Below are 72,089 nucleotides of genomic sequence, written 5' to 3'. Positions count from 1 at the left end.
TTAGATGACGAGACGAGTTAACTTCTACCCGGGCTTCAAAATGTCTCTGTCATTGCACAGAATGCTTCGTGTGTTTTAGGAGAAATTCAATGCTCGACCAACTTGAGGGTTAACCTTAATCCTTAAAACAGGCCTATGGGGTAGGTTCTGTCATTGCCCCATTTTGGGGACAAGAGATGGAGGCTCTGAGAGGTGAGGTAACTTGCTCAGGGCTCATGGTCAAGGGTGGGGGGGAAGCACACCTCAGGGGGAGGCGTCTGAGCTCTTCACTGTGGGGCTACGAGGAGAGAGGACGATGCACGCAGGCTTGTGGTCCGTGGCCACCCTGTCAGAATGACCAGGCAAGTGCCTGGGCCCACTCTCAGATACTCACTTTTGTGGGTCTGAGCAGGCCCAGAAAACTGAACTTCTCACAAACTCCCCGGTGAGCCTTGCTGACTAAAATATGGGGACTACTAATTTAGGCCAACGGATCTGGGATTTTCTCCCAGTTCTTTGAAAAGAGTCACTTTGTAAAATGTCCTTTTGAGATGCACTGCCTTCACACCCAGGTGAGTGCCCGAAGGCCCTGAGAGAAACCTCTCTCCACCTCATCCCTCTGCGGCTCTGTGCCTCCACACCATGGTTGCCAAGGGTGGGTGCAGGGAGAGGCGGGTCCCCACTGACATAGCTCGTGCCCTAGGGGTTGGCTCTCCTCTGGGGGCTGCTTGGTCAATCAGCAACCTCCAGATTAGAATCTTCAGACAATAGACTCCATCTTTCCAGAGGGCCCACCTCCCTCTCCATCACCAGCAAGCAGGCCCCAAAGCTGGGGAAGGGCCAGACGCGGAGAAGGGGTTGCATGTTCACTACCTAACACCTTCATGGTCAGCTAAAACGGAGCTCATTTCTCAGGTGAGCGCTGAGATAGGGGAGGGTTTTCCAACCTGAAGCTAGACACTCACTCTCTCATTCGGTAAACATTTACTGAGCCCCTACCAGGTGCCACGTACTCTTACAAGTGCTGGCTAGTCAGCAAGAAAGAAGGGAGCCCTGCCCACCCTGCTTTTCATGGAGACCGAGGATGGGGAACGAGAAATGTAAACCAAGCCCCAACAGCCAGCAGGGACAGCCACACTGAAGGCACTTGGGAATGACTGGGAGACTATTAACCTGGGAAGGTACTGACTGGAAAAAGCCACTGAAGATGTATAGCATGCTTGAGTCAGGAGGGAAGGGGAAGGAGGGAAGGCAGAACGGTGGGTAAGGCCACCGGCCTGAGCTCGCGGAGCAGCTCTGGAAGCAAAGAGCCCAGCTGAGGCCTGCTCTCGGTCCTTGAGTACATAGGGCAGAAGCAGTGCCCGGGCCAGGGACGTTAGAGCAGCGTTCCCCAAAGGAGACCCACGGAGCACCAGTGCGGAGAGATGCTCTGTGGGGAGAAAAGGGGGGTCTGAGGTCAGATTTAGCAACGCTGCCTCTATTCCTGTGCTGGAGACTCGCAAAGTACATTCGTGTAATGAAGCCTCTGGGAAGTCCTGCAGTAAGAGCCCCACCTGAACTGATTCATCAGCATTTCCTGAACTCATGGGATCAGGGACCCCCTTTTCTAACATCTAACAGCCCATGGAGTTCTAGAGAGTGCTTTAGGGGAGATGCCGCTTTAGAGCAATCAAAGATCAGGGTGACTTTAAGAAGGCACTTCTCAGGCCCATACATGGAAATTGAGTCAGAGGGAAAGGGGTGGCAAGTGGAGTTTTGTGTCTTCAGGCTTCAGATGGTTTGCTAGTTGTGTCTCTATGAAAATAGCTGAATAACACTGATGTTCATTTTTCAGAGTTACGCTCTTGACAGAAGAATCTCAGCTGAAAAGCTGATCCAGTGTGTCTGAGTTATGAGTATCTTTGGAGGGAGAGAGACACAAGTTATGAAGGCCTGTGCGGACGCTCTATCCACCTGGCAGCTTACCTGCTTCCAAGTTACCCACCGGGCAAACCCACAGGTCCAAAGTGAGGACAAACATCACAGTCCTCCGGGGAAAGGGGCAATAGTAAGTTTGGCTAGTGGGGTGGAAAGTAAATTTTTTTAAGTCTTATATTTACATTAGCATGATTTTCAATATCACAATGCTAGATCTCTTTCCAATTAAAGTCTAGCAGCCACAGGGCGCCTGGGTGGCTCAGTCATTGAGCGTCTGCCTTCAGCTCAGGTCATGATCCCAGGGTCCTGGGATCGAGCCCCGCATCAGGCTCCCTGCTCTGCGGGGAGCCTGCTTCTCCCTCTCCCCTTCCCCCTGCTTGTGTTCCCTCTCTCACTGTGTCTCTCTCTGTCAAATAAATAAATAAAATCTTTAAAAAAAAAAGAAGTCTAGCAGCCTGTTCGAAATTTTATCATATCTGCATTCTCATTTTATTGTGTTAAGCAATCCACTGAGGCCTATCTAGCTCCAGACAAAACTGAGGCCCACAGTAGTTAAATGACTTGCCTAAGGTCACACAGTAATAAAGCTTGGACTAGAATCTGGGTCTTAGGACTTTCTGTTCAGTGATCTTGTTCAGTGATTTTCCCACCCAAAAGGAGAAGGTACTGTAGGCCCTTTCAATGTGAGCCAAGGTTTGCATCTTACTCATTCAGGGTTTATTGAGTATCTGCAATGAATAAGCCAGGCTCTGTGCTAGGCATGGAGCTACAGCAGGAAACAAAACAAAGTCTCGGCCCTCATGGAGCTTGCATTCTAGTGAGCAAACAGATGCTTTACAAATAAATCCACATAAATGGAACATGACAGGGGTTGTAAGTGCACTGAAGAGAAATAAATCAGGGTAATAGGGACTAGAGAATGATGAGGAGGGTCTCCGGGGAAGAGTCTTTTGAGCAGAGACCTTATGGAATGGGGGAGTGGCCTGCACAGAAATTGGGGGAATAGAGATCCACAAGAGGAAATCACCGGTGCAAAGGCCCTGAGGCAGCTGTGTGTTGGCATGTGTGAGGAACAGCCCCACAGCCAATGTGGCCACAAGAGAAGGTGAGAAAATGAGGTTAGAGGGCAGCCAGATCACACGGGGTTTTAAGGTGAGGGCTTTGAGTTTTGCTCAATGTGTGAGGGAATCGATGGGTTCTAACTGATATCTTTGAGTCACTACTCAGAGCACTGTTTCATAACTGTGAGTCATGATCCATATTCTGTCTCATTCAGGAGCCGTCCTGGGGTCTGTGATGGGAAGAACTGAAGGCTGGCCATGGATCTGGAAAGTGATGACCTGCAGTTTAGAGGCAGATGGATACCAGGACACCTCCCCCAAATCATCAGGGCCCTTGGGGGCTCCTGGAATGTTTCTGCGTGGGCCCTGGCCTGACAGAAAGATGGAAGACGGTGGGATAAGTCAATCCTCCCTCAGAAGGTGGCTGAGAAGTCTGAGGTGAAGTACATAGGGGCAGACCCGAGCCCTGGTGGCCTCTAGGGAACTCGGGAGTGCGACTGCCCCTGGAGGAGCCCCGCTCCAGCCAGCGAGGCCTGCTCTAGCGTCAGTTCCTGGTTCCTCATTCTTGCCATGCTCCAAATCTGCGCCCTGTGGTTTACTCAAAATCTCAACGGTAGCTTTCCCCAGCATGCTCTGAGAGAAGGGTCAGAGGGGCTACCTTGCCTAACACGTAACAACAGAAGTGGTTTACTCATCCCCTGCTATGGGCAGGGAGTATCTCTGACCTGTCTCCCAACAATCGTACGCCATCCGAGGCATCGCCATTCCGCAGATGAGGGAGCTGAGGTTCAGAGAAAGTCAGTATCTTGCCAAAGGCCACACAGCAAGGACTCAAAAACTGGGTTATTAAAAGAGCCCTTTCTTGTCTCCGTGTCTGCCTTTCACGGCCCTTTGCTCTTCTCTCTCCTTCCCTTCATTCACTTCCTACATCTGCGCAACACTCATCAGTCTGCGGCAGGTTAAAGCTCCTTCTGGATCAAGAACGTGGCCTGCTCACTCTTGACCAATCTCCACTCCCCGCCAACACATCGCATAGAGCAGCTTCTTAACAAATGTCTGAGGAATTAAGGTGTTGGGACCCTGGGGCCAGACTGCCCAAGTGTAAATCCTGATCCTGCTGCTTATGCGCTCTGTGATCTTGGGCAAGTTACTTAGCCTCTCTGTGCATTGGTTTTCTCATCTGTAATTCTTAATAGGATTAAATGAATTCGTTCCTGACACATTGTAAATACTACATAAATATTTGTTAAATAATTTTTAAAGAATTCATTCTAAATTTATCTTCCTTTTTCCCTTACTCCCTTTCTTTTAAGGTAATAACAGCTAATACTGATATAGCATTTACACATGCCAGCCCCTCATTGCAAGCATGTTACAGACCTTAACTCCAGGCCTGATGCTGCCTCATGAAAAAGCCCCAGGCTGGGTGTCACTTATGGGTCACAAGTCAACTGGTGGGGAAGAGTCTAGAGAAGAGCATGGCAGGCCATCTCCCACAGGACCCAGGATTAGCAGAACCAGATGGAGGTTGGCCTGGTTTTGGGTTCCGAGCCTCTAAGAAGTTTACAGATCCTCAGCTACAAAGAAAGGGCCATAAAAGTGGCTGGATAGCAAGCAGGACCTACAGAGCCCCACTTCAATAAGTTCGTTTGCCAGATGACCTGTAATATGCAATAAAAACCAAGATTCAACAACTATAAACCTCCAAGAGGACTTCTTGCATTAAACCTTCTGAGATGAGCATGAACACACGCCATCTGCCTGTGCCCATGTGAATGGGCTGCGTCAAGAGGCAGGAGCCAGGGGCACCTGGGTGGCTCGGTCGGCTGGGCGTCTGCCTTCGGCTCAGGTCATGATCCCGGGGTCCTGGGATCGAGCCCCGCATCGGGCTCCCTGCTCGGCGGGGAGCCTGCTTCTCCCTCTCCCACTTCCCCTACCTTGTGTTCCTGCTCTCGCTGTGTCTCTCTCTGTCAAATAAATAAATAAAATCTTTAAAAAAAAAAAAAGAGGCAGGAGCCAGGCTGGCAAGGTCCTTCCCATTGTCCCTGTACATACTCACTTCGAAGGTACCGATCACTTCCTTGTTCAGCGCACTTTTGAAAAGCACCTTCTCTGGGAGTGTGGGGTAGCAGTGGGACAGTCACAGGAAGGGGCTCTGGTAATGTTCTGTTTCTCGTTTTGTTTCTGGGAGCTGCTTCTAGGAGTGTGGTCACTTTGTGAGCTGGGTATGCTTTTCTGGATGTATATTATACTTCAGTGAAAAGTCTTTAGACGTGTCCATTCTCCCTCACTATATTTGTATAGTGCTGTATAGAGTCTCCCTCACTGTTTGTAATGGGTAACAATGGACTCAACCCAAAAGTCCATAAAATAAATTATGTCACATCCGTAGTATGGAAGACCATGAAGCCATTAAAAAAATGAGGCAGAGATATAAAAACAAATATGGAAAGATACTGCAATCTAGTGTTAAGCCAAAAAAGGAAATTATAAATAGTGTTATATCAAATCTGAAACAAACAAACCAACATTGGGTTGAACCATGATATACGGTTGATATTTGACCATTTTATATGGTTTATCATATATATATGTATATATGTATATATACACACATATGGCATAAAAGTATGTATATAGGTAAATTTGTAAGAAAATTAACCTCAAAAATGTACTTTGAACTGTTAACAGTGGGAGTAGATGTTTGATTTCTGTGTTATACATTTCTACATGTCTTTAATTTTTTATAATGAGCTTTGCATTGCTTTAGTGATCAGCAAAATAATAAAAATAATGATAACAGTCATAAAGATATAACTTTTTTTTTTTAAATACCAAGCTCTTGCCCCTCAATGTTGCAGAAGGGTGGACCTGGGCAGGGAGCCAGGACCGGACTGGCGTGAACCCTAAGGTAACTTCCAACCTGGAGGCTGATTCCATCTGAAACATCCCTAGCCCAAGTGGAGTTCAGCTGTGGCACTTGAAGCACACATACCTGTAAAATTTTGGAGTAGCTGATCACAATGAGCAATCCTGGCACCAAGAAGTTCAAAGTAGCAAATGACACATCCCAGGAGATTTCTCCGGTAATGCTGGGCCAAACCAGTGTGCAAATCAGAATTTCCTAGTTACAAGAAGGAAGAGAACGTCATTTCCATGGTGGCTTCTTATTTGACTTTAGCTCAGTCCCAGTAGGAGGGTGCCCCAAACTGTTACACTGGGGTGTTGCCACGACACAACTAGGATGACAAGGAAGCTCAGCATCTCTTCCCCTGCCCAGGCAAACACACCTACGAATCATTTCTCTCTGACCCGCAGAATAACCACAACTATTATGCCCATTCTCCAGGAGATGCAACTGGGTCTCAGGGTCACATGCTGGTAACAGCTCGAGTTAGTTCCCGGGCATGACTTCAGGCTCAGCGTTCTTCCCACTTCCTTAAATTGAGCTGCCAAGAGCCCTGGAGCCTTCTCTGCCAAGTCCCTCATTTTACAGATGACAACCCTAGATTGGAAGTGACATGCTGCACATAGATTGGTTACATAGATTGGAAGTGACATGCTGCACACAAGCATATACAAACAGGCGCGAGGTTGCAATGCAGTCACCCTGGGACCACTGAAGACACCAGAAACGATGTTAAGGCACTAAGGGTTCATTTAGGGGACGTGCAAATGTCTAAAATGCGTCAAGCTGCGTCAAAGAAAGCCGCAGCTTACCCCAAGACAATCCTGAGGCCCAGACTTGGAAGCTCTCCCCTCACGTGACTCTCCTTGCAGAGGGTCACACGACAGCCCCGCATAAGATGGAAAACCACTGGCATGGGGCAGAAAGGCCTGGTTTGTGACCTTGCTGTTGTCAGTATGTTGTGCTGAATTCGAGCATTTGACGCTAATTACCAACCTCGAAGCGTGTGGGGACACTATTACATAGTTACTAGGAGCTGCCGCAACAATTTCCTCCAAAGAATAAATAGGTCAATGAAAAGAGATCTGTCTGTCTGTCTGTCTCTCCTCCCAAACACAAATTTCCCGTGCCTGCTTGACTATAGGAGCAAACTATTTGGAAATCAAGTTGCCCTAAACACTTCTGAACACATAGAGCAGACTTTCAAGAGCACATTCCGTGTAAAAAGAGCACATTGTTGACGTTTGATGGACAAGGCATCTTAACGAATTGTAGTAGTAGGATTTATAGCATCATTCATTCATTTGGCCAATATGTGTTGAATGCTACACTAAGCAAGGGCAAAGAACTTTTATCACATATGTCATAATTGGGTGCTCAAACTCAAAATGCAAACAAATAGGCACTTCTTTTCCTATTCAGTATTAACAGAAAATACTCACTGAGCATTTATTCTAAGCCAGGAAGCACTTTACATACATTATCTCCTTGAATGTTCACAACAACCATATTGAAATGCATATTATTATTTTTCCGATTACACAGAGGAGAAAAGTAAGGCTTGGAAACATCTTCTTAAAACAAGAGTCTAAGACACTAGAAGTATAGTTCTTTTTAATCATATAATATCTTCTCCGGAGAGCTAAGTGGTTATAAAAGAAATCCAGGGACCTACCAAGAAAACTCTTAAGGCAAGTCGAGCAGGGAAGAATGCTTTAATGGTATTTATACCTTGAAAGGGGGGTGAGAATGTTGCTTCCTTTTCCTGTCTCATTTAGATGGCTCACAAATGTACTAGTCATTCCAAAAACTTGTCCCTCGATCCCCATCCCCACCATCTACACCCAAGGGGACAAAGTGCATTCGATCTTTCTACATTGTGGTGACTGGAAAGAAATGTGTGTCCTTCAAGGATCTTCTGAGTATTGGCAGTGTGGTGATTATTTTGAGATGATCTCTGCCCACCATGCCCTCAGCCTACTACACCGGTGGGCAACACGGACCAGCAAATATGATGGAGCAGCGATCAGAAAAGATGATTCCAGCCCTGAATGTGCCTTGGTCTCTGATTCCTATACTTGAGATAGGAAAAGGTACCGGGAGGGCAGAAAAACAGGCCCCAGAACTGTTTCTTAAAACCCCCAAAGGCCCCCACCTCTTTCTAAAAGGCTTCTCCAGAATGTCTGCCAAAATCTCACCAGGCTTAACATGATTTTGTAGAATGTATAACAATAGAGCCAGGTGTTCTCCCTTCGATAGGAACAAAGAAGTAGATCCCCAAACACTCTGCCTGCATTAGTCCTGTGATGCTGAAGAAAATGCGTAGGTGTGAACGAACAGATATACACCTGTGTACACATGCCCACCCACCCTGACACACATATGCGTAGACAAAAGGCTGCAGGGTACATTCCAGAAAATTAAGTGTCTGTTTCTAGGTGGGACTCAAGTTATTTTTGTTCTTTTGGCTTATCTGAATTTTCTAGAATTCCTATATTATTTTATAAGAGCAAAAAAATGGTGATAAAAGTCCATTTTTAAAAGAAATGAGCATCAAACATGAAACACAAATTACCATGCTAGTTTAGCAAACCTAACCAGCTATTTTTTTTTTCAACAAAAACAAGGAACTCATCCAGGAAGTTCCCCCAGTTTCATGACTCTGATGAAGACGCTCCTTTACCTTCTGATTTCTGGAGCTCGCTCTAAGCACGGAGTGTGATAAGGAAGTAAGATAAGAACTTTGCACAGCACCCCCAGGCATGACCGAAGTGACGGTGCAACTGGCCTGTGTGGACCGAATGACGGATTTATATGCTCTTTAGAAAGCTTTATATGGTATCCTTGGTGAAGTGCAGTGTTTATTCTCATTTAAAAATCTAACAACAGGCACCAGGCGCACAGTCAGAGAGCTGGCCTGGTATTACAGTTGTGTTTTTGTGGGAAAATCTGTCTGACTTATATTATTTTGATTCTAGGTATTCTCTCCCGGGCTGTGACTTAGGAGGGAGCGTGGTAGTAAGTCGGCTCTGGATGGTGGGAGACGTGAATCTTATAATATTCCCTCTACTTTTTCTGCACATTTGAAATGTTTCCTGATTTTAAAAAGGAAACTTGAAAACCCAAAGGACTAGCTTTGCTTTGTTACTGAGCTACAGAAGCAGAGCTGGCCAAGTCAGCGACTGTTCTTTAATTGCTTTGTTCAGCCACCTGCTGACTCGAGCCCTGGTGGCTGCATCACTGTAGGCCACAGTGAGGATGGGCAAGGCGAGGCCCCTGCCCTCAAGGGGGCTCTGATGTGCTCAGGGAGAGAGAGAAGCGCTAAGAAGCTTCAATACAGGGCAGCGAGCCGCAGTGCCCAGAGCTACTGGGGACAGGCGAGCGCAGTCCCAGAGGAGAGCGGCATCCTGGGGGTGGGGGGGAGGGCTGAGTCCACTGTGCCTGGAGGGATGGGGCTTCAGTCAGGAGAATGGGGAGGCTGGAGCTCAGTGTCGGAACCAGAAGGGATGAAGGCAGGAGGCCACGTACAAGGGTGTTAAGTGTGGTTAAGTGTGACTTGTATCCCCATCCCAACCTCTACCTCTCCTGGGCAATCTCATCCATTTCCATGGTTTCTTTTCCAAGACGCCGATGCTTTTTCCAGCCCTGTCTTCTCCTGAACCCCAGACTGGCCCCTGTGCCCTGAGGACATCTCTGAAGGCTGCCTCACAGGCATGTCAGGCTCCGATGTCCCACCCCAGAAGGCTGCACCTCCTGCCATCCCTGACTCAGGGCATGGAGTCGCCGTTCCCTACGCTGCCAGCAACCAGAGTATGGGCTTTCTGCCGTCTCCCTCCTCCCTCCCCACTCAGAGGGAAACATTAAGCTCTGCCTTAATAGCTATCCAACCCCCCCCCCCCCCATCCCCGTATCTCAGTCTCGCTGGCTCACCCATCCCAGGCCACGCCATCTCTCACCTCGTAAGTCCAAACTCCCTCCATGGGCACAGCTGGCCCTTCTCCAGCTGGCCCCTGCCACTCCTTCCAGCACCATGTCTTGCCAACACATGGGCTATTTCCTCTGCCTGTAATGTCCCTCCAGTACCCCACATCCATGTCTGGCTAACTGCCTTTCATCTTCACCCACAGCTGAGATACCACTCATTCTCTTCTGAGAAGACTCCCCTGTGGATGGGGGCATCTATCTATAGGCACTGCTCAATGCGGACCCTTCTCCACCCTGGCTGACTTATTTGCAAATGCCACCTGATTCCAGCTATTTCTTGTCAACTCCTCTAGTGATGCTTCTCCGAGTAGCCCTGAGGGTCCCTTTGTAAACCATTCTCCCTCTTCCACCTCTTCAAACAAAATGGAAGACTTCGAGAGCACTTTAAGGAAGTGCGAATTCTAGTGGATATCCCCTTGTCTACCAGCTTCCCAACAGAAGAGAGAGAACATATCAAGGCAAGAGATGCACTTATATCTTAAAGGTATCCTCTAATAGTAACAGAGGCCGGCCAACTGTGTTTATCGCCTCAGCCAATTCACACTCAGCAGAGACACGACGGCCTTCTGGCCTGCTATGAGATTGGGGCAGGCAGAGCAGTAAGACAGAGGGCTCCTAAGGAAGTGTGAACTCGTGGGAGAAGGCGCGGGGAGAAGCACAGACCAGGGCTAAATTCTGGTTCCATCCCTTGTCTGCTCTGTGACTTTAGCATTTCCCCCTTTGGAAAATGAACATACGAACACCTATTTGTAGGGTTTCTGCGAGAACCAAACTGGGCCAGGGTCTGAGACCATCTGCATGGTCAATACGTGCATCTCCTTGATCAGGACGCCGTCGTGGTCGTGTGACTCGTGGTGAGGGCAGTGGGGCGAGGGGGGCGGGTGCTCGGTAAATGTTTGTGCAATGAATAGGCAGCACATTCTGGCCGGGGTGGACAGTCCCCCCAACCTGCCGAAGGGGGTCAGTGCCTGCCAGAGCCACAGCACACACAGGCAGGAATCCTGTTGGAACAGGCTGAGTGGACCTGGCTGAGATGTCTCTGTTGCTAGAATGTGCCCACCCTCTTAAAATGGCAGTCTATTGGGGCGCCTGGGTGGCTCAGTTGTTAAGCATCTGCCTTCGGCTCAGGTCACGATCTCAGGGTCCTGGGATCGAGCCCCACATGGGGCTCCCTGCTCCGCGGGAATCCTGCTTCTCCCTCTCCCACTCCCCCTGCTTGTGTTCCCTCTCTCGCTGTGTCTCTCTCTGTCAAATTAATAAAATCTTAAAAAAAAAATATGGCAGTCTATTGTTTTACAGCAATCAGAAGAATTACACTATTTAAAGAATGTTTGAAATATTTATAACCAAAGATAAGGAAACTAATAATAGCTGGCAATTCCTGAGTGCTTAACTGTGTATGTACCAGGTGTTGGCTCGCTCACTGAACACTAGTCCCCATGGCAATCCTATAAGGCTCTACTCATATCATGCCAGTTCTACAAATGAGGAAAGGAAGGTATAGAGGTGGGGACCCCTCGCCTCTGTCACACAGCCCCTAAATGACAGAGATGGGATTCAGACTCGGAACACTGGGCTCCAGAGCCTACACTCCGAATAACAAATTATCTATCATTCTTAGCGTGTCTATCATTTCATCCCCCCCTCAGAGAAGTTTGAGGGAGGCTGGTCACCCTGGACTGCGGGGCACCCACTGCCCAAATGGACAAAGGTACTCATGTTGCTGTTCTGGGGAACTGGGGGGCACTCGGATTGGCAGAAAGCTCTGAGAGGCGCTGTCGCCCTGGCTAGCCCTCCTCAAGAGGAGGTGGCCAGTGTGTGCTTGGGGTTAGTGAGTTCCCTCAGCCGGTGGTTTGGGTAGGAAAGTGTCCCCCATCCAAAACCTCCGTATTTAGTGTCCAAGTAGGAAGGGGCGGGCAGAATCTACAGACAGGAAGCTGGGAACAGAGGATTAAGAAAATAAGCTTTTGCTAATTTTAAATGTGAGACTCCGTTCCGTCTAGCCTAGATCCTTTGCTGTCTCTTTTTTTAAATGGCCACACTCTTTTTTTCCCCCCATTTCTCATTCTTGCAACTTATTTCTTCCATCCCTGAGCCTCAGTTTGCTCACCTATAAAATGAGTTGTTTCCTAAATGCTCAGGTCACAGCCCTTGAGGAACAGGGGAGTTTTTCTGTTCCTTGGCTTGTTGGCAGGTGCACGTGGTGGGGAAAAGAAAAAGAGGATGGGGAGTTCAAAAGGACCATCTGTTTTTTTTCTATTACAAGCTCCCTTGCCCTCCCTCTCCTAATTTCAGGGAGGAGGGCTCCTGCGACCAACTCACCTAGCCCTCAACCTTCTGAGGTGCTTCTGAGGTGCTCTCCCAGTGGCTTTGCCCAATCCCTCTCCAAAGGCTCTATGACCAAGGAGGTGTTTCTGCGTTTATAAAGGAGAGGTCTGCATGCCCACCCCAAGGGAAACTGAGGGAAAGCCACCACAACACAAGTCTCCATGGAAGCCCCTCACAGTTCAGCTCTGGTCATCCCGGAAGTGCTTTCGAAGGCTCCGACCACACAGACACCCTACCAGAGGTAAAATACAGAGTGACAAAACAGGGAAGCTCCCCCATCTGAGAGAAGGCCTTCTTGCTCAAACAACCACCTGTGTCCATGTAAGCAAGCAGTTTTAGTCTGGGAAGAGACAAGAGCCTCACTTTTTTTTTAGCGTTATTTGCCAGTTAAGTCTAAATGTACCTAAAACAGTTGTAAAAGGGAAGGGCACAAGGTACATGTCTGGGAACATAAGATACCCTGAAGATATAGTCTATTTGATCTTTAATTTCCTGACTGTCATTGTTTTCTGTAAGAAAAAAAAAACAGGGAAAAGTCCCTCAAGGTCTGTGAAAAATACAGAAACACTGTTATTCCGTGAGAGAATAACTTAAAAAAAATCAAAAGGCCAATGGCAAAACCTAGCCTCCAGCTGATCCAACCGGTCTGGGGTGAGGCCTGGTCTTTCACTTATTTTAGAAGCATCTAAGTGACCCACTTTGATTCTCTAGTACATCTGGGCTGAGGAGGACAGGCCTGCCCACTAGGTTAGGGTCCTTGGTCTGTTATGCTGATGGCACCCCACTAGCTCAGCTGAGCCCAGCCATCCTGGCCCCCACTTGAGGGGGCATGGCCACAGGCTTCCATGCTCTTTGATCAAGTGCCACAGGCCTGACATGGTTCCTGTCTATTAGTCATTCAAGGCCTTAAAACAAAACAAAACAATCAAACAAAAACCCCACAATGTTCCATGCAAAAAATAAACTATTAGGAGGTCTGATTTGTGTTAAAAAGAAAAAAAGAGAAAGAGAGAGAGAGACTGCTTACACAGGATGCAGACTTCTCCCCACAAGCCATTAAAAGGCGTGTGTGAGAGACTGGTCTGGGGAGACCCCCAGAGAAACCCACATCTGTGTCCAGGCTCCAGAGCACATACCCAAGAGGGCATCCTCTGCTCAGACTGTGTCCATCTCTGTAGCAGGAAGCCTTCCCCCAGGTCACATCTCAATCCCACGCCTTCCTACCTTCTAACTCCCTTCTGGTCACTGGGTAGACCTCTCTTTGGGACTGTGGTTTGTGATGGTTTTGCTCAGGCCAGAAAACCAGTGAGTTGTAGAGAAAGGGAGGGGGCGGGGGAAAACCAGCTTAGGGCAGACCCTCGGAGAGGCTGAGCCCAGAGCAGGACACCTGCTTTCCTTTATAAGGGGCGTACAGACTTATGTCCTTTCTCTGTCCCTCCCCATGAGGCGCAGAAAACCTAGTACGCTCGGATGGCAACCAGAACCGCTGGCCACTGTCCTCCACCCGGCCGGCCTGCAGGTGCCGCGCCCCGGACTGAATCTCGGCGCACAAACTGCAACAGCGCTTCGGGGCAGCAACAGGAACAGACGTGGACCGCGATTCTGGACCGTGATTCTGGACTGCCGAACTGGAGTGGACCCGAGCCAATGTCATGAACTGTCCGCAGAACCTTTTTTTTTTTAGGTCATGGACCTCCACAAAGATCCTAATGACAGCTCTGAGCATACTGCTCAGAATAAAGCTCATCTGCCAGCGTCCGGAATCTGCCGAACATTCGGGCGCCCAGGATACTCTGAAGCCACCCATCATGCCAGGCTCCCCGGGGAGAGATCCTGTGGTCTAGTCTAATCCTTCCGTCTTGCACTTGGAAAAACTGAGGCCCCGGGAAAGGATCACAACACCCCTAGTGGCAGCATTGGGTCTGGGGTCCCTGGGTCTCCGATGCCCTTTCTCCCTGACTCTACCCTCTGGTTCTCAAAGCAGGACCCTTACCCAGCCCGCGCTGAATCTGCTGAGCACGATCTCGGCTCCTCCTCGCGCTAAGGATGAGATGCCCTGAGCAAGTCATTCCTCTGTGTGCCTCAGCTTCCTCATATGTAAAGTGGATGTGCTAGTAAGAGTCCCGTAGCACCCTGCGAGAAAGCAGATTTCGGTATACACGAATGCGATTAGCCATTCCGGATCCTCGAAGTTCCATCTGGCTGGCTCCTAAACTCCCCGCTATTTCACTAACCTCAATATAAAGAGTGCACTTTGCAAGCGTTTGGGGGACTCCACTTACAAGGTTTTGGAGGGCGTTTATGGGACCTACGTCGCTGCAGTGAAATTTTAGAGCTAAAACTTCAGAGCACCCGGTACAGTGACACAACGATTAAACGCAACAAATCGCCTATTCCTGTTCTGTTGTTTTTGTTACTCATTATCCCAGGTCATCGTTTCCGTGGGGTCCCCGCCTGCCAGCCCGCCCCAGACACCTGCCTGGCGCGCACAGCCCGGCGCTCACCTGGTCCCGGCTGGAGGGCCGCTGGGGGACGACGCGGAAGAAGACGCAGAGGGGTAGCGCGGCCAGCGCCGAGTAGCCCCAGATGAGCGCCAGCAGCGCGGCCCTCGCCCGCCGCCCCAGGCCCCGCATGCCCCGCTGCAGGCGAACGATGCACACCATGCGCTCCAGGCTGACGGCCGCCAGGGTGAGGATGGTGACGCTGCCGCTCAAGCTCATTACGTAGAAGAGCAGGTGGCAGGCGACCGGGCCCAGCAGCCAGGCCTCGGTCCATCGCACGGCCAGCACGAGCGGGATGGCGCTGGTGAAGAGCAGGTCTGCGCAGAACAGGTTGAGCACCAGGCAGGCGGTGTTGCCCCGGCGCCGACGGCGCGCCACCAGCACCAAGGCGCACACGTTGCCTAACAGCGACACCGCAAAGATGAGCGCCAGCACGACCGTCTCCACAGCGGTCAGCACCAGCCGGTGGTCGCCCTTGACGTCGGAGAAGAATGGGAAGCGGGTGCGGTTGGTCCGCTCCAGGCTGCGCGGGGACCCTGTGCCCGCCGCCTGCGCGCGCTCAGGGGACATGCCGGGCGCCCGGCGGCCCGCAGCCGTCTGCGAGCGCGCTCATCTGGGAGGCGACCGAGCGCCAAGGCGGGGAAAGAGGGAGGGAGGCGGTTGCGACATCTCCCCTCTGGCCCCCTCCCGCCGCAGGAGCGCCGGCGCTGGGCGTTGCGCGCTGAGCCTGGGGCGCGCGGGAACGAGGAAGTGCCAGGCGACACGGCTGCAGACACCCGGGCTAGGCGGCGGCCGGTGCCCGGGCCTCACGCCCTCGGACTCTGGGGGAGCGCCTGAGAGGCCGGGAAAGCCCACCTAGAGAACCCCCTGGAACCCCTGCAGGGCCTCCCCAGCTCCTGTCATCCTCCAGGGGCATCCTGTGTGTGAAACCCCTAATCCATTGATTTAAGTAAAATTGATTTAGGAGTGTCAGAGCTGGGCTTTGGAGATCATTTTGGAGATCTATGTTGTTCAGGCTTATCAGAGAAGCCCTGCGGGTCTGGGGGTAGATTCCAAAGCACTCTGCAATGGGCCCAGACCTTTTTGGGGGAGCGGGGAGAAGGAATCGTTTGTTTTATCATTGCTTAGTAACATGTGACCTTGGCTAGATTATTTTATTTCTCCGTTCCCCAGTGTTTTTTTCGTCTATAAAATGGGACTAAAATATCTCATTGGGTAATTGTGAGGATCATATAAAGAGATGAACACTTGGCACATAGTAATTGCTCCTGAAATGTCATCAGTTATTAGTTTCTATAATAAAAATGTATGTACATTTTGCATTTTGAGCAACAAGCAAGGATACAAAAATGCTTTCATGTAAAAAGAGTGGGGTCCCAAAGATCTTGAATAAGCTTGGCACCCCAGAAAGACAGACACTCCACGATTTTCAGGCAGACACATAGGCTGTGAATGTGTCTCAAACATCCCAATTTGAGAAGCACTGGGCAATCCAGTCCCCTTTATATATAAGGAAACTGAGGCATAGTGAGAAGTGACTTGTTCAAGTTGGCCCCTGGTTAGTAATAAGAGCTGGGTCCCCTGCCCCATGTCTTTCCACCACCCCCACAGTGTCTAGTTTTCTGTTACAGTCAATTAGGCAGTTCGAGAATGAAAAATGTGCTTGTGACCCTAGACCCAGTGACTACTTCCCTGGCCGGCCCCTCCCCCACTGCCCCTCTCCCCTTTGCCATACTCCCAGGCCTCTCCCAGGGCCGCATTCTGTCTGTGTATTTATTCAGGATTTGGCACACCAGCTTGAGGTGCTGTCTGTGGAAGGGATACAGTCTGCTTATCACTGTGTCATGTGTTGACAGCGTGACCTCTGACCTGAGGAGCAGATTGCATGTCCGTGGAAGATGTTCAACTGGAAACTTGAGGAAATCCAAGGTGTAGGTGCTTCAAGAGTGCTTCCTGACACTGTTGAAAAGGGGCAAGAGGTTGAAAGAAAGGGAACTCATATGGGATTTGGCAACTGTCTGGGGTCAGGGTATATTCGTTCTTTGCGTGAGGGTAAAGAGAGCTGTGTGTGGGGGAGGGAGAGAGACAGGGTTGGTGGAGGTAGGGGGGGGGATTCCATTAGCACAGACTCGCGTGCCATGGGGACAGGATAGGTTTCCCCAGAGTGAGCAACCAACGTGGGGTGGCAGGACGAGAAGGTCTTCTCCATCATTACCCTCCAGGTTCTTCCAATGGCAAAACAGTGAGTGCAAAGTTTCCCGAATTTTCTTTTACATTGCCTTCGTGGCACCCCCAGGCCAAAAGAAATACCTGACAGTTTCATTTATTAAGCAGCTGTGTCCAAATGACTTACTAAGACTTTATGTCCTAAGAGCTTACTAGCCATCTGGGAAAACAATAAAGGTGAATGAAAAAATAATGTTTTGTTTCATTCTTAGACATAGTGACTTCCTCATGGGAGGGTGCACCTGTTGAGCTCTGCAAAACTGGGAATCAGACTGGACACTGCTACTCTCATTTCCTGCTCCACAGTGGTTTTCGTGTGTCTGCTTTTTATCACAATAACCCCTGAAAACGGAATTTTTAAAGTGGGCTTCAGGTTGAAACTGTGAATGACCTAGAGCTAGTAGTTCATGGGGAGTCCAGTGGATGTTGAGGAGTCCTGTGTTTCCCTGGGCACCCAAGCACACGTGGGCACATGGCTAAGAACACAGGCTTGGAAACTCGCCTGCCAAGATCAGAATCCTGAGGCACTGGGGTGACTCAGTCGGTTTAGTGTTTGCCTTCGGCTCAAGTCCTGATCCCAGGGGTCCTGGGGTCTGGCTCCCAGCTCAGCAGGGTGTTGGCTTCTCCCTCTCCCTCTGCCCTTCCCCCTCCCCCTGCTCGTTCTCTTGCTCCCAAATAAATAAATAAATAAAATCTTTAAAAAAAAAAAAGAATACTGACTATATAACTCACTAGAGTCTCAGTCTTCCCATATATAAAAAGGGAATACTCATAGTACTGATCTCTTAGGGTCTTAAGGGGATTAAATGAAGTTCCTACACGTAAAACACTTAGCACACTAATCGTCCAGCGCTCAACACTGTTTATGGACTAAAGGACTGACCACACATCCCTGTTTGCTGAGACAGTCTCCAGCTATGAAATTATTATTAGAACCCTCTTTCCCTCTCAAATTGCCCTGGTTTGGAGGATAAATTCTGTGGCGTGCTCACATGAATTATTAAATTCATGGGGTGCTCATCAAGTCGCCACAGGCACTGGGAGTTAAATTTAAGTGGTCTGACCCCAGGGCCCTTGCTCTTAACCACCAACACACACACACACACACACACACACACACACACCACCCCACACCCCACCCCCGCAGCTGCCTAGACATAGGGAGACGTTTTTGGTCGTCACAACTTGGGGGTTGCCACTGGCATTCAGTGGGTCGGGGAGAGGCCAGGACTGCTGCTGGACACTGTACAATGCACAGGACAGTCCCCACGACAAAGAATCGTCCGGCCGCAAAATGCCAATAGTGTTGAGGTTGAAGATCCCTGTAGCAGAGGTGGTTGCCTCACCAGGCTATACCTCTTACTGTTGATATCTGTTGTAAAGTCCCACCTAGTGGCAAAAGCCAGAAATGGTATTATTGTCCCCGGTAGGCATTTCCCGGAAGACTCTGTAATCCCTTTAACCAAACCACAGGTGAGACTCAGCTTGCTGCTCTGGCCCCAGGTGGGCACAGCTATAAAATGTCCGTGGTCCACGGGACAGGATGTGAAGTCATCAGGGTGGATTGACCTCACAAGTTCCTCAGAATCAAGACAGCTGGCAACTGCAGGCTGAGCCCTCATTACAAGAGTGGTATTTATTGCTCAGAGTTGTTAATTACTATTATTACTATAACTTTGCAATATAGTTTGAAATCGTGATGACTCCAGTTTTGTTCTTTTTTCTCAAGATTGCTTTAGCTATTTGGATCTTTTGTGGTTCCATACAAATTTTAGGATTGTTTGTTCTATTTCTCTGAAATGTGCCATGGGAATTTTGATAGAGATTATATTGAATCTGTAGATTGCTTTGAGTAATATGGGCATTTTAACAATATTAATTCTTCCAATCCATGAGCATGGAGTATCTTTCCATTTATTTCTGTCTTCTTCATTTTACTTCATGAAGGTCTTATATTTTTCAGTGTATATAGGCTTTTCACCTCCTTGGTTAAGTTTATTTCTAGATATTTTATTCTTTTTGATGTAATTGTTAATGGGATTGTTTTCTTAATTTCTCTTTCTGATAGTTCATTGTTAGTACATAAAAACACAAGGGATTATTTTGTATTGATTTTGTATCCTGCAACTTTATTGAATTTGTTTATTAGTTCTATCAGTTATTTTTGGTGAAGCCTTTAGGGTTTTCTATGTATAAAATAATATCATCTGCAAGTAGTGACAGTTTTACTTCTTCCTTTTCAATTTGGATGCCTTTTATTTCTTTTTTTCTGGCTAGGGCTTCCAATACTATGTTGAATAAAAGTGGCAAGAAAGAGCATCCTTGTCTTGTTCCTGATGTTACAGGAAAAGCTTTCAGCTCTTCATCACTGAGGATGATGTTAGCTGTGGGCTTGGCATATATGACCTTTATTATGTTGAGGTACATTCCCTCTATACCTGCTTTGTTGACAGTTTGTTATAAATGAATGTTGAATTTTGTCAAGTGCTTTTTCTGCATCTTTTGAGATGATCATGTATTTTTATACTTTGCTTTGTTAATGTGGTATATCATATTGATTGATTTATGGATGTTGACCCATCCTTGCATCCCTAGAATAAATCCCACTTGATCATGGTGAATGATCCTTTTAATTTATTGTTGAGTTTGGTTTGCTAATATTTTATTGAGGATTTTTGCATCTATGTTCATCAGGAATAATGTCCTGCAATTTTCTTTTTTTGTGGTGTCCTTCTTTGGTTTTGGTGTCAGGATAATGCTGACCTTGTAAAATGAGTTTGGAAGCTTTCCCCCCTCTTCAATTTTTTGGAAGAGTTTGAGAAGGATGGGTATTAAATCTTTGAATATTTGGTAGAATTCACTGGTGAAGCTTTCTGCTACTGGACTTTTGTTTGTTAGGCGGTTTTTCATTACTGATTCAATCTCCTTACTAATAATTGGTCCATTCAGATTTTCTACTCCTTCATGATTCAGTCTTAGACAATTGTATATTTCTAGGAATGTATCTATTTCTTCTAGGTTGTCCAATACATTGACATATAATTGTTTATAGCAGTCTCCTATGATCCTTTTTTTTTTTTTTAAAGATTTTATTTATTTTTTAGAGAGCGAGCGAGAGAGAAACAGCATGAGAGGGGAGAGGGTCAGAGGGAGAAGCAGGCTCCCCGCTGAGCAGGGAGCCCGATGCGGGGCTCGATCCCAGGACCCTGGGATCATGACCCGAGCCGAAGGCAGACGCTTAACCATCTGAGCCACCCAGGCGCCCTCCCATGATCCTTTTGATATCAGTTGTAACTTCTCTTTCATTTCTGGTTTTATTTATTTGAGCCCTCTCTCTTTTTTTCTTAGTGAGTCTAGCTACCATGTAATCTGGCAATTCCACTTCTGGGTATTTATCTGAAGAAAATTAAAATGCTAATTTTAAAAGATATATGCACGCTTATGTTCATTGCAGCATCATTTACAATAGCCAAGATATGAAAACAACCTAAGTGTCCATTAATGGATGAATTGATGAGGAAGATGTGACATACACACACACATACACACACACACATACCCACACACATGCACACACACACACAGTGGAGTACTTCTCAGCCATAAAGAATGAAATCTTTTTTTTTTTTTAAGATTTTATTTATTTGACAGAGAGAGATACACAGCGAGAGAGAGAACACAAGCAGGGGGAGTGGGAGGGGGAGAAGCAGGCTTCCCGCAGACCAGGGAGCCCGATGCGGGGCTCGATCCCAGGACTCTGGGATCATGACCTGAGCCTAAGGCAGACGCTTAACGACTGAGCCACCCAGGCGCCACCATAAAGAATGAAATCTTACCATTTGCAACAACATGGATGGACCTTGAGGGTATTATGCTAAGTGAAATTAGTCAGACAGAGAAAGACAAATACCATATAAGTTCACTTATATGTGGAAGCTAAAAAACAAAACAAATGAGCAAAACAAAACAAAACTCACAGAGAACAGATTGGTGGTTGCCAGAGGGGAGGGGGTTTGGGGAGTGGGTAAATGAGTGAAGGCAATCAAGAGGTACAAACTTCCAGTTATAAAACAAGTAAGTCATAGGGATATCATGTACAACATTGATGACTAGAGTCATCAATATTGTATTGCATATTTGAAAGTTGCTAAGAGAGCAGAGCTTGAAAGTTCTCACCAGAAAAAAGAAAAAGATTATAACTGTGTGGTGATGGATGTTAACTAGACTTACAGTGGTGATCATTTGGCCAAGTATGCAAATACCAAATCATTATGTTGGACACCTGAAACAAATATCATGTTATAAGTCAATGTTATTTTAATAAAAAAATAAAATGAGTATTAGGCTAAAAAAAACCCCTATTATTATCATGCTCCTTTGCTTCTTCCACTTTAGATAAAATGATAGAAAGGGAGACAAGGGTCCACCAAGTGTAAATATGGACAGTCTAGTTTTTGAGCTAAAGGGAAGACCGCATTGAGGGATGACTTCTGTGCCTGTTTATTTTATATTTTTAACCAGACAGGAGGAGAGGACTTTTTCTGCATGTGGTTTTTTAAATTTTCCTTTGGAAAAATTTTATAAAGTTTGTCTAAAAATGCTTACTGGCCCATGGCTTCCTCTGCAAACCTCCCTGTGAGTAGTCTACCCACCATCTGTCACCTGCCTGTTTACCTGTCTATATCTATCCAGTGTGAGATGTAAGTCCTTGTAGGGCTCAGGGTATCTCCTGCAAAATTAGGATCTACTCCGGAGCAGAATGCAAAGGGCACTTGTCCCTGTGTAAAGGTTGTAAGTCTTCCTCCTGCCTCTGTTGTCCCCATCCTGCCAAAGAGGGTCCCCACCACCCCCCAGACCCAATTGCTCTGAACATTCACAGCTGAGTAATAGCCTCAGCCAGGCTGCGGCGGGGGCCGGGGTGGGGGTGGGGGCAGGAGGGAAGGCCACCTCATGCTCTGAGAAAGGCTCTTCCTGCTCCTTTGTCCAGGAGGCCCAAGAGTTCCCAGGGAGACAAAGCACTACGCACAGGGGGAGGCGGCCGACAGCAGGCCACATCTGGGAAAGGGAGCGTGCTTTTGTGCGCCTCTCCACAGTCCGTACTGTACCTATCGACAAAAGAAGGAAGTCCAAGTAGAGACTGGAAAGTGAAAACACTGAACCGAAGAAGGACAAGTCCTTGGCCCCAGGTGGTGGAGTCTGCATGAACTAGAGCCCAGGGCAGGGATCTTTCAACAAGATCTGGGGGCCTGACCACAGCTAGCACACACAGTGCTTCACGTAAAGTAGACAAAGTGCCTGCTCTGAGCATACAGTTAGGAAAAGGCACCCCTTCCCCGGGGTCGATGCAGCCGCAGCTCTGGGCCTGGCAGGCAGGGCCTGGGCTTGGCAAGCCGCGCCCTCGCACGCGCCCCTCCAGTGAGCATCCTTTGCAGGGAACGACCTGCACGTGAATTCCCTGCGGCTCTGCCTCATCGTCTGTGGGCTTTGTGGCAGCAAGGATCCTTCTCGCTGGCCCTTCCTGCCCACTTGTTGATGGTTTCTGTCCAAGCCCTCGAAGGCCACCCCCTTCCCTGTCACCAACTGGACAAGGCCCCCTGCGTGTGTCTCACCGAGCCGATCATTTGCCTGGGGAATTTCCTCAAGCCCCTTGCTGCGGTGTCTCCTCTGAGGACCTGAAGAGCTGAAAGCGAGGATTGGTCTTGTAGCAGCTGTGCTGACCAGCTAGGCTGGACCACTGTTGTTGGAGTCCCAGGGTGACTGCTTCCTGAGGCAGATGAAGAGGGTAGGACCAGTCCTAAAGCAGACCCTGCTTCCCTGAGGGGAACTTGGGAGCCAATAAGGCAAGGAGGATTGCCTCCACCTCTGAGGTAACTTTGAAGGAGGACCATGAGGAAGAGGCAGACTGGCAGGGTGGGTAGGGGAGAATACTAACAATACTACTACTACTCGTAGTAGTCGTAGCAATCAAACACCTATGTGGTAGTTACCATATTCCTGGTACTATTTTAAACACTTACTAGTACTAACTCATTTCATCTTTATGACAATCCTATGGGGTTCTGTGGTGGTTATAAAATATGGCTACAAATTTTTTCATACACTTCCCTTCAAAAGGTGGGGCCTACTTTTCTTCCCCTCACACACTGGCTGGACTTACTGTCTTCTAATGAGTGACTAGAGCAGAAGTGATGTGATGTGACTTCGCGGGTGAGGTTGTACAGAGGACATACCTTCCGTCCGGCTCTCTCCAGTATCCCTTGCTCTGGGGGGAGGCACCCACCATGTTGTGAGGATCCTCAAGCAGTCCAGTTCGGGAGAAAGTAAAGCCTCCTGCCAACAGCTAACACCAACTTGCCAGCCGCATGGGTGAGCCCCCTTGGAAACAGATCTTCCGGCCCCAGCTGAGCCTTCGGATACGATAGCCCCAACCTACATGCGACTGAACCTCATGTGAGTTCGTGACAGAGTCACCCAGCTAGGCCGCTCTTGAATACCTGACCCACAGAAACTGAGGCAATAAATGTTTATTGTTGTTATAAGCCACTAGGTTTGGGGGTAATTTGTTTCACAGCAAAAGATAACGAATGCCACGTGGTTCTTTTATTATCTCTATTTTACAGATGTGGAAACAGAAGCATAGAAAAGTCACGGAATTTGCTTTAGGTCCTGGTAAATGTGACCTGAGAGCAGGCAGTCTGGCTCCAGGGCCCATGCTCCGAGCCCCCTCAGTGAACATGTCCGGACTCAGAATCGTAAGAAGACTGAGGCCTGTCTAAGAGACAGGGCTCAGGGGCTTCAGCAGTGGTCCCGATGGCTTGGGTCCTGCCTTTTTTGTGTGTGTGTTTTTTTTTAAGATTTTATTTATTTATTTGGCAGAGAGAAAGGGATAGTGAGAGCAGGAACACAAGCAGGGGGAGTGGGAGAGGGAGAAGCAGGCTTCCCGTGGAGCAGGGAGCCCGATGCGGGGCTCGATCCCAGGACCCTGGGATCATAACCTGAGCCGAAGGCAGACGCTAAACGACTGAGCCACCTAGGCGCCTGGGTCCTGCCTATTTTATCAGTGGGCTCTCATCTTCCTGTCCAAACTGGGAGTTACCAGAAGCCTTTCCAATGCATTTCTTGCTTGCTTAAATTAGCCAGAAGTAACTCCTGTCACTCGTCAGCAAGAAGCCTAATCAAGGGGAAGAGACCCATCCTCCCCAAACCCTGTCTTTATTTTAATGGCAGCCAGATTGCCTGTAAGACAGGAGCTTACACTCCTAAAAGGAATGTTGGTGGTTACCTTGCTCCAGCCTTCTGAGGAGAGATACCACCAAAGGCTTCAAACACCAATGTTTGAACTCAGAAAGGAAAGCAGTTTAGGAAAGACCCATCTCCACTTAGGTGGTGGCTTTTCTCTGTGGCCCCCTTGGCCAAGAGCCACGCCGGCCAGCCAGGTCAGGAAAGCGGTCAGCTCACACAGAAGGGGCGCCTACCACAAGCCAGACTCCAGGCCCAACCCAAGAGAAGCAAAGACAGGAGGTGAGTGGTGCCAGGGCAAGCCCAGAAGAGCCTCCTACAGTCCGGGATGTGGCTTCACTGAAACTCTCCAGGTCCCGAGGAGGCCGCCAGCGTCTCACGCAGCATGTGGCATAATTCGTCTTGCACCACTTTTCCCCCTTTGGCTACTTTATTCGTTCTATGTTTCTGATTACAAAACAGTAAGATTTGGAAAATGTAAGAAATCACTCAAGAGAAAATAAACCCAGCCATCATTCTTCCATGCAGAGACAACCCCATGGGATTTTGCTGTACAGCCTTCTGGTTTTTTTTTTTTTTTTTTTTTCCTGTGCATTTGAGGCTGTGGGCAGGCATTCAGGTACTTTACAGATTGGGGGTCCTGCTGCACATGCTATTTTGTACTATGCATTAAAGACATTCCCTGGAACATTATTTTTCTATTCTGTCCTTCAGTTCCCCAACGCACATGACTGCCCCATGACGTTAGTGCGCCTCTCGCTGCCCAGGGAAGGCTCAGCTGCGAGGCCGAAGGACACCCCTATAAACCACACACACTCTCTGGCCACGGCTCTCAGGGGCCAGTCCTTGCTTCAGTTTCCACTGATCTAAAGCTAAATGAGAAAAGTAGAGACCATGTAGTTTCTTTTGCGAGGCTAAATATATCCACTTTTTATTGGAGGTTATTTCCTGCCTACTTTTTTGTTCAACTTCTTTTTATTTTAGAACAGAGTGTTTGTGGCAGTCATTTTTAAAAAGAAACTCATGGAGATTTATAACAAAACAATATCCTGACCTGTGCAGTCCCCAAGGCCAGGAACGACTGCTCTAGGCTTCCAGGGGACCCAGTCAAAGAGCCGCAGTCCAGCTCAAGGTGACATGAGGACACGCGGACTATACAAGAAAAGACCTCCTTTCACACACATACGCTTATCTCATCTTGAGGACAGCTCTCTGGGGCACATGGTATAGTTTGCATAGGGTAGTACATCTCCCAGTTTACAGAGGAAGCAGGAGAAGGGCTCAGGGTGGCAACAGGAGCTAGGGTCCAGCTCACATGGCTTGTGAGGCCCCGGTCAAGCAGGCCCAGGTTTCTGACTCCCAACCAGTGACCCTGGAGGGGCCTTTCTCTGAACCACAGCTCTGAGGTGATCCTGGGTCCCACACAGAGTATTAATACAGTTGCAGAATTGAACTTGTTGGAACATTCTGGAATTCCACTCTAGGAGCCAGAAAGCTACAATATACTTAAGTGAACAGAGACCCAGCCCTGGGGGCAGGTGGGATGGGTGGGGTCTCTGCAGCTCTTGCTCATCCCTTGGGGCTACGTGCTTAACCACTCCACAGCTGCCTGTGGAGGGGCGGACTCTGGGAGAGTCCTGGGCGTGAGCAACCACAAGCCCAACAGTGAACTTCAACGGAAATGCCTGACCCTTTGGGTGGCAGCCTCCAAGGCTTGACTCACTTGGGCAAGTGACATCATTTCTCTAGAGCTCTGTTTCCTCATCTGTCAAATGGGAATAATAATCATCTCCCTCACAGGCTTGTGTAAAGATAGTGAGTGTCAGGCCTTTAGCCCAGTGCCTGGCACATAAGTGCCCAAGGGCGTAATAAATGTAAGGTTGAATTTCTTTTCAGCACCCGACACATAGTGGATGCTTAAAAATATTTTTAATAATTGAATAATTAAATAGATGGATGAACGAATGAATGGAAAGGAAATGCTGAGGTTTTGTGGGCTCTGGAGATCTCCCTCTGCCATCTGAGGCTCAGACCTCACAGCCTGCTGCGACAATGTGTGGGGGGCCGGGGGGGGGCGGGGGGGGGGCTTTATCACCATACTAGCATTCCTCCCACCACGCCCCCCCCACCCCGAGATAGAGGAAATTAAACCGCAGGGCTAGAGGACATGGTAGACAGAAGTACGCTTGGGGAGAAGCATGGTGTAGGACATGTTCTGAGCACGGGGCCTTCCTTTCTTGGGAAATACAAGCCCAGGTGATGTAGGTCCAAAAGGACGGAAGAGACACGTCAAGGAAAGAGGGAGTTTAGTGGGGGCCGCGCTGAGGGGCCGGAGGACACGGTAGGCCCTCCGTGAATGGCGCACTCAGTGGTCCGCGTCCGCCGAGCGACGCCGGGTCCCCACGAGCGGCCGGCCGACGGGCAGTTCGGGCAAGGGCTGCAGGGACCGTGGAGCTGCCTGCCGGAGGCCTGGCAACATCGGGGCCGTCTGAGCCCAGGACGGAAAGATGCTGGACCCACTAACGAGGCCAGCTCAGGAGCTGTGTGTCCCTGGGCGCCGCCTTCACCCTCTCAGGCCTCAACTCCTTCTCTCGCAAATGAAAATGTTGAACCAAATAAGCTCTAGAAACCTCGCCAGCCAGGGTCTCTTGGAAGTCCGGGGAGAACTTGAAAAGCTGCTCCACACTGCCCCCTCGTGGCGCTTGGCTCCAGCAACCATTGTTCTCAAAGCTCAGGTGTTGGTCGGACCCTCCGTCTGTCGGCCCATCCGTCCATCATTCCATCCATCCATCCATCCACCCATCCATTTTTCCTTCTTTCCACTCAAAAACCTCTACCAGTTTCTGGGGACCCCACAACAAATGATATATTGTCTTTGTCCTAAAAGGAAACTCACAAACACGGATAAATATAAAACCACTGAGTAAGTCACAGGATTCTTAGACGGAATGTTGTGGGAGATAGCTGGGTTTAGTAGCTGCCCCTCCTGGGGGCTCAAGCAGAATTCACAGGGTTACTGGTTGATTCAATACAGAAGCATGGAGTGACAGGCAGAAGTGCGGTGGCGGGGGGGGGGGGGGGGGGTCGGGCAGGGCAAGTGCAAACACAGGCAGCACAGGAACATCACCAGAAGGTCAAGAGCAGACCCAGGAATCATTCTCCACCCATAGTTTTGCCTCCCCTTGTCGGGCCTGTGGGGCTCCTGACAGACACGGGCACCTGGAAGTGGGAGGCGGGGACCACTCTGGTGCATCACCCTTAATCTGCTTTCTAGGCTTTTCTAAAGGAGAAATCTATTAAAGCAATTTTTCAACTCTGTCCCCCAAAATGGGGTTTCATTTGGGACAAACCAAAACCCAGGATTTAAAAAACATTACTTCTGTCCTTGCATTTTAGTTTTGGTGGCTGAATTCATTTCTGAGGCCACTTTCCAAGGCCTTTATTTCTGCAGAGGGAAAACCAGAGGTGAGTCCTCAGGGGGGAGGATGTGAGAAGTCAGAGCCAACTGCTTTGTCGCATTAGGGGAAGTGTCTTCCCCAAGGGCCTGGTATGTCTCTGAGAAATGTTTCAGCTCTCCATATCGGAGGGTAGGGGTAGAAAGAGGCCTGGGTCCGATGACTTGAAGGAGCAGAGCCACAAGAATAAGGGGTGACCAGATGGTACTTGGAGCTGCATTTGGAACTCGGAGGTGCTGAGTGAACCCAAATGAGCAGTCTGGGCCCCTGCTGCCGGTGGGGGCTTGAATGCATTTTTAAGGATGAAAGCACGCTGGAAAGGGGAGGTGGAGATGCATCATAGGCACACCTACACACCTGTAGAAATGCTGCGGGACCATGTACACATCCCTAACGGTTGTCCTTTCAAACCCCATCCTGTGATTGGGAAATTTCCCACATTATGAGTCCCACCTCCCCAAGGTCAAAGGCTAATGCTGGCTTTCCTAACCCCCTTGCAACAAGGCATAAAGCCGAGGCTTAGCCATTCGGACACCCATGACAGACTTGGCCTCCTGAAGAGGACACGAGCAACTTGAGCTGCATGGACTCCATTTTGGGATAAGGGTTTAGGGCACAGTAGTGGGGTTCCTAGCATCCAGTGGCCATTACCAACAGTGTGAGCCATGCATGGTGCCTGTGCCCTGGGGTAGCCCCCACCGTGAGGGCGTTGTTCTGGACTGGAAGTCTCTGAGACCTGTTCTCTGGTCCTCCCCTCAGAGATCCTGCGAGCTACATAATACCTTTGCTGATTAATCCAGCAACCTGGGTTCGTGTGGGAATGTCGCTCCTCTCGTGCTAACACTTTGCTCAGCCCCAGAGCCCTCTGGCTTGGCTTCATCAGACTCCCAACTGCCTGGGGGAAAAAGCAGCCTGAACTGAGCATTTTCTGAGTGCAGGCACAGTGCCCTTTCTTCCTACAACCAATGCAGGAATGAGGCTAGGAGGCCTGGCTAACTTTCTCCCAGTTTACTTTCTCTCTCTCCAAACCGCATTGCAAAATCAGCCACTTCTGTCTTGCCAACCACTTCACCTCCCCTTTCTCCTCCTCCCTGGCAACCTTGCTATTTCTAGCAGTTGCCAACAGAATGGGGCCCAGCATCACCTGGCATTGACGAGGGGAACTGTGGGAAGGAGGGAGTGTGGGAGGGAGTGTGTGAGGAAGGTGGGGTCGCTGGTTCCCACCCAAGGAGATTGGGACAGGCCCTGCTGCTGGCCCAGCCTCCGCCTCACCAGAAGTGAGGAAAGAGCATCTCCCTGGAGGAAGTTGCTGACGTGGCGCTTTCTCTTTTCTCAACTTGTTTTCTCTATAGATTTATGCATGGGGCAGTCTTGTTCTCTTTCTTTTTGGGATGGGGGATGAGGTTTTTCTGGATTCAGTTTTTTTCTAACTCCTTAAAGACAATAGGTAACATTTACTGACGCTCACTATGTGAACGTGAGAGCTTATGGGCACCCACTGATGTAAATCTCACAACAATCCTGTGTAGCAGGTGATTGGTACCATTCGTGTCTTCATTTTACAGGTGAGGAAACGGAGATGGGAGAGCATACTTGTCAGGAGTCTTCTGGTTACAACTAAAACTTGAATTGAGGAATTCAACTCAACTTGAAGTTGAGTTCTTCAAAAAGAAGATGGGTAAGGAGGAGGTGGGGGGAGGGGAGAAGAGGGAAGAGGAGGAGGAAAGAAAGAGAGGAAAAAGAAATGTCCTGGATTGAGAGGAGCAAGATGGCGGAGGAGTAGGAGACCTGGATTTCGTCTGGTCCCAGGAATTCAGCTGGATGGGGATCAAACCATTCTGAACACCTACAAACTCAACAGGAGATCAAAGAAAAGAATAGCAACAACTCTCTGAACAGAAAAGCAACCACTTTCTGGAAGGTAGGACGTGCGGAGAAGTGAATCCAAGGCGATATTCGGGAGGATAGGCGGCGGGGAAGGGGTCTCCGTCGGCCGCTTCTGGCAAGTGATAGAACCACGGAGCACAAAATCGGAACTTTTAAAAGTCTGCTCTGCTGAGGGACGTCACTCTGGTGGCTAAGCGGGGGGTGGAACCCTCCGGGACAGTGTGGTCTCAGGACCCTCGGGGTCACAGAAAGACCGGGGGTGCCTGAGTGTGGCAGAGCTCCCAGGTAACGGAGCAGGGAAGCCGGCTGCAGAGGCGGAGCCCAGGCGCGGGCTCTCAGCTCGGGGTTGCCAGAAACCGTGATCCGTGGCACAGTCGGGCCACTGCTCCTCCAGCAGGGACCCAACAAGCGGCAGATCCGGGGAGACTCCCCTTCCTCCCCCGGGAGGAGCCGCGCGGAAGCGCACCACAGGGATCTGCTGGGTTTGGAGACTCCACCCGGGGTCGGGTGCCAGAGATAGAAACGCGCGGTCACAAGCCGGGTGAGCACGGAGTGCGGCCGGAGACCGGGGAGACGGGAGTGACTGACTGCTTTTCCCTGGGGGTGCACTGAGGAGTGGGGCCCCGAGTTCTCGGCTCCGCCGGGGCGGAGATTGGGAGGCCGCCATTTTCACTCTCCTCCTCCAAAGCTGTAGGGAAAGCTAGCAGGGAACAAAAGCCCCGGAGAGCAAACCCAAGCAGATTACTTAGCCGGGAGGGGGCAAGGGCGGGGCACTTCCGCCTCCGGCAAAGACATTTGGGAACCACGGCAACAGGCCCCTCCCCCAGAAGATCAGCGAGAACCACCAGCCAAGACCAAGTTTACCGATCAATGAGAACGGCAGAACTCCAGCGCTAGGAGAATACTGCACATAGAATCCATGGCTTTTTTACCATGATTCTTTAGTCTTTCAAAGTTAATTTTTTTAACTTTTTTTTTTAATTTTTCTTTTTCCCTTTTTCAACCAACATCAATCACTTTTTTAAAAAATCTTTTTTATTTTTCATTTTTAGAGTCATATTCTATCCCTTCATAGTAGTTAACCTTATTTTTGATATATATATATATATATGTTGCTCTCTCTTTAAAATTTTAGGATACAGTTTTTTCTAACAGACCAAAATATACCCTAAAGCTCTAGTGTATGGCTTTGTTCTAGTCTCCTGACTGAACACATTCTCTCCCTTTTTTTTTTAAATCCTCTTCTTTCTTTTTTCAACCAACATCTTATCAATTCCTTTTATAAAATCTTTTATAACTTTCATCTTTACAGTCATATTCCATCCCTTCATCGTATTAACCCTTATTTTTGTACATATATAAGTTTTTCTTTCCTTAAAATTTTGGGAGGCACTTTCTTCTAACAGACCAAAATACACCCAAAATCTAGTGTGTGGCACTGATCTATGCACCAGCTTGATCATATTTGATCATATTCTGCTTTTGTTTTTGTTTTAAGATTTTATTTATTTATTTGACAGAGAGAGAGACAACGAGAGAGGGATCACAAGCAGGGGGAGTGGGAGAGGGAGAAGCAGAAGCAGGCTTCCTGCTGAGCAGGGAGCCCGATGTGGGGCTTGATCCCAGGACCCTGGGATCATGACCTGAGCCGAAGGCAGATGCTTAATGACTGAGCCACCCAGGCGCCCCTTGTTTTTGTTTTTGCTTGTTTGTTTTTATCTTTTTCTTTTTCTTTTTTTTTCTTTTTTTTTTCTTTTTTTCTTTCTTTCCCTTTCTTTTCCCCAGTTTCAGGTCTCTTCTGATTTGTTTAGTGTATATTTTCTGGGGACGTTGTTATCCTGTTAGCATTTTGTTCTCTAATTCATCTATTCTCCTCTGGACAAAATGACAAGACAGAAAAAATCACCTCAAAAAAAAGAACAAGAGGCAGTACCGACTGCCAGGGACCTAATCAATATGGACATTAGTCAGATGTTGGAACTAGAGTTCAGAATGATGATTTTAAAGATACTAGCTGTCCTTGAAAAAAGCATGGAAGATATTAGAGAAACCCTTTCTGGAGAAATAAAAGAAATAAAATCTAACCAAGTTGAAATAAAAAAAGCTATTAATGAGGTGCAATAAAAAATGGAGGCTCTAACTGCTAGGATAAATGAGGCAGAAGAGAGAATTAGTGATATAGAAGACCAAATGATGGAAAATAAAGAAGCTGAGAAAAAGAGAGACAAACAAGTACTGGATCATGAGGGCAGAATTCGAGAGATAAGCGATACCATAAGACGAAACAATATTAGAATAATTGGGATCCCAGAAGAAGAAAGAGTGAGAAGGGCAGAAGGTATATTGGAGCAAATTATAGCAGAGAACTTCCCTAATTTGGGGAAGGAAACAGGCATCAAAACCCAGGAGGCCCAGAGAACCCCCCCTCAAAATCAATAAAAATAGGTCAACACCCCGACATCTAATAGTAAAATTTACCAGTCTCACAGACAAAGAGAAAATCCTGAAAGCAGCTCGGGACAAGAGATCTGTAACCTACAATGGTAGAAACATTAGATTGGCAACAGACCTATCCACAGAGACCTGGCAGGCCAGAAAGGACTGGCATGATATATTCAGAGCACTAAATGAGAAAAATATGCAGCCAAGAATACTATATCCAGCTAGGCTGTCATTGAAAATAGAAGGAGAGGGCGCCTGGGTGGCTCAGTTGGTTAAGCGACTGCCTTCGGCTCAGGTCATGATCCTGGAGTCCCGGGATCGAGTCCCACATTGGGCTCCCTGCTCAGCAGGGAGTCTGCTTCTCCCTCTAACCCTACCCACTCTTGGGCGCTCTCTCTCACTCTCTCTCTCTCTCAAATAAATAAATTCTTAAAAAAAAAAAAAAGAAAATAGAAGGAGAGATAAAAAGCTTCCAGGACAAACAAAAACTAAAGGAATTTGCAAACACAAAACCAGCCCTACAAGAAATATTGAAAGGGGTCCTCTAAGCAAAGAAAGAGCCTAAAACCAGAGACCAGAAAGGAACACAGACAATATACAGTAACAGTCACCTTACAGGCAATACAATGGCACTAAATTCATATCTTTCAATAGTTACTCTGAATGTAAATGGGCTAAATGCCCCAATCAAAAGATACAGGGTATCAGATTGGATAAAAAGACAAGACCCATCAATATGCTGTCTGCAAGAGACTCATTTTAGACCCAAAGACACCCCCAGATTGAAAGTGAGGGGGTGGAAAACCACTTACCATGCTAGTGGACACCAAAAGAAAGCTGGGATGACAATCCTTATATCAGACAAATTAGATTTTAAACCAAAGACTGTAATAAGAGATGAGGAAGGACACTATATCCTACTTAAAGTCTATCCAACAAGAAGATCTAACAATTGTAAATATCTATGCCCCTAACATGGGAGCAGCCAATTATATAAGGCAATTAATAACAAAAGCAAAGAAACACATTGACAACAGTACAATAATAGTGGGGGACTTTAACACCCCCCTCACTGAAATGGACAGATCATCTAAGCAAAAGATCAACAAGGAAATAAAGACTTTAAATGACACACTGGACCAAATGGACTTCACAGATATATTCAGAACATTCCATCCCAAAGCAACAGAATACACATTCTTCTCTAGTGCCCATGGAACATTCTCCAGAATAGATCATATCCTAGGTCAAAAATCAGGTCTCAACCGGTACCAAAAGATTGGGATCATTCCCTGCATATTTTCAGACCACAATGTTTTGAAACTAGAACTCAGTCACAAGAGGAAAGTAAGAAAGAACTCAAATACATGGAGGCTAAAGAACGTCCTACTAAAGAATGAATGGGTCAACCAGGAAATTAAAGAAGAATTAAAAAAATTCATGGAAACCAATGAAAATGAAAACACAACTGTTCAAAATCTTTGATATGCAGCAAAGGCAGTCCTAAGAGGGAAGTATATAGCAATACAAGCCTTTCTCAAGAAACAAGAAAGGTCTCAAATACACAACCTAACCCTACACCTAAAGGAGCTGGAGGAAGAACAGCAAATAAAGCCTAAACCCAGCAGGAGAAGAGAAATAATCAAGATCAGAGCAGAAATCAATGAAATAGAAACCAAAAGAACAGTAGAACAGATCAACGAAACTAGGAGCTGGTTCTTTGAAAGAATTAACAAGATTGATAAACCCCTGGCCAGACTTATCAAAAAGAAAAATGACCCAAATCAACAAAATCATGAATGAAAGAGGAGAGATCACAACCAACACCAAAGAAATACAAACAATTTTAAGAACATATTATGAGCAACTATATGCTAGCAAATTAGATAATCTGGAAGAAATGGAGGCATTCCTAGAGATGTATCGACTATCAAAACTGAACCAGGAAGAAATAGAAAACCTGAACAGACCTATAACCACTAAGGAAATTGAAGCAGTAATCAAAAATCTCCCAACAAACAAAAGCCCAGGGCCAGATGGCTTCCCAGGGGAATTCTACCAAACATTTAAAGAAGAATTAATACCTATTCCTCTGAAACTGTTCCAAAAAATAGAAATGGAAGGAGAACTTCCAAACTCGTTTTATGAGGCCACCATTATCTTGATCCCCAAACCAGACAAAGACCCCATCAAAAAGGAGAATTACAGGCCAATATCCTTGATGAACATGGATGCAAAAATTCTCACCAAAATACTAGCCAATAGAATCCAACAGTACATTAAAAGGATTTTTCACCACAACCAAGTGGGATTTATCCCTGGGCTGCAAGGTTGGTTCAACATCCGCAAATCAATCAATGCAATACAATAAAAGAAAGAACAAGAACCATATGATCCTCTCAATAGATGCAGAAAAGGCATTTGACAAAGTACAGCATCCTTTCTTGATCAAAACTCTTCAGAGTATAGGGATAGAGGGTATATACCTCAATATCATAAAAGCCATCTATGAAAAACCCACAGTGAATATCATTCTCAATGGGGAAAAACTGAGAGCTTCCCCCTAAGGTCAGGAACACGGCAGGGATGTCCACTAACACCACTGCTATTCAACATAGTATTAGAAGTCCTAACCACAGCAATCAAACAAAAAGAAATAAAAGGCATCCAAATTGGCAAAGAAGAAGTCAAACTCTCACTCTTTGCAGATGATATGATACTTTATGTGGAAAACCCAAAAGACTCCACCCCAAAACTGCTACAACTCATACAGGAATTCAGTAAAGTGGCAGGATATAAAATCAATGCACAGAAATCAGTAGCATTCCAATACACTACCGCCAAGACAGAAGAAAGAGAAATTAGGGAGTCGATCCCATTTACAATTGCACCCCAAACCATTAAGATACCTAGGAATAAATCTAACCAAAGAGGCAAAGGATCTGTACTCAGAAAACTATAAAATACTCATGAAAGAAATTGAGGAAGACATAAAGAAATGGAAAAACGTTCCATGCTCATGGATTGGGAGAACAAATATTGTGAAGATGTCGACGCTACTTAGAGCAATCTACACATTCAGTGCAATCCCTATCAAAATATCATCAACTTTTTTCAAAGAAATGGAACAAATAATCCTAAAATTTGTATGGAACCAGAAAAGACCTCGAATAGCCAGAGGAATGTTGAAAAAGAAAAGCAAAGCTGGCGGCATCACAATTCCGGACACCAAGCTCTATTACAAAGCTGTCATCATCAAGACAGTATGGTAGTGGCACAAAAACAGACACATAGGTCAATGGAACAGAATAGAGAGCCCAGAAATGGACCCTCAACTCTATGGTCAACTAATCTTCGACAAAGCAGGAAAGAATATCCAATGGCAAAAAGACAGTCTCTTCAACAAATGGTGTTGGGAAAATTGGACAGCCACATGCAGAAGAATGAAACTGGACCATTTCCTTACACCACACAAAAAATAGACTCAAAATGGTTGAAAGACCTCAATGTGAGACAGGAGTCCATCAAAATCCTAAAGGAGAACACAGGCAGCAACCTCTTTGACCTCAGCTGCAGCAACTTCTTCCTAGAAACATCACCAAAGGCAAGGGAAGCAAGGGCAAAAATGAACTACTGGGACCTCATCAAGATAAAAAGCTTCTGCATAGCAAAAGAAACAGTCCACAAAACCAAAAGACAACCGAAAGAATGGGAGAAGATATTTGCAAATGACATATCAGATAAAGGGCTAGTATCCAAAATCTATAAAGAACTTCTTAAACTCAACACCCAAAGAACAAATGATCCAATCAAGAAATGGGCAGAAGACATGAACAGACATTTTTCCAAAGAAGACATCCAAATGGCCAACAGACACATGAAAAAGTGCTCAACATCGCTCAGCATCAGGGAAATCCAAATCAAAACCTCAATGAGATACCACCTCACACCAGTCAGAATGGCTAAAATTAACAAGTCAGGAAACGACAGATGTTGGTGGGGATGTGGAGAAAGGGGAACCCTCCTATACTGTTGGTGGGAATGCAAGCTGGTGTAGCCACTCTGGAAAACAGCATGGAGGTTCCTCAAAAAGTTGAAAATAGAGCTACCATGTGACCCAGCAATTGCACTACTGAGTATTTACCCCAAAAATACAAATGTAGGGATCCGAAGGGGTACGTGCACCCCAGTGTTTATAGCAGCAATGTCCACAATAGCCAAACTATGGAAAGAGCCAAGATGTCCATCGACAGATGAATGGATAAAGAAGATGTGATACACACACACACACACACACACACACACACACCATGGAATATTATGCAGCCATCAAAAGGAATGAAATCTTGCCATTTGCAATGACGTGGATGGAACTGGAGGGTGTTATGCTGAGCGAAATAAATCAATCAGAGAAAGACATGTATCATATGACCTCACTGATATGAGGAATTCTTAATCTCAGGAAACTGAGGGTTGCTGGAGTGGTGGGGAGTGGGAGGGATGGGGTGGCTGGGTGATAGACATTGGGGAGGGTACATGCTATGGTGAGTGATGTGAATTGTAAGACTGTTGAATCACAGACCTGTACCTCTGAAACAAATAATACAGTATATGTTAAAAAAAAAAAAAAGTAGAAGAAGAAGAAGATAGCAGGAAGGGAAGAATGAAGGGGCTGGAAGTCAGATGGGGAAATGAAACATGAGAGAATATGGACTCTGAGAAATAAACTGAGGGTTCTAGAGGGGACGGTGGTAGGGGGATGGGTTAGCCTGGTGATGGGTATTAAAGAGGGCACGTTCTGCATGGAGCACTGGGTGTTATTCTCAAACAATGAATCATGGAACACCACATCAAAAACTAATGATGTAATGTATGGTGATTAACATAACACAATAAAAAAAAGAAAAGAAAGATCTTTTGCATCCTAAAAAAAAAAGAAATGTCCTGGCTCAGGTAAGCAAAAGTCCAGTAGATATATCTAGCCTTAGGCACACCAGGATCCAGGGACCCAATAGACGTGTTTGGGCATCTGTGCCTCCTGACTGTTTTTTTAATTGGTTTTGTTTCTGGCAGCCAGTCAGTCCCCAAGCAGGAGCACAGAGGCCCCAGCAGCCCTTCCTACTTCCTACTGACTCAGCAAATTCTTTTCTAGAACTTTTGGTGGAATCCCCAAGGACGGCTGTCATGGGCTGGCTTGGGGTCGCATGCCCATCCCTGGGATCTGGACTGAGACTGAGGGAGGGCAGGCTCCACAAAGAGTCAGAGAGCTGAGACCAAAGATGGGGGAAAGGATGCTGGACAGGTGAAAAACAGGGGTCCTCAGCAGGGGACAGTGTGAGCAGGCATCTGCTATGACATCATGAAGTTCATGGAAGGGCCTGGGAGAGCTGGACTCTACTTGTGCTTTTATCACTAACTAGCTGGGTTACCTTAAGACTTCGCCATTTAGAGCCTCACTTTTCCCATTTGCAAATAAAAGTAATAATACATCTCCAATCTCCCTCCCTGAGTTAGTGTAGATATCAAGTTAGACCTTGAATTGAAAAGCACTTTGAAGAGCTAAGTAGGAGGGATCATATTATTCCTGTGTATATATTCCAATTGGTTTGTTGAAAATGAGCTTAAAATCCTCTATATTTTCCTAACTCCCTTTTTTATTTTCCTTTTTTAAAACTCATTACAAAAATAACATATACCAAAGCTGTTTTAAAATACAGAGAAGAAAAAAATAAAATAGAGGAAAAATGATTTATAATCCTACTGTTGTTAAATAACTACTATGAATATTTTGGTATTATATCTTTTTTTTCTGTGTGTATGGACACATGTATGTTTTATTAAAATAAAAGTGGCATAATACTCTTTCAAAATCTGCTTTTTCGCATAAATAATGTTGCACACATTTTATGTGGCATTAGATATTTTCCTACAACATCAGTTTAATGGCAGAAGGTCTTCCACTGTTTAACAAAACCCCTCTTATTAGACATTTGGATTATTTCTAATTGTTCCCTATTAACAAAAATACTATAGGACACATCCTAATAATTACTTGTCCATATTCATGACTATTTCCTAAGAAAATTTTCTAGATGGGGAATTTCTCAGTCAAAGATTTTGCAACATTCTAAGGCTTTCAGTATCTATTGCATATCCAGAACATTGCACCAAATTATACTCCCATGAATAGGAAATATGCGTCCATTCCTGCATCAGCTACTATAGTAGGTGTTGTCATGTTTTAAAGCTCTTAGAACTTTGAGGGGCACCGGGGTGGCTCAGTCTGTTAAGCATCCGCCTTCGGCTCAGGTCATGATCACAGGGTCCTGGGATCCAGCCCTGAGTTGGGGTTCCCTGCTCAGCAGGGAGTCTGCTTCTCCCTCTGCCCCTCCCCCTGCTTGTGCTCTCTCTCTCTCTTTCAAATAAATAAATAAAATATTTTTTAAAAATCTTACAACTTTGATAAACCTTTTTTGATTTGAATTTAGATCCATGATTACTTCACCTTGATTACTTTCTGCTGGTGGCGCCTCAGAAGACCAAAGTTCACATCCACATTAAGAAGCTGTGTGACTTCTGGTAAGTTACTTAATTTCACTAAGCGACAGTGTCCATGTCTATGAGATAGAGATCTAGTCCTGCCCCTGGCCTGCTTGCCTCAGGCTGTGAAAGATCATCATACAAAAAGTAGATGTAAAAGTCCTTTCTGAGAATTCAGCTCCCGCACAGCTACCCAGGATGCTTCACATTTGCGCATTTGTCCACCATGGCAATCGGTCTACCAGATGGCCCCAGTTAAGGATGCTTCTTGGCCCTCATTCCCTGGTGGGTAGGCCTTTCCCCTTGAGTCTAGGCTGGTCCTATGTCCCATTTCTAAGTCACTGATGCACTAGAAGTGATACGGTGTGATTTCTGAAGCTGGCCACAGGATTACCTGAAAGTATAAAAGAGACTCCAAGAGAGAACAACCCAGTCGGCCCTGTCAATCCACAAAACCAGAAGAGGTAGTAATACATTTTTGTTTTAAGCCACTAGGTTTGGGGCTGTGTTGTCACACAATAATGGATGAGCAAAACATCTGCCAAATTTTCTTCCAGTACCTTGAATCTGGAGCAAGTCTAAAGCTTAACGTTTAAAAGGTGTTGTCTTTGGAACCAGACAGCCTGGTTCTCAGTTTTTGCCACCAGTCTCTCTGCAGCTATATCAGCTCAGGCAAATTATTAAACTCTCTCAGCCTTACTCTACCAGTCAGTAAAATGGGCATGATTACAGTACCTGCTTCATGGCACTGTTGAGATGATCAGATCAGATAATGCACATAAAGTCCTTAGCCCAATATCTGGCACATAGTCCTCATATATTTCAACCATAATGGTGGTGATAATCCCTGCTGATGAAGTGCCTCACTTATCTGGCTTCCTTAATTAAGTTTCTTAAATTGTTTATATCAAACTACCTTATATTTTTAGCCCCCACCTCGACCACCATCCCTGTGACATCTTCTCTGGGCATTCAAGGGATTTTCAACACTTCCCACCTTGGAGTTGTAGTTAGGGTTAAAGTGCCAAGGCTAGACTGAAGGTATTCTAAGTGGGTTTCCAAAAGTCAGTTTCCTTAAAGAAATGTTTTACATTTGTTGAAGTCATTGATCAAATATTTACTTGATTTATGGCTACATTCTTGAAGTCTGCTGTGCAATCTCTTTCACACCCATGTTTGTTTAAGGGCTGAATCATACTTCTCGTTCCTCAGTGATTCTCCTGGAAATTCTAAAGCTTAGGTATTTAGGTATAAGCCGGGTATTTCTTAAAGACAGTCAAATGGTTTATATCATTGTTTCTAAAGACCCTGATGCACTTGTTCTAAAAACATCTATTCAGCACCTACTATGTGTCAGACCCTAGTCTGGGCATGAGCGATGGGAAGGGAAGACAACCCAACCTATGACCTTAAGAAGCTTACAGTTGGTTGGCGGTGGAGTGGATGGAGGGAGAGTAACAGGCCAAGTAAAAGATTATCATAATACCGAGAGAAAAAGCAATGAAAGAGAGAGGTCATAAGAATCATGGAAGCCCAAAGAACATTCCCTGTTGTGTCTTTAACCAGACCTCCCGGCCTGGGGAGGGAACAGATGGACATGAAACCTGGTGGCAGATTCCCACCCAGCAGCTGTTCCCAAGCCCCTCCTTCTCTGACATCTGGGGTGGCCTTCAGTGGAACGCAGTGCTGTGTGTTCTTCACATGGTTTCCTCTGTGGGGCTGATTGTCCTTCCCAGCCACCTTGCAGGAGGTGGGCCACCAGACTGAGTGCAACCAACAGGGATGTGAACAGAGTCTGTCACAGTTTTATGCAATCAAGAGCCAGTGCCCTCACCTTTCTCCCTCTTTCCCTGCTACGGTGACCTTAGTGGTCTCATGGCCCCAGGGGTATAGCTACAAGATAAAGGAGGGCCACCAGCTCACAAAGGTTGTGAGGAGAACAAGAAATAAACCTGTATTGTGTTAAGCCACTGAGATTTCTTCAGGGTCTATTTAACAAATACCAAAGCTTAGCCCAACCCATTCTAATACACTACGTAATCCCGTGCTAGTTAATGGGAGGTAGGAAAGTGTCCTGTGCAGTTTCTGGATGAATATTTTCCTTTCTAATACACCTCCTTTTATTGGAAAAAGGGGATAGGCATATAGGAGTACTCATTTATTACCCAGGCTAGCTATCTGCTTCTTGGTTTTTGAAAAAATGACTCATTAGACTGTGGTGTTTGGAACTGCAGCAGCCATTTTGTGAGCATGAGGATGAGACCAAAGGAATTATCAAGATGACAGGCCAGAGCCTTAATATTGTGAAACTGGGATTGTCTGAGTCCATACTTCTTTTTAAACAAACAACAAATGTCCCAATGGTGTCAGCCTTTTGTTAGAAATATCCCCTGCTTTTTGAAAGTTCATGTTACAGCCACTTTGCTTTCACGAAAGACCAGCATTAGTACCTGTTTTTGGTGACTGAAAGAAAGCCATTATAGATGCAATGCGCCCCCTGGGCAGCGAGAGTGTCACTGCCAAGCTCCTTTCTCTGAAACTACATTCAGCATCTCAGCATCAGCGTGTCAAACTTTTGTGTCTGGGAACAACTGTGCTTTGTCTCAATTTATTTTGTGCACCATTAGCAAGATGTGTCCTAAGGTATCAGAAACGTCTAAGAAAGATTATTTCTTGGGTCTAAGAATGCTCAAAAATTTTTTCCATATAAATTAATGGTAACTGCTTCTTCACTTTACACCGTTTTGGCTTAGGAAAGGTTTCATAGGACCGCTCTACTCTTGGATAGTGGGGGAAACCTGTATTTGCATCCAAAAGCATCTGCACTGATGTGAGTGGCAAATGAAGATGAGGAGTTGGTTATAATGGAGGAGTAAAAGGAATGGAGGCTCTGGGGGAGGGGGTGTGGGTAGGGAATGTCACTTTCTTCATCCCTGTCCACACTAGAATCATTGCTGAAAAAGAAAAATAATCCTGGACAGTATTTCTCCATCTGTGATGTGCTTTCACATACATTTTCTGGCTTTAAGATGATAGAGGAATGGCAGCATTATGTAGGGGGGTAAGAACCCTATTATAGGGTTCAAGTACTGGCCCTGCCACTCTCATTGCTGTGTGACCTTGGACAAGTGACTTAAGCTCCCTAAACCATAGCTTCCCCATCTATATAATGAAGCGATTATAGAAACTCCCACATATATAGTGTTACCGTGAGGACAAAATGACAGGACGCATATGAAGTTTTTAACATATTGCTTGGGACACTAAATACGCTTAATACACAGGATTCCAAAATAAATTGGCCTTTGGTTTCGATGACATCCTAGGAAGAGAGCTGGGGCAGGCGCTGAGATTCCTAACGAAGTGTGCAGGAAACTCAGGCTGAGGGGGCTTAAGGACTTGCTCCAAGTCAGAGCCAGATTTTCATCCAGGTCTGGTGGTTCCCATTTCAGGGCTCTTTCCAGAGTAACACACTTCCTTGACATTGCCAAGGAAGTAAAACAAAATAAAATTTAAATTTTGAGATGCTTCTTTTCTGATCTCCAGTAAACAGAATCATTTCCATAAAATTCACTCTTTCAAGAGAAGGGTATTTTTACTATCGCATATGTGCGAATGTGAGCGATTGTTAAATTTATATTGAAAATAATATACTCTGGAAGCTTTTCTTCATTCTCCAGTATCAGCTCCCCCTCTGCTTACTTCCACCTTATAAAAATCAAGTGAAACGTACACCTTCATAGTCTAAGCAAGGTGGCATGGCTGCTGTCTGCAGTAGCTGTGAATCAAACCAGCAAAGCTGACCTTTTTCTTCTCCTTCATTAAAACCTCCATTTAGGGACACCTGGGTGGCTCAGTCGGTAAGCATCTGCCTTCAGCTCGGGTCGTGATCCTGGGGTCCTGGGATCGAGTCCCGCGTCGGGCTCTTTGCTCAGCGGGGAGCCTGTTTCTCCTCTGCCTGCCGCTCCCCCTGCTTGTGCTCTCTCTCTCTCTCTGATAAATAAATAAATAAAATCTTCAAAATAAATAAAATAAACCTCTATTTTTTATATCTCCTTTGGTATTTTAGCATTCAAAACAGGCTGCTCTCTGTATCTTTGCGGCTACAAGCTAGTTAGGAGGATACGAAGGAACGCCTTTCACCGTGTCAGGATCTGGATCCACGCTCCTGCCCTTCCTCTACACCCGCACCCTTTGTCATCAGAAAGTGACCCATATAACACAGGCCGTTTAAGAGAACTGTTTAAGTTCTGCTTTAAGTTCTGCTTAATGATTCACTTTTGACATCGGTCCGGGAACAAACACCATTAAAACTTGAATCTTATTTGTTTTCTTAAACCTAGCTCAGTCATCACCTCCTTCAGAAAGCCTCTCCTGGCTCAGTGGTGGGGTGACTGACCTTACTATGCTGTCACTGATCTGCGTCGATCACCTTGGCTCTGCTAACCGTGGGCCCTACCGTACTCTTCTCTCTACCTCTAGTGTCTTGCACGGCACCTCACCTGTTGCAGATGGGCTAAATGTTTCCTGAATCAAATTAGGAGGTCAGTGCCTGGTACGTCCTCTGAAATGAGGATGATTTCTTCAGGAGACTTACCTGTAAATACCTGTTAAATCATTGTAGTGGAAGGTGTGCCAATCCTGGGGTTAAATCAATATACTGAGTCTGGTAGGCAAGAAGGTGAAGGTTATTGTCAGATGCTAACTCATTCTCTAGGGGGCATGCTGTTCTTCCACTGGTTGCTTGGTTTGGAAGATGCAACGTTAATTAGATTCTCTCTGAGCGCTCCTGCCTACTTCTGGATCGCAGGATGCTCTCCAGAGCTGTCTTCTTTGATCCTTTCTTCATCTCTTCTGATTTTATGCAAATTCCTGGCCTTTCACCTTTGTTTGGATGCCACCACTGTGGTCCACTTGCATGTCTTGCTAGTATTTCCCACTTAACTGTCCAAAGCCAGTGTATCATTAGATTCAAGGCAGAGAGCACAGCACAGAGGATAAGGAGAAATAAAGACACCCAGGCCAACAAACCACTGGATTTGCCTTAGGAAGACAGAGCATTGAGGATCTTGGCAAGGGTAATTTCTCTGGAATCATGGCACACGAGCCAAAGTGGTAGGGGCTCTCACGACCACTGCCTTTGAAAGCCTGGGTCTCTGTCACTTTCTTGCCAACCCACTAAGTCACCCCCCCCTCTCTGGGACTCTTTCATCAGAAAGTCAAGGTTTGACTAGATGAGCAGTTCTCAGCCTTGAGTGAAACACCAGATTGCCCTGCAGAGCTTGTTGATAATGCACATCCCATGCTCCCCACCCGCAGACATTCTGATTTAGGAGATTTAGGGGACGCCAAGAAATCAACATTTTCAACATGCTCCAAGGGTGGAGGTGATTTTCCGGACCAGAAACTGCTCAAGTAGATGATCTCATAGTTCCCTTCCAGCCCACAGATTCCCTCCGTTGTCAGGTTTGGGAAGCAGAGGGTAGCAATGACATGCTGGCAGCCAGCCGGTTCTGTTTGGGAAGTGTAGCCACAAAAAGAAAGCCAGATGGCAGGTGGAAGGGACGGGTCAGGGAGGGCCGCATTCGCTGTGTCCCTCGGACAGTGCCTGTGTGATTGAGCTGGACTCGGGGGGACCTCAGTCCCAAGAAAGCAGGCAGGACCGAGAGCCGGCCTTAGCTCACTGCTGGCCTCAGGCTGAGCTGGCCTCCGCAGCTGTTGCCCCGTTCGGATGCTCTAACAAAGGTTACAGCTGGGAAGCGTGGCCCACGCAGTGTTGTTTTTAATTTTCCAACATTTAAAAATTGGAGGATTTCACATTTAAATATTCGAGATTTCTCTTGGAAAATCTGACAGATCGGCTGCACGCGACTCGTGGGCATAGGACCCCGGCTGGGGCCGAGCCCCTGCACCTCCTTTAGGTAAAGGCACCATTTTCCAGCCTCCACGGTGTCCAGCTGGCCGGCGGCCTCCCGCCACCCAGCTCCAGTCCGAGGGAGCCTTTGAGTTCGCTCCCCTGACTCTAAAATTTGCTCTGGGATAAGCAAGGGCAGCAGCAAGCTACGTATCGCGAGAGTATGACATTGCCTGCCCTCGCGGATTCTGGACTCGCCTCTGGACGGGACATTATGCCCCCCCGCGGAAGAACGCGGTGAGAAACCAGTAGAGAGGACCCGATTGCTGTGCTCACGGTAAGGCTATGCTGAGGCTCTGGACCTCTCCCTTCTATGGTTTCTTCTCCGTGAAGGCACACGGGAGAAATCTCTTCACAGCCTCAGCCCCAGGATGGCTGTTTCCCTTGAAGGTGAGCTGTATGTGTGAACCATGTGAATGGCGTGCAGGACTGTTTCCCTGTGCTCAGCACCAGGCTCACCTCTCAGAAGCACTCCATGGCCTGCCTTGGGGGGCTACCCTTAGGAGTAGCTCCATTTTACTTCTTAGTCTTGTTTTACTCTATTTCCTACTTTTATCTTAGTATAAGGTTTGCATCTTTCGAGAGTAAGACCTTTAGTCTTCATTAGAATAAGGCACTTTCTGTACCCTCCATATACCTTGATTATAGCACCTCCTAAAATGTGTTATACTTATCTGTTAGATATTGGCCTTCTCTACTAGAGGATGAAGATGGGGCTGCATTTCATTATCACTGTGTCACTCATACCTAGCCCAGGGACTTGCACGTAGTTGGCATTTAACAAGTATTTGGAGAATGAGATTAGAGATGTTGGAGAACTAGCACAGCAGGGATGCATGGAAGGATCCAGGCGGAGGAGCGGCTTGATGAGGCAGAACTTTGCAGACCAGAGGGATGGAAGGGATCAATTGGTGTGTTCTGTTGTTGTCCTCCCTGACTTAAGGAACATTCCACTACTCCGGTTATAATACCACCTAAGTATATGAGTTTGGAGAATTCACAAGGGTTTTCTGGCAGGGTAGAGAGAAGACTGGCTTTGGAGCTGGCTTAGGAGTTTGAAACCCAAGAATGTGTATGTTTCTTTTTTAAATGATTGTGGGGATTTCGCTTAACCTTTCTGAGCCTCATGTACTTTTTGCTTCCAATGGCTCTTTACCTTATCATTTTACACTGTAAGTGAGTCCTTACATGGGCACACCTCTCAGGATAGAAATCTGAGAATACCTATCTACGCAGATATACACTAGACATATTAAAACTTATTAAATAATTTTATTCTTTTCTCCTTTATATTACTAACAGTAGCCCAGTGTTCAGCATTTTAGAAAACCTGAAGAAATAAAAAAATTGGGGGTTTACACACACATGTATAAAAATATATATTCAGATAAGCAAATATCTGCTCATTACGCTGCCCAACTTTAAGAGTGCCAAAAATAAATAAATAAAATACCTGCTAATCAAATGAGAGGGCTAGATGGTTTTGCTAAAATTCATTTTAACATCTTTAACTGTGCTAATGAAACTCAAGTTAAAGTTATAGCCAGTTAGTATGAAAGAGAACATTGTGTGGCCACTGAGTATTCCTTTAGCAGAATCTGCTTCGTGCTTAGAACACAGCTCGGTTTCAACAGTAAGCAGCAAAAAAGATCAAGAAAACTTCCAACTTTTCTAAAAACCGCCCTATAAAAGAAAGGGAAAAATACAGAAAGTATTACCACCTTATAACAATGGCCATGAAAATCAGAATTGTAGGTTTACAAAGCTTGGATAACGAAAGCCAACACAGTAAGATCCTTGGTTAGTTAACTTTGATTTTTAAAAATCTACAAAACATAAAATATTTGCTTGCTGGTACAACAGATTTAACCCACGAGCAATCACCTGAACTATCTTTTCCTCATCAAGTATTTTAACAGTGCAAAATGTCAGCTGTCTCAGCTCACACATTCGATCACTGAAGCCTGAAGATGAACCATCTCAGGGAGGTATCGTTGCTGCCAAGGAAAATGCAAAGCAACCCCCAAACTACAATGATTCACTCCTATGCCAGAGTCTCAAAGGGAGAGAGGCAGTTTCTTATAGAAGAGGTGAAATAAGTAATTCAAAATGTCCACAAGCTGACATAAGATACAGTACTGAACCTTTTGACACAAAAACAAAGAATAATTATATTGCTATTTGGAACAGTATTCAACGTGGACGAGGAGATCCCGGTGTTCGGTGGCTGGATACTGTATATTGCACTTGGGACACTCCACCAGGCTTTCATTTAGTGCAGCAGTGGGACTTTTTGGTGATGCAACTTTTACTCTGTTTTCAGACTCTCCTTGGAAAGTGACTAGTGGCTCTGTGAAGGCAAGCTCACGAAGCTGCTTCTGAAAAATAAATGTATAGGAGGTGGTTATAAATTACCCAAGAAGTACTAGGATTGGGTGTCTACATGGATAGATTTTATTAAAATACTTAAAACCAAACGTAAAGGTAGACCTATGTACAAGGCTGACAAAATTTGTTAGTTTTGTAAAAAAGGGGCAAGTTCAGCAATAAAAAAAATAACATAGAATTAAGAGTAGCAAAAAATTTTAGCAGATCAAACAGGTTACACACAAAAATGATGAAAATATTGTATAATATCTTAATGACTTTCCTTTTTCATTTTTTTTTCCTGAGGAACTTAGAATATGTCGACAAAGCTTAAAAATAAATATTTTAGAGCATACTCTAAAGATGATAGACAGCAGGGACACAAAGAAAAGTACAGAAAAATTATGGATTCTTTTGTATACCCTCTAGTTTCCTATACTTTGAAAAAGAGTAACAGAAATGAAAATTTCAATTTCAAAATATTATAAATGGTCAAAATCAATGACGTACTAAAGAACAGAGTCAAAATATATTTTGTCTTTTATTCATAAAGAAGCTACAAAGGACTTTTTTAACAATTGTTTTTTTTTCTCTTTCAAAACAGGAATTCTATTTGTAACATTTCACCATCTGCAAATATTCTGCAGTACTAGGATCATGTATAAGATATGTGCTAATGCGACACACACACACACACACACACACACACACACACACACACGGATCCCAAGAGGTTTGGGCCAAAGGATTATTAGTAAGATGAAAGTAGTAAGTCAAAAATCCTCATAGAAAAAATCATATCTAAAAGGTTTATGTTTTAAAAGATTATGTGTTTAGCTCAATATGCCTAAAACAGTGTCTTAACAGGAACAATCCATTATGACTAAAAATGGCATTTCTTTCTTTCTTTTTAAATAGAAAAACATAGCTTCAGTTCAGGATTTACAACTGCACTCCCTTCCCCCCCCCCACCCCCCCCTCGCCAGGGCAGGCCCTGTGTCGTGCCTCTAGAATCCCCATGCTGGGGCGGGGAGAGACGATCCCAGGTACCACTAAGGCTGGCATGATGCAGAGGCACATAATGTCCCTCTTTCCAGTGCTCTGAACTGATGCTCAAAAGGCAGCTGCTTCAGATGAAGCAGGTGTTCTGCCTGATTTGAGAAACAGCCATTCTTAAGCTGTATCCTCCTAGTTTGGGAACTGTTTTGATAAATCAATGGGAAAATGGCAGGAAGAGAAAGAAGAAAATAAGTTTTAGTTTAACCATTCCAGACTCACCAAGGATTCCAACTGTGTTATTTGATTTCTTGCTTTTCGGAGCTCCTTAAGAATTACATGCAGTTGGTGCCGCATATTTTGACGGTCAAGTTTTTCATTTTCAAAGTCTAATGTACATGCATGCATCTGGAACAAATGCCCAGGACAAGACAATTACGGGTTAATATATCCTGTCCTGTTCTCTTGACTAGATGCTTGAACGTTTTTATTAGCACAAGAGGCAAGCATTTGTGCCTTCACAGCCAGAATTCATCTGAGTACAATGAGATGTTGATAAATGAAGAAGCTACAGTTGAGGCTTTGGTTTGTCCGAGGAGCAAAGCCAATGCTTGAAGTATAGGTGAGTGAGGAGGTGCTTAAGAAGTTGCTGGTTGGAATTTCTCCTCCCCATCCCCCTTTTTGTGGGGAAGGGGAAGAAGGGAAAGAGATGGCTGTTCCCTGGTTTGGAATACACTGAAAACCTCTGGTTTCTATTCTGAGAATAAATGGTATCTCTCTGAGTTCTACTTGAAGTTATAAGGTAGCCCTCTGGGGGAGATCCTGCTAGGCTAGAGTAGGGACTACAGAAGCCATGCGGGGAAGAATAAAATTTGCTAAGGCCAACAACACCCTATCAAAACAATTGCCATCCCAGCTCAGAGAATCTGGCTTAGCTTAAAGACAGGAACATATGACTATCAGACAGACAGTCACTTAATTTTTTGTTTTTGTTAAAGTTTGTTAAAAAACATCTTTCAGGGGCACCTGGCTAGCTCAGTTGGTTAAACGTCCAACTCTTGACTTTGGCTCAGGTCATGATCTCAGGTTTGTGAGATTCAGCCCCACATGGCGCATGGGCATGGAGCCTGCTTAAGATTCTCTCTCTCCCTCTCCCTTTGCCCTACCCCCGATCCCCTGGCTCAATTGGTTCCACTCTAAAAAAAAAAAAATTTCATGATTTTCAAATGGTTCTTCACAGAACAGTGTAAACATGAGGAAACATTCCATTTCCTAACAAGTTCAGTGGAATATAGCAGCAACCCCAATAAGTACCTGTTGTTCCAGCAGAGCTACCCTTGTTTGTTCCTCTTGATGCTTTAGCAGAGACGTGTAAAGAAACTGGACCTGTCAGATGTAAACAGAGCCAACACTGTCATATCCGATCTTTTATTGCGTGAGCTGGGACGCAGGAGAGGCTCACAAATCTCACATCCCTATCCGGGACCACACCTGCTCGTTGGGCTGAGTCACTGCAGCAGCTTGTTTAATGGCTATCTATTCAAGCCGATGGGCAGTCCCACCCTGGCTGAGAGTTCCCTGGGGCACAGACTGCACTTCGATGAACAGCACCCAACTCTGCAATGCACATACCCAGTTCCCTGGGAGTTCTGACATCCACTAATATTTCTGAGTAGGATAACAAAGCTGGCAGTGCCTTGCCATCCTTGCCCGCAGAGGTGGAATAAAACTCCCGACCATTTCTGCTTCATCTTTTGTAAATATCACTGTTCGCGCTTATAGGCAGAAGCCAGGGTGGTAAAGACTAAGAAGGCAAATGTTATAAACTGTTTTTTAAACCCTCTCTCAACTTTTGGATGATGTTTAAAGATTACTTCCTATTTTAATAGTAGCAATGACTGACATCTACCCAGCCCTTGACTTTACAAAGCACTTTCACATTCTCCCAGTTGACCTTCACAAAAGCCCCAGGAAGCAAAAAGAGATTGTGGTTACTAATTTGACACATCAGTGACCTGCAAGTCAGAGAAGGTAGCTGATTTTCCTAAGGCCACACATCCTGAACTACACACCAGGTATGGACCCCAAATAATGTTTTTCCAATATTCCATGCTGCCCAGAAAGATTTAAATTAACGGTTTCTGCTGAGGTAGTATGCAATTCTAATCATCCTAACTTAGTAACTCCACCGTCACTGACACAGACAGCCTGCAGAAGGTGGTGAGTATAATGAGAACACGGAAGGTACTGCGTGAATTCACATGAGCACACTATCCTCATGATCAAGGTGCCAGCCTGGGAGCCAGCACTGATTCCCCTCTTTGTGTCATACCGTCTGGCTTCTCACACACACCTGCCTCCTTCTCACGGAAAGCCTGCATGTACATGAGCTTCTCCACGGGAGGGAATTCCCAGTCGCTCACCTCACTGGTTCCTTCTTGCCAAAAGGCCTTTGTCCAAGTACCATCCCTGGCCCCCAATTTCTCCGTGTCGTGTTGCCCTGCTTTATTTTCTTGAATTTACTTGGTTATTTAGGTACTTGCTTATGGTCTGTTTCCATTCTAAAGAAGAATCCCATGGCAGGGCAGGAACTGGTTTTGTTCCTTGCTGGTTCCCTAGTAGTTAAAATAGCCCCTGACACTGCTAACTACCATGACAATTTCGAATTCGGAATCATGGAAAGTCTTACTGGTTAGGCTCACCTGAGATAAGAGCTCTTCAGATCTCTTCTTCTCTTCTTCAAGTTTTTCCCTAGCAATATCATTCTCTTCCTTGAGCCTTTGTATTTTCTCTGTTTTATGCCTATCGTCTTCCAGATGTTGTACATCTGCCTTTCTTTGGGAACACAACAGTTGATTTAAATCTTGAACTTCTTTTTGGGTTTCTTCATATTTTCTTCGAAATTCACTAAGTTCAAAACTCAACTGAGTTATGGTCTGTCGTTCAACCTCAAGATCTTTTTTTGCATTCGCCAAAAGGTGGTTGTAATATTTTTGCTTTTCTTCTTGAAGATAACCTATGACAAACACATCAGGGCACAACACACTTTATATAATAATATTCCTGAGAAGCTAAAACTAAACACATTTCTATAAATAAGATCTTACAAAATGAAGAGTCAAGAGATAGAGTTGATATTTGATGGAACAAGAAAAAGGAGTTCAGGTACATTATTTGAAGTTAAACTAATAAATAGAAGAACTGGAAACAGTAATATAGCTATTCAATGGGAAGGGAAGGTAACTAATGTCTAAAGAAGATAAATCAAAAATGGAGACATAAGCTCATTATTTATATATATAATTACCAAAATTAAAAAAAAAATGTTAAAAGCAGCTGCCCTGATGGGAGGGGGAAAGAGAGATTGGGAAAGGAGGGGCAGGCCCTTTTATACTACTATTAAATTACTTTAACAAGAGCTTATATTACTTTGATAAAACACATACACACACACAGAGAACACTATTGCCAAAGAAAGAAATTAGACTTAGCCCACCACTAAAATCTTTAATGCGTAATATTCTTATAAAGGCATTACAGTAAAGTAACGTCCCCAATTCTTTTTATATTTTCTTTTTTAGCATTAGCTTCATTTTAAATATTCAAACGTGAAGCTCCAAGATTATGAGCCTTGCCTGCCTTTCTCAAAATTAAAAGCTTCAGTCCTGTTAGGGCTGTCAGTCTTTTAAAAAGTGCTTTGCATGGGGGTTTCTCTTCTTTTCTTAGCTCATCACCTAGAACTGCTGAACCTATTTCCCCATCTGAAAGGAAACAGGGTAAAAAGATAATCAGTGACGAGGCCAACTCTAAGAGCAATGAAGTTAGAGAAGATCTTTGAAGGTGGGGAAGGACATGCACGAAGGAGAAAATTTAATGTGCCTTCAGAACTGTGAGAGATCCGTTACCCTGTGCCTCTGTCCGTTTTCAGAAAACAATGAGAAGACCAACTTGCTAACATGGTCTTTCTTACTTCAGTTATAAGACTTGCTTAATTCACTTTCTAACACATTTATAAAAATCTAAATTTGATAAATCTCTCCTTTTGGAAAATGTCAGGCAGGCCTACCCCCAAAGAACATTTTTATACCAGTACCTTCTGATTCAGCCTTTTTTGTCTGCTGTGGGAGTGAATGAGCAGCTGTTTCTGATTTCTGTTCCAACTCGAAGATCTTGGCTAAAAGTCCTTTTACATAGGCCTCCCGCTGCTGATCATACACAAGCCACTGCTGATTTTTCTCCAGAGCCTTAAAACGAAAAGGAAAGCAAATCATTAATAAAATAAAAAACTAAAATCTTAAAATGGATAAGAGAGCTCCAGTGATGTAGCCTTTCCCAGTACAAAGAAATTCTCGTGGGTCATATAGAACTGTAAACCACCACTGCATGGCTCACAACTCACCCGGAGATCCTTTCTGACTTCAGGCTCCTTCAGAGCACCTAACACCATGGTTTGCATCTGTCCATGTCATACTCCGTAAACTAGAACACCTCTGTGGCAGAGCTGGATGTGCACTGCTCCAAACAGAGATTTCCACCCTACACACAACTCTGCTCAGGAGCTCCCCACGCAGACAGTATCTCCAGCAATCGCATACTACCTTCCCCCCGGCCCCCTACCTTAGTTTGTTACTGAAAGTGGGGCACAGATTCAGGTTAAAAGCTAGCAAAAAAGACAACTGTCTGGTGGTGCTGGGGAGAAAAGCCTAGAAATTCTTATACAGCATCACCTTGGCAATGAGATTATGACTCTTCTCTCCTTTCTAACCTGGAAGTTCAGTCTAAGGAGATGGGGCTGTCCCTTTCTCGCTCTTTGTTCTTGATAGGCTGGGGAAGTAAGTCTCAATGACCATTTGTGTAGAGAGGCCATGTACATCTAAACCTGATGTCACACGTGTAAAAGGTTATGGACGAAGCATCCTAGAAGGAGGCCCACATAGTGACATGAACACCCCTTCACGATAGCCAAGCTCATTTGTAGGGGAGCTCATTTGAGTCCTTGGCCCCGGCACCCACGCCATGACCTGTCTGCCTCCACGGGAATGCCTAGTTGAGCAATGACTCACTGCTGGATCTCGATAAATCCTGTTTGGCAGGAGATTTCCCCATTACGAGAGTAAGGGGAGACACAGGCTATCACCAAAAGCTTCCAGGTAATTAATACAATGACCACTCTATTTTGGAGGGAAAAATAACTACTCTTAATAAGTTCAGTTCAACCTCTCCCTTGTTCCCCCAAAGTGCGACATCGTTTTAATTATATTAGTAACAGAATTTTTGAAAGCTTCATGACAGCACTTGCTAAAACTGAAGCTATGTTCCCTTAGGCTAACATTCAAATGGTCCGCAGTCTGTCCCTTCCCATCTCTTCAGGTGACAGCCTGGCCATTTCTGGCCTCCACTGCCACCTTGCTGTCCTCACAACTATACACGCCCTCTGTGCCCAGAATGCCCTACAACTCCTCCCTACATCATCTGCCCACTTAAATCCCACCTCTTCATCAAGTTCCAATGCATCCAAGCTTGTCTTTCCAAGCCTCCTCACCCTAAGTGCCCTCACCAAGCTCCCTCTCCTTTGTAAGCCAACAGGGATTTTAATGTCCATTCAATCTATTTGGCATCTTACACTCATGACCTTGATTGTGTCCTGATGATAGTTCTTATATGAACTAGATCACGAGCCCCTGGACAGCTGGGCCCAGGCTTGTTTAGATTTTGTATGGTTCCATTCATGTGTTCGATGTTTCCATAGCAAGTAGCTGCTTGATAAACGTGAACGATGGTGACGACACAGAGCGGAGAAAGCATGGTTGCCAGAATCAGCAAGCACCCACGCAGGTCTTTAGCCCCAAACTCAAGTTTGAGAGTATTTGGGAAGGGAGGAAACGGCATGAAAGAATCTAGAAGTTCCTTATACACAGTAGAACAATCCATTTAGAATGATTCAAAAAGAAGCAAACACCCTCAAAAAGCTACCACTCATGACCTAAGGAATATATGAAAATAAATTTCAAACCCCTTTGTAACAGAACTATCATAGCTATTTCTATGATTTTCACAAGTGCATAATATGTACCCTTGTGTCATAATTCATCCCAGACCTGTTGGAATCTATTATCATCAATGGTTGAAGGGGCAGCCAGGACGTATAATTTCATATCCTTCGGGGGTGGCCAAAAAAAAAAGGATGGTACAAACATAAAGTTCTTGACAAAAAGTTGCCTGGTCAAAGCGGACTGAAGTAAAACATACATACTGGAATATATTTTCAAAAGTGCTCAATTCTTTTTGAATCACCCTGCATTTGTTGTAAATATACTGAAAAAGGAGAGGCTCCCCTCCCCACAGGCTGGCATCTCATCGTAGGGGTGAGATGGGAACAGTGGTAAGGAACATACTAGACATTTTCGGTTCTATATCAAGGCATCTTCTTTCAGGGTAAGAATTTCTATCCGTTAAAGATCTAAACGGCTGAGCTTTAAATCTGAAAAGATCTGTCTATACAAAAGCTCTTAAGTCTAGAGAGTTCCTCTAACCTTTGGTAGGCTCTTTCCATGAGCATTGTACAAACTCATGAGCATCTAGGCATGGGGCTTAAAGAATTTTCCATGGCTGTTTTCTGTAGAACTAAGAAATGGATTAGAGAGACAGAGGCAGCCTCTGGAATCAAAGACTCAGTCCAGGGCCCTCTAGTCACTTGGCCACACACTTTTCTCTCTGCACCCGTCAGGCAGTTATAACATGAGTTCTCCTCGCAGAGCTTAAGCATTCATTTGTAAAGTGGAGATAATGTACATCTGCTCTGTATTATATACTCAAATTCAGTCACCAAAAGAGGTAGTGTTGTAGGACTCAAAGAGCATGCACATATCTAAATATGCGTTGTCATATGTGTTAGATGCTAAAGATATCGAATTTTATATCGAATTTTAAATTTGTCCATCTTTAAGAAACAATTCAATATAAATAATTCAAGTCAACACTGGATGGTAATGAAATTTTCTTCTTTTAAATGAGCCTGTCCATACATTACTTAAGTATGAAAAACCGAACTGTGGGATGGGTGAAGATTTGAGAGGCAATATTCTGAAAGGCCAGGTGATGGCGATGTTACTTCAGTAAAGTAGTCAACATTTCTTTCCTCCAGGCCTCTTCTCACTGACTTCTGCATTTGCTTTCTTCTCTAAATAGTATCAATAATAAATGGATTTGATGGCCATCAATAATGCTGATTATTAGTTTTGCATCTTTAGAGTCATCATTGTATTATTATCTCTTGCAGCTTTGTGTCCTTTACACATCTGTTAAGCATGCATTTAACATTTCCACTCAAGTTATTGATAAAAATATGGAACAGAAGTGGGCAAAGGTGAAGTCCTGTGAAATGCCACTAAAGCTCTTCCTCCTGGCTTCACAGGGATCCATTTTCTGTTTCTTGGGCAAAAACTGTAACACAGGTTAAAATGTTAGCCTATACTGGAGGAATAAAAAATGTAGGTCAATTGACGAAACTGGAATATGGATGGTAGATTACATAGAAGTATAGCGTCCATGTTAAATTTATTAGAGTTGCTATCTGGGGGCACCCGGGTGGCTCAGTCGGTTAAGCCTCTGCCTTCGGCTCAGGTCGTGATCTCAGGATCAAGCCCCCTGTCAGGCTCCCTCCCCTGTGCTTCTCCCTCTGCTCCTACCCCCAATCATGCTCTCTCTCTCCCCCTCTCTTTCAAATAATTAAATAAAATCTTAAAAAAAAATAAAGTTGCTATCTGTACTGTAGTCATGTAAGAGAACATCTCATTCTGAGGAATATATACTGAAGTATATAGGTTTAAAGGGTCGTAATATATGCAACTCACTCTCAAATGGTTCAGAAAAAAAAATATGTGTGTGTGAGGGGCAGGGTAGGGACTGAAAGAGAGGTGTGAAATGGAGCAAAATGTTAACAATGTTTGAATTTTAGTAAAGAGTATATGGGTGCTCTATGTACCATTTTCATTCTTATAACTTTTCTGTAAATTTGATTTTTTTCCAAATAAAAAATTAATAATTATTTATCTTCCCTAAATTCTGTTTTAAAAATTAGATTTTTAAAATTAAGAGCAGGAAATGCCTATTTCAACTGCCTCTTAGCCTATCTGGTTTGCAAGTTAATGACACTGTACAGTGTTTACAGTACGAACTCCATGTAATTATTTCAAAATGTCAGCCAGACCTAAATGGTAGCTAAGGAATGATACAGCTAGGCCTTAAGAAAGGCAAACATGGGTTTTTAGGGATTATTTTAGCAGAGCAAATACTGATTCTTAAAATAGGTGGGCAAAGTGCTCCAGGAAGCTTTGTGGGAGCTTGGAGGAAGGGTGAGGGACTGGAACTGCTAAGCTCTCAAAGCAGGATAATGCGGCAGCGCCTGTGCTCAGAGGAGTGACAGGTTGCTTTCCCTCCTCCCTAGTCTCCTCCCGGGCTCACAGACAACCAGAGCTAAACCATCCCCTGCTCCTCAAATATGTAAGGGAATGCAGCAGCAGCAGGGAGCTTATTGGAAATGCAGAATCTCAGGCCCTATCCCAACCAATGAAATCAGAATCTGCATTTGATGAAGATCCCCTAGGCTCATATGCATGTGAGAGTCAGGGAGGCCTTGTTCAGTCTAGACCATTTGAAGGTGAGTTGGGTTAAATTTTACTCCACTTATCTAAAAGCCTTTCTAGGGGCGCCTGGGTGGCTCAGTCATTAAGCGTCTGCCTTCGGCTCAGGTCATGATCCCAGGGTCCTGGGATCGAGCCCCGCATCAGGCTCCCTGCTCCGCGGGAAGCCTGCTTCTCCTTCTTCCACTCCCCCCTGCTTGTGTTCCCTCTCTTGCTGTGTCTCTCTCTGTCAAATAAATAAATAAAATTGAAAAAAAATAAAATAAAAGCCTTTCTAAAGTAAACAGAGCAGAGGAGCACAATGTGATCCTTAAGTAAGCCTGGAAGATAAAACAGAACAAAAAGATTGGGTACACATGGATAACATTTCCAAGTTACCTTCATACAAAGAATTGTCATTATCTAAAAATAACTTTAACTGGTATTTGAAGCAGTTGATGCTGATAAGCCTAAAAATTATATATATAGCTTATATTTTCAGGTACTAATAAAATTCAGATGTTCTAGACACTGGGCATATAGCAGTGAAAAAAAACCCACAGAAATCCTTCCCTCATTAAACATATACCAATGTAAGACTCATGTAACAAAGTAAATGAGCAAAATATATTGTAAGTTTAACAGTAATATGTGATGAGGGGAAAAGTTACAAAAGCAGGAAAAGGTAATAGGAATTGTCTGGGAGCTATAATTTTAGAAAAGGTGGCTAGGTAACACTCTGGCCCCGGCCCCACTACCGCCACCCCTCCCACCCAGGAGAGTGACAACTGAATATTATACGATGAAGTAAGGAAGCAGGTCATGAAGATATCTGGGGGGAACAGGGTACCAGCAGAGGGAACAGAAAGAAAAGGCAGTGTATTGAAGGAATAGCTAGAAAGCCAGCACGGCTGGAGTAAATAAGGGGGAAAGCAGGTGTGTAGATAAATTATTCATAGCTACGTGCATCTGGTAGGTACTGATACAGAATGATAAAGGTCAGTGTAACATACAACACAAAGAACTTATTCTGAAAGATCTTTAAAAATTATGTTTCTTCTTTATCTTAGTTACCTATAGGTGAAAAGCCTACTGCAGTACATCACGATACAGACACTCAACGGATTTAAATTCTTTTGAAGATCAAATAGACCTCTAGGTACACTGGCTAGATGAAATAAAACAGGAATCTTAAGAGCAACTTAGAGCAGGGTAGACTTGCCAGTAATATTTCTGGAATCAAAATACCTATCCACTGGCCTAATAATTAACTCAAGAATTTTATACTTTGTGCATCTGATATTAAAACTTGAAAAAATACACCGTGAATAATAGTCCTATGTCCTCAATTTATTCAATTCTCAATGAAACACATCAATCTATTTAAGACATAAGTTTGAAATAATATAGCCTTACCAAATATCTAGAATAGCCTCATAACAGATTCTATAGAAAAGAAGTACTGAGTATACAAAGAATGTGTTTCCTTTTCAAACGATGAAAGCATAGCCTGGTTCCAAGGGAAGAATTTCAAATGAATGAATACCTCTTGCATGGATAAACAAAAAGAGAAGAAATTATAAATTACACCATAATAATATAATAATTGGGCAAATTAGATTCAGGTGAAGAAGGAACGTTATTGAGCTATTTGGATGATTTCTAGGGCTTTCTCACCTAATGAGACCAGGACTAGAGGAACTGGCCCTCTTGAATGTCTAGAAAGAGACTTATAGATAGTAACCTAGGGAGATGATCTCAAACCATTCAGTTCTCCATCTCCTCAACAGACTGTTTTCAAGTCACAGCATCAACTCTATCAATTTCCATGAAATTTAAGAATGAATGAATTAATCCTCTCTTCCCATAACATAATAAAAGGAAAATGAGGGGCACCTGGGTGGCTCAGGTAATGATCGCAGGGTCATGAAATCAAGCCCCACATCGAGCTCCACGCTGAGTGTGGAGTCTGCTTGTCCTTCTCCCTCTGTTCCTCCTCATGCTCTCACTCTCTCTCAAATAAATAAAATCTTTAAAAAAATAAAAAGAAAATGAACTTACATCTTTCAGCTGTATTTCCATTTCATGAATATTATTCATTGATGAGTTGAAGCAGCTTGTAGCCACTGTCTAAAATAAACCAATATTAGTTAATATCGTAAATTTAACAAGAGAAGTTTCCTCATTATATCTAGTTCTATAATAACAGAGTATACTTCACAAAGAAATCTTGTAGATGCTGATGACCCATCATGCCAGGTGATGGGTACCAGAGGAGAATGAAGATCTCCTGGAAACTCCCTCAGCAGATTGGAAGCCCTGAGATTTCATACCTAATTTGAGGTTCTCTGGATCATTAGAATACCTCAGTACATAAGAATTGCCCAGTGGTTTTCACCAAAATGAGACAAAACAAAACAGTTGGGCCATTTAAGTGAAATCTGGAAAATATTAAATTGTCAAACAAAAGATAAAAGTTGTTTTCTAGAATTATATTTGTATTAAGAGTATTAATTAGTATTAGTTCATACAGATTATATAGAACTCAAAACATAATTTCTCTCTCTCTCTTTTTTTTTTTTTTTTTGATTTTCACATAGAGGAAAGAAAGAGAGGTTGGATGGTTGGATGGTTAGGTATCCAGACTAATCAACAAAACTCATAACAAGCTATATTTCGGTCTTCTAACAGCTTTAAGGAAACAGACTTGTGTGAACACTGGCAACAAATCACAAAATATTTTTCTCCAAAGGTGCTCTAGATGCTCACCTCATAGCCCTTTCTCCCTCTTGATTTAGTCCTCTTGGTAAAAACTAGGACAGAGGCAGTTCACCAAACTTCCCCTTCCATTTCCCCTGGGCACGCTGTGGATGGTATTTCCCAGCCTTCCCTGCTAAGGTTAGTGAGACCATGAGACTGAATTCTGTCCAATGGAATATGGGTAGAAGTGAAATATGCCAATGCCAGGCCTGGCCCCCAGACCCTCCCTTCATGCTCCACACACTCCCTCTAGCTTACAGCTATACACGGAGGATCTGGTGCAAGGAAAAGGGAGCCACTAAAAGGGAGGAACCTGGATCTGAGTGACTCTGCAGAGCAAAGCCTCCCACGTGCACTAGACTGTGACATGAGGGAAAAATGAACATTTGTTGTGTAAGACCATGAGATTCGGAGGTTGTTTCTTACAGCAAAAGGAAAAAAATCTGGGTTTAAAAAAATGATGAGTACCTGTGATAAGCGAAGTGTACTGGCTTTGCTTTCAAGTTCAGCAAGTCTTGCAGTTGTAGCAGACAACTGTTTTTTCAATACATCTGTCTCTTCAGACAAGGATTTCAACAGCTGTTCCCTCCTTTCGCCTTCCTTTGTTTTCTCCTCCAGCTGTTCAAGCAATGCAGTATTGCTGTACTTGGCTTTCAGCTGCTCTCGGAGTCGCTGTATTTCTTTGTCTTTCTCTGTGAGGTGATAAGCATTCTTTTCCCTCTCAGCTTCCAGGACTCGAATTTTCTAGATATAAACTAAGAAAAATCTTAGAACAAAGCCAGGTCAAACATGAAAATAAACAACATACAACAAGTATTTATGAAGGGTTTATTATATATCAAGTCAGCATTATACTAAACACCAGGGCCAAAAAGAAAATGAAGCCAAGGTCCTACGCTCAGAGACCTCATTGAGAGGTAGACCAATACATTAATGCAATATGGTAAGGGATATCTGAAATGAATGGGAGACAGACACAGAAAGGAGAAACCAACTCTGTCAAGAGTGGTAAGAGAAAGCTAAAGAAAAGCTGGCTCTCACATGAGTATCTGATAATCATCCTTCCATCATACCAGTTTTAATCATCTTAAAGGCTAAAAGTAGTCATACAAGAGATACATGCTCATTAATGAACTTGAAGCAATAGAACTTAAAAAGAACAGAACGTTACAGCTGGATAAAAATGCCTTCATTAACTTGTTTTGTTAATAAATGATTTGGTATCAAATGTAAAAGATGATCTTCAAAGGAGTGTTCACATTTTCAAGGATTTAAAACGTAAAGAAGGCATGCTTGTTAAGCTGCTGCTGACATAAAGGAGAAAGCACCTCTGGAGAGCCAATAAAAAGTTAACAGAATGACTTTACATGCTAACCTGGTAAAAACAACATAAAACTACAAACGTGCTTGGGGGTGGAAGGGAGAAGCAGTTGTTCAAACATAAAATGGGGAGACTGAGTTAGATGACCCTGTGAAAATGATGAGGGGATTTTAGTTGCCTCAAGCCTAAGATAAGGTGGTAGTATGATACAGTTAAAAAAAAGGCCCATATAATTTTAGGCTTTTGGAAAGTACAGCATCCAGATTACTGGAAATAATAGTGCCATTTCAACCCGTGTCTGCCATTGTGCACAATATTGGGTGCATAATTCAGAAGGAATATGAACCCATCACAAAGTGTTTGGGAAAGTAACCAGGATGATAAGAAGCTAGAAACGCTGAAGAGTATGGGGTTGGTCTACAGAAAAGTAAGAGAAAGCAAGATTTCCTCAAATATCTGAAAAGTTGTCATATGGATAAAAAATAGACTTATTCTATGCGGCTGTAATAGGTACAATTAGAACAAATGGGTAGAAGTTAGAGGAATTTAATTTTAATTGATTATAAGCAGACAAAGTTTTGACAACCAGAGCTTGTCAAAAGTGGAAAGAACTGGAAAGAGGTCTCTCAGGGAAACTATTAGATTCCATCACCAGATTGCAAAATAATCTTTATGTCTAAGAATTGGTGATAGATCATTTCTCAATGCTTGAATAAGTATTTACCTCAATATGTGTTGTTAAAAAAAAATAAATATTTCAGTTTTATAGTGTGCTTATAAAATAAAATTTAAAGGAATCCAATGATACTATTCAATACAGGTCATTTATTTTCCAACTATGAGCAATAAAAGAACTTTTACAAAATAAATTAAATTAAATTAATGATTACTTTTTTAAAAAGATTTAATTTATTTGACAGAGAGAAAGAAAGAGAAAGCACAAGCAGGGGGAGCGGCAAGGGAGAAGCAGGCTCCCCGCTGAGCAGGGAGCCCGATGCAGGGCTCGATCCCAGGACCCTGGGATCATGACCTGAGCTGAAGGCAGACGCTTAACCAACTGAGCCACCAGGCGCCCCTAATGATTAAATTTTTAAATCTAATAAGTTCCTAACTGCTTTATTGACTATGCCATAACAAATTGTAAATCAGAGAATCTGAAATATAGTTTAATAGAATGCAAAATGCCAATATATGTAATGATTTTACCTCAAAAAATCTGAAAACAAAGATTACTTGGAAAGCAGCCAATATATATGATAAAATGCATTTTTAAGCACTCACATTAAAATCTGAACTCTACTGAACAGTTTGAAATTAATTTTGATTTTTTAAATTTAGTGAATGAGCAGAAAAACTAAATTATATCACTATTGGGAAAATACTTTCTCATCTCCTACAGTACAGCTTATTACAATTTAAAAAGGTTTTTAAGGTCACTCACCTCCAAAAGCCTGTGTCTGTCTTTATCAGTCAACTTTCCTTTTCCGCTTGTGATTTCATCCACTGATGTTTTTAAGGCTTCAATTTCACCCCTAAATTTTTCTAATGCAGTTTCTGATTTGGAGTTACTAGGCTTTGATCCCCATTTACCTTTAATTAAACCTTTGGGACTTCTGGAAGACATCTCTGAAACTGTAAAAAATAAAAATACAATTATACTTAATTAGTCTAAGTTTAAAAGGTCAAGTCTCAGGCTTGAAAAGGTCTAATAACCTATTTGCTAAATAGAAGAACATTTCTCTCTCAATAGAAGTGATATAGCCAAACCAGTGGGATATGGGAGAGGGACTGGGAAAGGCCTCTGGCTTGCTGGTATCAATATCTATTTTTCAATCTGGGTGGTAGATACATGGGGAGAATTCACCTTTTAAAAATATGTCAACTTATCTTGACGCACACTGAGTAATGTACAGAATTGTTGAATCACTATATTATACACCTGAAACTAATATGACACCATATGTTAACCATCCTGGTACTAAAATAAAAATTTTAAAAAATATGTCAACTTGGATGCTTATGTTTTGTGCAGGATTCTGTATGTGTATCATATTTCAATGAAAAAGTTTCATTTAAAAAGAGGGATCAATGATTAAATCATTAAATGGAGGCTGAATGAAATAGATCACAAAGACATATTTTACCCAGGAATAAAAAGCTAGTGGTAAATGATATATAATTCTGAGAACATAGGCACTGAAATGTCATTACCTGACATAATGATATGTCCTGTATTAGAAGATAGATCTAGTTCAAATCTATGTAAACAGTCAGCTGAGAGTACAGTAAGCAAAAGTGAGGAGAATCCAAGATCAGGAAAAAGAGGCACAATACTCAAGAATTAAGAATAAGAGGCCAAATTAAGTAACAAGAAGCTTAGAACCTGCTAACAGTATTAGTTAACAGTTTAGAAGAAGTGTATATTAACTCCTGGAGCAAAATCTGTAGTGAAACATACTGCGTATATAATAAAAGTAGCTTTAATTAGGGAGATTAAAAAGCATTTTTCCACCTTATGGATCCCAAGATAAAATAATGGTGGTGACTGAGAAATTTAGAGGAATATGAGACCATTCATGCATTCAAAAAATATTGGAAAATCTAATTTACCAGGCAGAATAACAGATGCTGGGTATAAACGGGCAAAAAAAAAAAAAAAAAGAGAGAGAGAGAGAGAAAGAAAGAAACAAAAGAAAGAGAAATGTTCCCTTACATAATGGAACTTCCACTCTAGTAAAGGAGGCAAGAAATAACAAAGACAGAAATTCTTAAGTTGTAAAGGTTCTCAAGTTGTAAAGTTAACACTATATAGAAAATGAAAAGTAGTGAGAAGTGATTCCAGTAAAAATTGAGGAGACCTAGGCCTCTCTGTAAAAGTAACTTTTAGGATCATCCTGTATGAAATCAGAGAGCCTGAAAACACTAGAGCTGTGTAAACTGAGTTGAACAGACCATCTAGCAAAAGGTTAGTCCTGGATTTTTGCCTATTCAAGGTGACAGACTAAGATAACTAGTCAATCAATTAAGGCTAATGCAAGGTTATGCTATCTTGAGAACCTGCTGCCACAGGAAGTTCTTCTCTATATGGTTCTGTTACTAACACATTATTGACTTGGTATAATGGGTTGATAAGACAGAAAACGGCTTTTCAACCAAATCACTGAAACTCAGAATGGTGGAACTATATAGGTCAGTAGAACTGGAAGGAACCGATGGACATTTCTTCCTGGCCTCTGGACAGAACTCTTGCAATGAATGACTCTTTTGTTTCTAGCTTCTGGACTAGACCCTGCTGGGATCTTCCAGCTCCCCACCACTTAGTCCCACCAACCACCTTTCCCTGTTTTTTCTATTCCAGTCAGGCTGATACTCACAGGGTTCACACTGTTCAAACTTTGACCCACTGCATCTTCTTCAGGAAGCCTTCCCTCTGTATAAGCTAATATGCCATAGGACACAACTGTTTACTCCCACCCTACATCCGCTTTTTAAATTTGTTCAACAGTTGTTTCAGGGGCCGAACCTTGAATTATTTTTATCCCTCACAGCACCTAACAGCGGCTGCTCAATACATATTTACTGATTGGCTGAAGTGATCTTAGACATGCTGGACAGGGGGTGACCAAACAAACTGCGATCCAACAACCCGCACAAGGCATGGATTACAGGCCACATCGTTCCCAAGTAGAGGCAAATCTTACAAAAACGGGCGCCTGGGTGGCACAGTGGGTGGTTTCAGCTCAGGTGGTGATTTCAGGGTCCTGAGATGGAGCCCCAAGTCCGCTCCATGCTGGCACGGCTGCTTAAGAGTCTCTCTCCTTCGCCCTCTTGTGCGTAGGCTCTCTCTCTCAAAATAAATAAATCTTTTTTAAAAATCTTACAAAAACCCTGACATAGGAGCTGTGTGGGCAAACAGGGAGGCAAAGAAAATCTGCAAAATGAGGCACTTTTCTTCCCCCACCTCTAAAATGAAGATGTTTGTGGAATAGACATGAACGTGCTTGGGCAAAATGATGTTCTCACGAAAGACCCTGGCCAAGTCACTTGGCCTCTCCGCGCCAAAAAAAAAGGGAAGGAGGAGGATGATAATACCCACCGCAAAGCTGAAAGGAAGGATCGACACGCCGACGATCGTGAGGCTCCCAACCCGGTGCCAGGCACGAAGTAAGCGCCAGGGAAAAGGGACATATATCAGGGCGGGCAGAGATTGAGTCCAAGCCGACTTTGTCGGCCCGCCGATCCCGCCTCCCTCACCGTCCGATCTGGCCTCGGGGCTGCGGGCCCTGGCCGCCCTTGCCACCACCAGCCGGCACCTGAGGCGAAGCCCGGCGTACGCGTCGGCCCAGGCACACCCTGCGGCACCGGCGCCGCTTCCGGGAGTTTGAATCCCGCGGCTGCGGGGCGGGGCACGTCACTGCCGGCGGGGGCGCGGCCGGTAGGAAGGGGGGCGCGGTACGTGCGGCGGGCTCGCTGCTCCCCGATTGGCTGTGGCCCCCAAGGGGGCGGGGCCTAGAACCTGGACGCGAGGCGAGACGGAGGTGGGTCTGAGGGGGCGGGGGTAGAGGCGCAAGCCAGGACGCAACTCTTGTTCCTGGGTCCTCAGTCCTATTCTGGGGCTTTCCCTGGGCTTTTCTGAAGACTCAGACCTCAGGCTCGGTGTTTCCCTGTAAGGAGCTGATTTGTGTTTGTCTGCTTTGGGGATGAAGCACATTACTGTGTTCAGTGAGCTAAACCCAGTAACTGAACTGGGACTAACTCGTTCTGTATCCTTGAGTATAATTTGCCCTTCTAGGTAGCAGATTTGCGCGTTATAGGATGGGAGAACTGCATTCCCTAAGGGAGGACAGCCTGTCTTCCCACTGGGCTGAACCTTTCTCTTGCCAAAAGTCCGGGGTGGAGTACTGGGGAGTGTAGCCGGTGGGAGAATTGATAGGCACGCCAAGACTGAACTCGTAGATTATGAGCCCTAGAGGAGACTAGGCAGGCGTTTGCTCCAGATTGCTGCCCTCTGGTTTGATGTCTATAGGTCAAGTCTGCTCATGCTTAGCCACTTTAGGGGCTTTATTGCTAAAACGAAGAGGCACAAAGAGTGTTTGACAGAGCCTAAACTTTCTCTCTTAGACCAAGTGTAAACTCACCAGAGACTTAATAAAAGGATACAGTAGCAAAACATCCGAGGAAAGCAGTGTCACATAGCAGTTAACTCTAGATTAGGACTGCTTTTAGCTCCTGACTGCCTCTTACTGGATGTGTGATCTTAAATAAGTTATTTAACCTCCCTGAGCCTGGGCTTCCTAATCTGTAAAACAGTGCAAATAATATCTACCCTATAGAATGGGTATAAGAATTAAATGGGAGAATCTGTGTAAAGTGCTTGCCGTTTAGTAAATGCTCAACTGACATTAGCCATTATTACGTAAGAAGCAACAAACACCCAATAACTGCATAAAATGGATGAGAAGCTGTGTAGAGAATTTTAAAGAATTTTTTTTTAAAACACAGGAAGATAACGTTTGGTCCCTCCTTCCAAGGGGCTCACATTTCTGATGGAAAAGTGAATAGAATTGGGCTCTTTCACATCTGTTATGTTAAAGTATCAGATGGGATTGGGGTGGGAGGAAGTCGTGGCAAAAGACAAGGGAGGGTGTGAATGTTATGCATTGCCCACAGTTGAGAGCAAGGGCAAAATTAGTTTCCGTAGAAATTTGCAAAAATTCTTAGTGACAGAGAAAGAAATCACCCTGCTTAGTTTTGAGCCAAATGGGGAGTAAAGAAGGGAGGGAGCTGGAGGGGACTCTGTGAAGAGGACTGGTACCCAGCAGACCATACTGGCAGCTGAGGGCCTGGTGCCTGGGCCTGCTGGGCCCCGACACCTTGATTACACATCTGCTCCCAGGTCCCTCTCTTCTGGTGGGAACTCCCTCTGTGACTGGGGACCCCTGAGGAAGAAGAGCCAGCAGGAGGCTCATTGGTCCTGTGGCTTGTTGAATTTTGTAATTGTCATTATTAGACCTGAAAAATCAATGTTTGCTCTTCGCAGATATGTGCTGCCAGGCGAGAAGTGTGAGGGGTTGTAGTTTGCATAAGGCCTCACAAAAGTGCTAGTACTTTGATGTTGACAGCTTACTCTGAGGGATCCTAGGGCAAGGATTCAAACAAAAATGTAACAGCCAAGCCGACTGGATCTTTATTTCAGCAGGTTAGCTCATTGTCCTCCCAGGAGGAAAATCTTCTTGAGAAACCAAAACAGTGCCAAAAGGCTGCCTTCATAAAAGGAAATAGTGGGGCTGTTCTAGATGAATATGATCAACAACTTTGAAAGGTTAGGTCTTCCAAAGGATGCTGATGAATGCCCAGGACCTCACCAGCAGATACATCTCTGTTTTCCAATACAACTTTCTGCAGTGATGGAAAAGCTCCTTCCGCTCTGTCCAATATGTAGCCACATATGGCTGTCGAGTGCTTGAAATGTGGTGACTCTGACGGAGGAACTGAATGTTTAATATTAACTTAATTTTAATTTAAAAACTGGTCATGGATTCAGTTATTGGAAAACCTTTAAATATGTTTGGAACAACTTGGCTACACAAACCTGTTTTTTCAAGTGTGAGTTTTATGAAATCTAAATACAGATGTATTTCTAATGAAAATTTTGTTTCTAAATTGAACTGTGTGAAATACACAGCAGATTTCAAAGACTAAGTATGAAAAAAAGAACTCAAAATACTTCACTAGTACTTTTTTTATATTATTACATGCTGAGATGGTAATATTATAGATATATTGGGAAAAATAAAATATATTAAAATTAATCTCACTATGACTTTTTTTACTGTCTTTACTATGACTTTTAGAAAATTCAAAATGATAAATGTGGCTTCTGTTACATTCCTATTGGACAGCGTCAGTATGCACACAATAAATGTTCTTTAAATGCAGGAAGAGAAGGACCAAGTAAACTTTTGCCTCCTTCCAATCCAATTTCCCTTCAGTAGGAATTTTTTTTGGAATAATGCAGATCTAATCATGTCACACATTCCCCAACACAAACACTGACAACATTTTATTGACCCACCTTTGTTCTTGGCATAAAACAGCAAATCCCCAATTTGTTCTTTCAGGCTTAGCAGAGCTAGACTGACCTCCCCTGCCTGGTCTCAAACCAGCCACACTGGACACCTTTGATTCCTTGACCTGGCAGCCTTCTTCCTGCCTCAGGGCCTTTTCACAGGCTGTCCCCCAATCTTTATGCTCCCACTATTACCTCTTTTCCCTTTCAGATCTCTGCTCAATCCTCACTGCCTCAGGGAAGGCTTTCCTGCCTCCTAGAGAAGGGGATTTCCTCTCTTTACAGCCTACTTCTTCAAAGCATTCACTATAGTTATAATTGCACGTTCTTAGTGATTCTTTTTCTTTAAGGAATTTTTTTTTTTTTTTTTAAGATTTTATTTATTTATTTGACAGAGAGAGAGAGAGCACAAGCAGGCAGAGGGAGGGAGAAGCAGGCTCCCCACTGAGCAGAGGGCCAGATGTGGGGCTTGATCCCAGGACTCTGGGATCATGTCCTGAGCTGAAGGCAGCTGCTTAACCAACTGAGCCACCCAGGCGCCCCTGTTAGTGATTCTTTGATTAGTGTCCTTTTCCTTCACTAGACTGCAACTCCTTGAGGAATTTGTCTGATTTTGCTCACCAGTATGTCCTCAGCGCTTAACATCACAGTGCTTGAACAAATTAGGAAGTTAATAAGTATTTGCCCAATGAACAAATGAACAAACTGATCTGGACGTCCTCTGCCCTACACTACTGTGGAGAAATAGACAAATTCTTTACTCTCCTCCTTTTTGTAATCAATATTTATTAACAGGCACAAAAAGCATCATTTTAGCGCCCAGCACCTTCTCAGGGTCGACCCACTGCTCTTTCCTGGGTTAGAAGAGTTCATGCATGGTCAGCCAGGAAGGGCTGCATTCTAAATCAGTAAATAGGGAGACACCCTTAGCATTTAGCTGAGATCAAAGCAGCCCTATCAGTAAGTAACACGTTTGAAAGCCATTTCCGGGCCAGGTTGGGCAGATTGTCCCTTGCTGACTAATTTCATTTAGAAGAGTTGGTTCTCAGTTCATGGTGCATTCTGTTTGAAGAGAGCAGCTCCTTGGGCACTGACTGCTCAGCCTGTTTTAGATCCTTTTAAATTAATTTTCAGTCTGTGGGGTTATTAAAATGTTTCATTTATATCCAGAGTATTGGTATGTAATTCAATCATTTTGTTTCCCTGCTGAAGAATGCATCTCTAGTAAAGTCCCCACTGCCACTGAGGCATGGTATAAGGAGGTAAGAACATGAGTCCAGAGGCAGACTGCCTGTGTTCACACCCTGGCTCCACTCATTGTGAGAACCTGGGCACTGCTTAACCAAACTAGGCCTCAGTTTCCTCATCTGTAAAATGGGGATGATAAAATAGTACTTACCCCATAGGATAGGCAGTGGAAGGATTGAATGAGACAAAATAAAATGCTGAGGGTAGCGTCTGGCACATAGTGAGCAATCATTAGATGTTAGTTGTTATTAACAGAGCAAACCAGTCTCTCTGAGCAGTGCCCGCCTGCCTGCTTAGGCTGACTGCTCCACCGTTTCACCTCACACGTGATGTTCCGCCAACATTGAATGGCTTGAAGTTTCTAATGCTCACCACGTGTATTTGTTTAATTCTATTTCAGATCATACATATGTCAGTTCAACCATTAATACACACATCCCCAACTTAATAATTTTTTGATCTTACGGTGGTACAAAAGCAATATACATTCAGTAAAGACCATATTTTAAATTGTGATCCTTTCCCAGGCTGGTGCTGTCTGGTACTATCCTCTTTCACGATGCTGGGCAGGCGTAGCAAGCCACAGCTCCCAGTCAGCCACACCATCACCAGGGTCAGCAACCCATACAACTTACACCATTCTGCTCCCATATAACCATTCTATTTTTCACTTCCAGTACTATACCCAATACATTTCATGAGAGAGCCAACATTTTGTGTTAAATGATTTTGCCCAACTATAGGCTCATGTAAGTGTTCTGAGCATGTTTAAGGTGGGCTAGGCTAAGCTGTGATGTCTGGTAGGTTAGGTATATTAAATGCATTTATGATATTTAATGCATTAAATATAAATATCAACTTACAATATTTTCAACTTAGGATGGGTTTATTGAGACGTAACCTCACTGTAAGTTAAGGAATTCTGGACTCAATCCACTTCCTCCAGGAGCCTACCCTGGAGGGTAGACACCTGTCTTCTCTGTCTCCCTCTATCACTGCATGCACCTGAATGGGCTATAATTAACTGTGAGCTTCTTGCAGAGAGGACATGTGTCTTATTCATCTTTGTAGTTAGCATTGTGCTTGGCATCAAATAGACTTCCACTAGCTGTTAGCTGAATACAGGCCCATGTCCATAAATGAATGAAGACTCTTACAGAAGGATAATTGGGAGCATTCGTCTATCAAACATTTTGATGAGAAATTGTTGTTTTACATAAAAGTGAGCACAAGGCTTAACATGATTCCACTTTTCCCTGGTCTTTCTTTTTTTTTTTCCCTAAGTTTATTTTAGAATATGTTCATAGTGAGTTGGAGAAGTTCGGATTCATTCCTATTTTGTGTTTAGCTCCTCAATTGCCTTGTAATGACAATATAATGGTGGCAAGTGTTATAAAATACCTTGTCCCCTCCTGCCCCCCATGTAGACTTAGTCACTAACAGGTGCTTTTTTAAAGAAACAAAATTTAAATACACTATATATTAAGTTATTTAAAAGTAACATCTACTGCTATGCAAAACCCTATAATTAAACTACCAAAAAACAGTATTTTTGTTCTAAAAATCCTTTTAGTTATTTCAGGAAAGAGATCTTAACGATGGACCCTCTGTGCATGCCAGTTTGAAAATTGCTGTTAGGTAATACCTAAGATTCTGCAAAACTGAAATTGGAATAAGATATTATGAATTTATCTTCATTTCTCTTCCACTAACCCCTCTTTCCAATCCTATTACTTTGCTCCTCACATCTAGATTATTCGCTAAGACTCTCCTCTCTTCTATTTCTTTTTCTCTGCCAAAAGCAGTAAATGACAGACACGTGAGACCTGGCTTGTGGTCCGCACTAGATGTAGAGCTCCGCCAGGTCAGAACTTGGGCTTATTCTCCACTGAAGCCCCAGCACAGACCCCCCTCCAACCCCCCAAAAACATAGAAACAGACCCACACACATCTACACATCTCATATATGACCCACGTTTGGAGAAAGGACAAACTTTTCAATAAATGGTACTGGAGCAATTGAATATCCATATTTGAAAAAAGTGAAATGTGACCTCTGACCTTGAACGTGACACATAATCAATTACAAGTGGAATATAAATCTAAATGTGCACGATGAGGGGTGCCTGGGTGGTGCAGTCAGTTAAGTGTCTGACTCTTGGTTTCGGCTCAGGTCGTGATCTCAGGGTCATGAAATTGGGCTCTGCGCTCATGGCGGAGTCTGCTTAAGGAGTCTCTCTCTCTCTCTCCCTCTGCCCCTCCCCTTCCCCCATCTCTATCTCAAAATAAATAAAGAAATCTTAAAAAAATAATAAATGTGCAAGATGAAACAAAATGCTTCCAGCAGGTAATATTGAAGAATAGCTTCATGATCCCAGGGTAGGAAAGGATTTCCTAATATGAAAAATATATTAATCATAAAGGAAATATTGATAAATTCAATTTATTTAAACTACAACCCACAAAGGAGTAGTATTAAGTACATAAACAACTCCTGCAAATTTGTAAGAAAAACACAGAGAACTCAAAAAGGAAAATTGGCAAAAGATTTGAACATGCACTTCAAAAATTAGGACAGGTAAATATGAAAAGGTATTCAACCTCATGAGTAACCTGAAAAACACAAATTAAAACTCCAGTGAAATACTATTTATAAGCTCACTGGGTGGGCAAACATGGGAAAATCTAATACTGCCACCTATATGAGCAGGAGTTCTCACACACTGCTGATGAAACTTTAGTACAACCACTGGGGAAAACAATTTTTGAATTACCCACTAATTCTGTAGAAATGGATACTCCCTTTGATACAACAATTCCACTCATAGGTTAGATCCTTAATGTGTTCATGAACATTGTAGCAGGAAATATGCACAAGCATGTTCACAGTAGCCCTTTGTAATAGCCCCTAACTCTGGATAATCCAATGTCCATCAAAAGTAGAGTGGATTAATAAAATGCGGTACACTCACACAATTAAATGCTAGATAGCAAAAAGTAAACAAAGTAGTTACACGGATGGATCTCAAAATGTAATGTTGTAGGAAAGAAGCCAAAACACAAAACAATTCATACTATATGATTCCATTTCTACAAAGGTCATAATATAGCAAAGAATTCATTCTGTATGAATATATGTATGTGTGTATTATATACATAGGTTTGTATACAAAATTTGTAATATATAAAATAATTCATATTATCATATAAAGGTCATAATCCAGGGGGTAAACATTATAAAGAACAGAAATTATTACCATAAAAATTTAAGAGAGTGGTTACCTTTGGGGGGCGGGGGGAAGAAGGTCAATGTGACATATGGGATA

The 72,089-nt window shown here is 44.4% G+C and overlaps 2 protein-coding genes across 2 annotated transcripts in view; both read right to left on the bottom strand.

The window, feature by feature from the left end:
- The window catches only part of FFAR4 (free fatty acid receptor 4), an 18,590-nt gene extending 3,287 nt beyond the window's left edge, over positions 1-15,303 (bottom strand). The window contains exons 1-2 of the mRNA XM_021700009.1: positions 14,682-15,303; positions 5,953-6,081 (exon numbers count right to left, since the gene is read on the bottom strand). Coding sequence (XP_021555684.1) covers positions 5,953-6,081; positions 14,682-15,248 — 696 coding nt within the window. The 5' untranslated portion in view covers positions 15,249-15,303. The remainder of the gene's footprint in view (positions 1-5,952; positions 6,082-14,681) is intronic.
- A 31,255-nt stretch (positions 15,304-46,558) lies between these two features.
- On the bottom strand, positions 46,559-62,070 carry CEP55 (centrosomal protein 55). The gene is made up of 8 exons (XM_021700045.1): positions 61,888-62,070; positions 59,594-59,869; positions 58,427-58,495; positions 51,838-51,988; positions 50,447-50,760; positions 49,059-49,130; positions 48,027-48,152; positions 46,559-46,759 (listed from the first exon to the last, which is right to left on the bottom strand). The coding sequence occupies exons 1-8, from the start codon at positions 62,068-62,070 to the stop codon at positions 46,559-46,561; spliced, it is 1,392 nt and encodes a 463-aa protein (XP_021555720.1).
- Between the last annotated feature and the right edge of the window lie 10,019 nt (positions 62,071-72,089).

This window comes from Neomonachus schauinslandi, chromosome 6 (genome assembly GCF_002201575.2).
Source record: "Neomonachus schauinslandi chromosome 6, ASM220157v2, whole genome shotgun sequence".
Classification (NCBI taxonomy): Eukaryota; Metazoa; Chordata; class Mammalia; order Carnivora; family Phocidae; genus Neomonachus; species Neomonachus schauinslandi.
Note: the sequence above shows the minus strand (reverse complement) of the source record. Positions and strands in the feature narration are given on the sequence as shown.

Bases quoted from the DNA above. Each gene is read 5' to 3' on its own strand.
- CEP55 (XM_021700045.1), bottom strand. From the start codon at position 62,070: ATGTCTTCCAGAAGTCCCAAAGGTTTAATTAAAGGTAAATGGGGATCA. The intron at 59,870-61,887 runs GTGAGTGACCTT...GTTTATATCTAG, and splicing joins ACAGACACAGGCTTTTGGAG to AAAATTCGAGTCCTGGAAGC. The intron at 48,153-49,058 runs GTACTTATTGGG...CATTTGTTCCAG, and splicing joins TAGCTCTGCTGGAACAACAG to ATGCATGCATGTACATTAGA.